Here is a 72,089-nt window from a genome sequence, read left to right as displayed (position 1 = left end):
GCGAATATCCGGATATTCGTCTTTACTAGGGCCCGAATATTCGGATATTCGTCTTTGATAGGGCCCGAATATTCGGATATTCGTCTTTGACATGGCCCGAATATTCGGATATTCGTCTTTGATAGGGCCCGAATATTCGTCTTTGATAGGGCCCGAATATTCGGATATTCGTCTTTGATAGGGCCCGAATATTCGGATATTCGTCTTTGATAGGGCCCGAATATTCGGATATTCGTCTTTGATAGGGCCCGAATATTCGGATATTCGTCTTTGATAGGGCCCGAATATTCGGATATTCGTCTTTGATAGGGCCCGAATATTCGGATATTCGTCTTTGATAGGGCCCGAATATTTGTTCGCTACGGCGGTATCCGGATATTAATATCCGGATACCGCCGTAGCGAACGAACATTGGGATATTTGGGTCCAGCCCTACTAAATACCGTTAAAAAATTGCGTAATTTCATGCTTCAAAATGTTAAACCTTCTTTCTGTTGGTCTTCATTAAAATTCCGTCATTAAATCGTATAACTAACCACAGATATCTGGTAAATACAACATTTTCTGGTTAATATTCGGCCCTACTGACCACTGAATCGTCGGAGAAGTCGATCTCGTCCAGGTCCAGGTATTCAGGAGCCTCCATCTTCACACAGCATCATCAGACGCACAACCAGCTGCACAAAAACACACAAACGTTAACAACATGCAGCAGCGAGACTGCCGTCAAGAACTCGTCTAATTCTCACGTTTATGGAAACAATTAATGCGAAAAAAAGATTATAAAAAGGTCATCATTTGTTCCGTTTATGTGCATTTTTGAACGATTTATCAGAGGAAAAGTGTTAACAAGAAAATACGAACAAGAAAGTGAAAAGTAGATCAGAAAAGCTCCTTATTTAGGGGATTATTGGGAGTGGAGCTGCTTTAAAGTGATTTTGTTGTTAATCTGCAGCTCTGACAATAAAGAGGAAGCTGTGGAAATAACGGGTTTATTTTAAGGAACACTTTCACTCTCAGCTCCATTGTTCGAAGGAAATCTTTCTCCTCCGCTCAGTAATTCTGCAGGTTTAAAGGCCAAACTGTAGCTGCTGCCATCAAAGGGCCGATAATCAGGAATAATCGGGAATAATCAGGAATAATTAGGACTAATCAGAGAGCAGCGTGACTCCAGATGACTGTTAAAGACCAAAACTGAGTAAAAACTGAGATTATGATGATAAAAAACTGAAAAAAAATACAATTAAATAATAAATACTAGTGTCTTTGCACTTTTACTGTCCTAGAATGATCAAAAACTGTTAGGAAACAAACTAAACTAAACAATAGAAAAAAAGGTGAAAATCTGGTAGAAAACATGTAATATTGTAAAAAAAAACAACTGTACAAACATTTGGACTAAAAGTAGAACTATATATGGAACAAACCTTTAAAACTACAAGTATCTGAACTAAAAGTATTATTCTGAGTGGAATAAATCTATAACTAACATGTTTGACTACAAGTAGTATTTATACGGAATAAAACTTTAACATTGTACATACTGGAATAGAATGTAGTCATTTCTATGGAATAGACTTTCAAAACTAAAGTATTTGGACTAAAAGTAGCATTTTAAGTGGAATGAATCTGTAAAACTTTACATATTTGGAATAAAAGTATTATTTTACATAGAATAAACCCTTAAAACCACAAGTATCTGAATATTTAAACAGAAAACGGTATTTTGGAGAGAACAAGCCTTTAAAGCTATAAATATTAGGACAAAAAGTAGCATTTTAGTTGGAATAAATCTTAAAAACTATACATATTTAGACCAGAAGTAGTATTCTAGGTGGAACAAATCCTTAAAACTGCATGTACTTGAACAGAAAGCAGTACTTTAGGTGGAAAAAAAACTGATAAATTGTGTAATTTTGGTGATTTATTTCATTTATTTAAATGTCTTTGAGCAGGTTTTGTGCTTCAGACAGTGAATAAACAGTAAAACATTCCTGGATTAAAAAGCGGCTGTGGAAGAATCCCGGAAAGCCTCGACAACGCTGACGTCATCAGGTGGTTCACCTACAATCACATCCAGATGTGTTCTGGTTACTTTGGTCCTGTTTTCTGGAACAAACCGGGTCCTCATTCAGAGGCTTCAGAACTACTTTATTCCAGTTTAACAGCGATGAGAAATGATCAAATTAACTTTAACTGCTGCAGTCGTTTGGCTGGAAGTTATTCAAAAGCTCCAACATACAAAATAAACATCCTCAGAGGTTTTAATGTTTTAAGACTGAGAAACTTTCAACAACACTCTGAAATGCTCTCAAAAAGAAGTATTTTGGTGGAATAAATCTTACAACTATGCATACTAGACCAGAAAATAGTATCTAAGAATTAAAAGCAGTATTTTATATTTACCTTACAAACAAAAGATCTAGATTACAAGTAGTATTTTATGTGGAATAAACCTTTAAAACGCCAAGTATTTGGACTAAAAGTAGCATTTTATGTGGAATAAACCTTTAAAACCACAAGTATTTAGACTAAAATTAGCATTTCAGGTGGAATAAACCTATAAAACTACAAGTATTTGGACTAAAAGTAGCATTTTATGTGCAATAAACCTATAAAACTACAAGTATTTAGACTAAAATTAGCATTTCAGGTGGAATAAAATTACAAACTGTATGTAACTGAACACAAAATAGCATTTTATGTGGAATAAACCTTTAAAACTACAAGTATTTGGACTAAAACCAGTATTGTATGTGGAATAAACCCAGTGTTTTAGTTCCAAAGCAGAAAGAACTTCCCTGAAGGACTTGAGCTGTTTTCAGACCGAGTGGGATCGACCACGAAACTAAAGCGGTGAAAATAAAAACCTCAGATTGCAGCTCTGAGTCCTGATAACAACAGTTGAGGCCGAAAAGAGGAGAAAAAGCAGCAGGGCTGTGTTTATGTGAACAGCTGACGGCTTCAGACGCTTCCAGGCAGCGGGACGTAAAAATAATCAGGCATGAGTTCACAGAAATCAGACTTTTCTTCACTTCTTAAAGAGAAACTGCAGGTTGAGCTGCGAGAAGCAGAAAGTAAAGCTCATTTAAATGTAAAAATAGAAATGTGAGCAGAAGTTTTAGCTCTGAAAACTTTGTCGGGTTGAAAACTCACCAAAAACTCTGTTAGTTTAGAGATAAAACATGAAAATCTGACAGAATCTGGGTTCACAAAGTTTGATTTAACACAAAAGAACAGTCATTTAAATCTGTTTCAGCAGCAAAACATCCAAAATACTTACATTTAAAAGGAAGGAATGAAAGAAATTCCTATTTTTCTGAGCATTTAGTCACAAAAATCATCATTTTACTGCATTTTCTTTTGAACAGTTAACTGTTATCTTGCATATTTTCACTGCTTTGTACAAATACTAACAAAAAAAGCATCGATTTAAATGCTGACGGCTGAAAATATTTGTTCTAAAATGAAAAGCTGAGCAGCAAAATTAAGAACATGCAAAGATTTGGGATATTGTAGAGCAATATTATTATTATAGCTTCATTTTCTGAATAACTGAAAGCAACATTTGCACTAAATTCTTATTTATTTTCAGAGATTTTTCATAATTACAGTGACATGAATTAAAATTTGTATTTTTAACCATTTAGAGTTGTTTTATTTGACTAAAAGTAGTATTTTAGGTGGAATAAATCTTTAAAACGTCACATATTTAAACTAAAATTAGGATTTTATACGGAATAAATCTTACAAACTAAAAGTATTTGGACTAAAAGTAGTATTTTATATGGAATAAACCTTTAAAACCACAAGTATTTGGACAAAAAGTAGCATTTTAGGTGGAACAAAACTACAAATTATATGTAATTGAACACAAAGTAGTATCTTATGTGGAATAAACCTTTAAAACTACAAGTATTTGGACTAAAAGTAGTATTATAGGTGGAATAAACTTAAAAAGTCAATGCAATTGAACATAAAATAGCATTTTACATGGAATGAACTTTAAACTCCATAAATATTCGTTCTAAAATGAAAAGTTGAGCAGCAAAAATTAAGAAGTTGCACAGATTTGGGATATTTCTGGTGTATTTCACAGCAATATAATCATTAGAACTTCATTTTTTGCATAATTTAAAGCAATATTTGCACCAAAAATTAATCCATTTACAAAGATTCTTCATAATTACAGTAACATGAAGTAAAAATTATATTTTCAGCGATTTGCAGCTGTGTTTTCTTCAAGTGTAATGAAATTTTCCCCCCAATTTATGACATTAAATCACAAACTGAACAGTTATTAGAGCTGTTCAAGCATCTTGTTCCTTCTTGTTAAAGAAAAAAAGTCACAAAGTGTGCTCTCAAATAGTTTTTGGAATTAGTTTTTCATGTCTGTGTCCCTGCAAAATGTAATTTTCTCCTAATTGTTGCCCTTTAACCTCTAATATAACAGCTTTATTAGCTGTGATATGACTTCTTTCTATTTATTCTCTACTAATTTGACTAATTTCCAATATTTTCCTAATTAAGGGGAAAATATGCAAAAAGTTAAAAAAAGCAGACAAATGATGCTCTTAAATGTTATTTTATTTTAGTTTTATCAGCTGACAATGTGCAAATTAGACTTTTCTCTAATTTTTAACCATTAAAACTCACATTTAAAAGCATTTAATTAGTTGGGAGAGCAACATTAGCTGATTTTTGAGTAATTCAAAAATATATTTGATGATAATTACTATCTAGTAGTCATCTAGTTTCAAACTGCAGCTATTAAACTGGATTTTAATGGTAAAAATTAATAGAAGAGTGAATTTTGCAGAAATAAATCACATTTTAGAGCAACGTTAATGTGGCTTTTGTTTATTTGTTTGTGTAAATAAGAAGAATATTTGATATTAATTCTTATCTAGTAGTCATCTGGTTTCAATCAGACTACCAACAGCTAATGGAAGGTCACAGATTTGGCTTTTAATGGCAAAAATGAGTTAAAAAAGCACATTTTTCATGGATTCAGGCTGAAAAATGTACAATAAACAACATTTTAGAGGAACTTTTCTGTGATTTTGGCTTCATTTTTTGTGCAAACAGACTCAAAGCAGTCAATAAATTAGGTTTTAATTGCAAAAATTGGCAAAAAGGAACATTTTGCAGGAAGACAGGCTGAAAAAAGTGAAATATCATTTTAGAGCAACATTTATGTGACTTCTGCTTCATTTTCTGTGTAAACAAAAATAATATTGGATAATAATTCTTATCGAGTAGTAATTTACTTTAAACCAGACTTACAGCTGCGAATTATAGATCATTAATTAGGCTATAATGGCAAGAATGAGTAGAAAACTAAATTTTTTAGGAATGCAGGGTCAATAAAGTGAAATAAATCACATTTTAGAGCAACACTTATGTGATTTTCACTTATTTTTCTATAAATACACAGATTAGTGCAGTTTGAAGATAACAATTATCAACAGACAGATTCGTAGAAGCTGAAAAATCTCCTTTTTTACAGTTTTCCAGGTGAAAACAGGGACAGAAGAGAGAGTTTCGGCCTCTGTTGATCTCTGACAGCTAATTTAATCCGCTCCGAAGCAGCGGGAGGCTAATGAGCTAAACTAGCAGGCTAATCTAACGGGAAGCTAGCAGGCTAATCTAACGGGAAGCTAACGGGCTAACAGTTGGAAAACCAGCTCAAACACGGAGCTCAGGTGGAAATAAGCGGCTCCGAAACCGGGAGACGGTTCTGAATTCAACACTTTTACGGCTACGGTACCTGCTGGAGGTCCGGTCGCCGCGGGGAGCCGTGTGTCTGCGGGATGGTTCGGCTAGCGGAGCCGCTAGCGGGTCGGTCGGGTCCGAGGATCCAGCTGTTGTTCTGTCGCCTCTTGGAGCACAAAGACTTGGAGCAGAGATGGAGGCGAAGAAGAGGGACCACTCTGTGGAGAATCCAGGGACCGAGGCAGCCTGGAGGACTACAGTCTGTACTTACACATAAATAAACACTATAATTTCAGATACAGGATTCACAGTCAATGCAGGGCTGCCAAATTGTGACTAGATCTTAGAGTGAGATTTGGTTTGTGTGGGATGCTGACAGGGGGTCTAATTTTGAAAATTATTGATCCTATTTCCAGCATTCTGGTGTAATTTAAGAGCATTTTATTATAGAGATAACATTAAGGGATAATTATTAAAAAAAATTGCGCTTAAAAAAATCGGAAAAAAAAAACAGAACAAGGACAGGCAGTATTGAAAATGGTTCTTCATGTAAAATATGGATGAAAGTTCTGTTGCTGGATGAGCACAACACATTTCAGTATTTTCCATAAATATCTGCATAATTGAAATAACTCCAGCAACCACTTTGTAACATTTGTCTTGGAGGATTTTAATGCACTCAGCAGCTTCAAGTTGACCACATCAGCAACTAAACAATAACAAGTGCTGAAGCAAAAACAAAACATAACTTCAAAACTTAAATGATCCATTCACTGAACAGAATTACAATCAGACACTAAACTCTCTATTAAATGTCAAAACAATCCATGTTACTCTAAAAACTCAACAGCTTTACAGACTCTAAGACTAAACTCTCCACAAGGATCCAAAATAAGTTGGACTTCTACATGAGAGCTTTAATTCTTCATCTACTTCCTGAAAAGTTTGGTCAGTAAAAAGACAAAAACTCATATTTTCAGCTGAACTAAAGACATACTTTGTGATTTTTCTGCTCACATGTTGTGTTGTTGTAAACTTACTCTTTCAACCCCCTGGAAACCAGCGTTTGTCCTGTTTTTGTGTCGCTCCTAGACAGCCGGTTGTAATGTTTTCTGATCAACACACCATAATACGATGTTTTTACAGTGAAGGTTCTACTATGGAACCAGGTTGACATGTTCAGGTGTTCTTTGTGTGAAAACTCAGAGATTTCAGGGATCAGAAGGTGGTTTTCAACTTTCTTTGTTAACTTTCTGCTTCAACTTTAAACTAAATTTCCTTCACTAAGCCAGCCCTCTGGACTTCCAGTAAGCTGTGTTCCTATTGGCTGTCCAGGTGGCTGCTTGGTGTCATCAGGAACAGCTGAGCAGCTCAGTGTCTTCCTGCTTTATGTCTGCAGTCAAACATTTCCTCTGCTTCTCTTCACTGAACTGGGTTTAGCTCCAATATAAATGATATGATTTCATTTGAATTGTTTTGCTTGAATATTATATTTAATTTATAATTTTGGGATGCTCCATACATTTGTTTCGATAATCTCAGTCAACGTCACAGCATTTATTTCTGTCCATAGACAGTTAATTTTCTACCAAGATCTTATATTGATCATGGGAGAGTCAGACAAATCCCAACATAACGTTGCTGAACCTGACCAACCCAGATCATAATCCTAACCCCCACCAGCCATGATGAGTTCATCACTTCATCCTCCTCTCTTCTTACCCTGATGTCCCCATCTGCTGGTTTATCTTTGACTCCTCTGGACACTAAGCCTACTGTCAGGCATGGAGGTGGCAGTATCATACTATTAATTTAACTGACTCAAGTCTGAGACAGAAAGACAATACATTTAGTGGAACTACTCCAAAATCTATTCAGTTCCACTAAATTTGTCGTCTTTCTGACTTGTTTCTTCAGGTTCTTGATGGTTTAAGTCAGGACTTTGTGGAGACCAGTCTAGAACCTTCATTCCAGCCTGATGGAACCATTTCTTTACCACGTCTGATGTGTGTTTGGACTCATTGTCTGGCTGAAACATCCAACTGTGTCCAAGATCAACCTTCTGATGATGGTTTTAGGTTTTCCTGAAGAACATGGAGGTAATTCTCCTTCTTCGTTATTCCATTTACTTTGTGTAAAGCTCCAGTTCCACAGAGCATGATACTGCCACCTCCATGCTTGATGGTAGGTTAAAAAGTCAAAAACCAGCACAAAGTTGGGACCAAAACCAAACCTAAACTTCTGCCCCCATCACTCTGGAACAGGGTAAATCTGGACTTATCAGACCACATGACCTTCTTCCATTGATCCAGAGTCCAATCTTTATGCTCCACAGCAAACTGATCAGTGGTTTTCTTAGAGCTACAGCTGTTTAGTCCCAATCCTTTGAGCTTCCTTCATGTGGAAATGTTCTTCCTTTCACTATTAAACAGCTGTGGGTTCTACTGTTGGTTTCCTACCATCGTCTAAGATTTTGTTCCTGAAGATGAAGGTTCTCCACTATCCTTCAGGTTTTAATGATGCGTTGGACGGTTCTTAACCTGATTTTAGTCGTTTCATCTTCTTGGTTGTTTTCTTTGTTTGATGCAGGCCAATAATTTGACCCTTCTGAGACAGATTAACATCCTTTCCATGACCACAGGAAATGTCTTCCAACATTTAAGAAATGAGAAGCTCCTCACTGCATCAGCTAGGGTTAAAGAAGTTGTTTCATCACTGCAGTAATTATCCAATGGAAGGATCTGAACTATTTGATTAGTTAAATCCAGGTGGTGCCTTTTTTTTTTTTTGGACAGACAGTGTACAACATGTGGATGCATCTTTTCTTTCTATCTGTTGACTCAGCTCTTCATAAGACGATCTTTGCAGACAGGAAGTGGATTCCCTTATCTTCAGATTAAAACCTTTTATTCATTAGAATCTCATTAAATCAAGCCATGGTGACGAATCTGATCAGAACTTTGCATTTTATGTTCTATTAGTGTCATTTTACATATTTTCATTGGTTTTTAGAGTTTTTTTGTAATTGTTTCTTATGTTTTATTAGATCAGGACAATGGATTTATGATATTTAATGAAACATTACAGGCTTTAATTGAAATATTTTACTTTACAAACATTAAAAAGTTTATATAAGTCTGTGCAGAGCATCTGGGAAGAAAAATGGAAGTGGCAGAAGTTAAAGCTGCTCCGTCTGACGTTAAATCTTTAAAAGTTCTGGTTGTGCTGCTTCCTGTCGTGTTGGGTTCCTTCATAATAACAGCGTGTTCAGTTTCAGCCTCTAAAATCATCCTCCTCTTACATAACATTCAGCCCGACTGGGAGGCAGAAAAACCACAGGAGGTTCTTTAAACGTTCTCAGAGTGTTTCCACAATAACCAGACACTGGACGATAATTACAGAGAACTGAAGGTTCAAGTACAGCGACACCTGTTGGTCGAACTGCGTTAGAAAATAAAAGAAATGAAAAACTTAGAAGGACAAAGACAGAAAAAGAGAGAAAGACAAAAAATCAAAGAAAGAAAGAAAACCAGACAAAGACAGACAGAACAACAGCCATGATGGTCCAGAAAGAATAATAATAAAAAAAAACAGTAAATGTGAAACTACTTGGTTCCAAAAATGAGAACCTGGAGAGAAAAAAACATCAAACTAAACTTAGATTTCCTGATTTTACTTTTAATTATTACAATTATATGCCCTGACACCTCATTCACTCTGTTTTGACATTTGGCGGGAACTTTCTCTCGCCTTTTTTCCCTAACTGCTGACGGCCATGACGGTCCAGAAAGAAGTTTAAAAAAAACACAAGCGAAAGAGCTCACAGTGAAGCAAACTTTATTGACGCGTTAAGAAGCAGGGAGATAATAAGATGCAGGTTGCCATGGTTACAGACAGACACTTTACACAACACAAACACACATTTTCACTAAAAATAGCACCAAAAAGTCAGAGATCTACTCTACAGCACCGATAAACCATGACGATCAAAGCACACAGGAGGATGTTGTCGTTGTTTACATCCGTACATCTGGTTACCTGGCAACCGCTTTGTTGCCATGGGAGATTTTCTGTGTTGTTCGTGTAGTTTAACTTTCATATATGTGAGAAAAACAGCAATTAATATCCTGAAAACAGAACTTCAATGTAAAGAAATGAATGTTTTTATCTGTATTTTTTAATCGATTTACTGTAATTTTGCAGATTTAATAAATAACAGAAAAGTTTAAAAAGAAACAAGTTTACTAAATTAAGCTTTATCTGAAATTAATTTTATTTGCAATGTTTTTCCATTTTTGACCTACCGTATTCCACTGTTTGTTTTTTTAATATTTACCACTGAAAAATGGAAACAATACAAATAAAAATGAAAAAAAAGACAGATTTTTCTGTTTTGTTAATTCTAGATAATATCTCATAAAATCACAGAAGAAAAAAAATCTGTATTTTTATAAAAAGTAATTTGCTCTTTTACAATGTCTGACTGTAAATTTAAACTATTTTACTGTGTTTTAATCTACAAAAATATTAATTGCTGTTATGTGAAAAGAAAAACTACGGATATTAAGAACTGAAAAATGACTTTTCTCTAACAGGCTGTGATCATTTTCTGTGAAAATGTCCAGAAATTTGAAAACATTGCAGGCAAAATGTCACATTTTTTCAAATACAAAAAGCAGTTTATGAAAGCACAAATAAAACATGCATGAAACTGTTTTTTTAGACTGAAAACAATGTTAATTTAAGATGTCCATCTTAAAAGAACCAACGCAAGAAAAATTGCATGAAATAAAAGCTTCCCAGTACTGCTGTCTTATCAAAAATAATTAAAAAACCCTCTAATCTAATAATCTGGTGGTTAGAAGAAGCTTATTTTAGTAAGTTTAATGTTAAACATCTGTAATGTAAGAAAAAGTAAGAATTCCAGCTGTCAGAGAAAGGAAGCAGTAAAAAACTAAAGTATTACAGTACTCCACCAGAACTGCACTGAAAACAGGAAATGGAATAAATTAACTTTTCGTTTTCCACCTCTGCTGCTTCAGAAAACTGTCACCTGATGCATCGTTTCATAGAATGTAAATGTTTCATCTTCACTAGTCTGGAAATACTGCAGCGGATTTGATCTTTATTCTGTTTTTAAACCAAATTATTTAAATCACTTGTGAACAAACTTTGACTCCTGTTTGTCGTCATCTTCAGGCTCAGGTTGGAGGAATCATCTCAGTAGCTGGAAGAAGCAAAGACAAGCAGAAGTATTGATTATTGATCAATGAACTAAAAAAAAACAAAAAACAGGATGAATCCAACTCAGTTTACTTTGTGTTATGGTTAACAAGAATTTACAATAAAAATATTCTTTCTAGTCAAAATGAAAACAGATTACTACAAAGGAAAGTCAAGGGAGGCCACCAAGACAACTATGACTCCTCTGAAGGAGTCGCGAGAAAGAGAGTAGTGAATGAGCACGGTGGTGGCATCATGATGAAGCACGGTGGTGGCAGCATCATGATATGAAGCATGGTGGCAGCATCATGATATGAAGCATGGTGGAGGCAGCATCATGATGAAGCATGGTGGAGGCAGCATCATGACATGAAGCATGGTGGAGGCAGCATCATGATATGAAGCATGGTGGAGGCAGCATCATGATATGAAGCATGGTGGAGGCAGCATCATGACATGAAGCATGGTGGAGGCAGCATCATGATATGAAGCATGGTGGAGGCAGCATCATGATATGAAGCATGGTGGCAGCTTCATGATGAAGCATGGTGGAGGCAGCATCATGACATGAAGCATGGTGGAGGCAGCATCATGATATGAAGCATGGTGGTGGCAGCATCATGATGAAGCATGGTGGAGGCAGCATCATGACATGAAGCATGGTGGAGGCAGCATCATGATATGAAGCATGGTGGAGGCAGCATCATGATATGAAGCATGGTGGCAGCTTCATGATGAAGCATGGTGGTGGCAGCATCATGATATGAAGCATGGTGGTGGCATCATGATGAAGCACGGTGGAGGCAGCATCATGATATGAAGCATGGTGGTGGCATCATGATATGAAGCATGGTGGTGGCAGCATCATGATGTGAAGCATGGTGGAGGCAGCATCATGGTGTGAAGCATGGTGGTGGCATCATGATATGAAGCATGGTGGTGGCAACATCATGATGAAGCATGGTGGTGGCAGCATCATGGTGTGACGCATGGTGGTGGCATCATGATGTAAAGCATGGTGGTGGCAGCATCATGATGTAAAGCATGGTGGTGGCAGCATCATGATGTGAAGCATGGTGGTGGCAGCATCATGATGTGAAGCATGGTGGTGGCAGCATCATGATGAAGCATGGTGGAGGCAGCATCATGACATGAAGCATGGTGGAGGCAGCATCATGATATGAAGCATGGTGGAGGCAGCATCATGATATGAAGCATGGTGGCAGCTTCATGATGAAGCATGGTGGTGGCAGCATCATGATATGAAGCATGGTGGTGGCATCATGATGAAGCACGGTGGAGGCAGCATCATGATATGAAGCATGGTGGTGGCATCATGATATGAAGCATGGTGGTGGCAGCATCATGATGTGAAGCATGGTGGAGGCAGCATCATGGTGTGAAGCATGGTGGTGGCATCATGATATGAAGCATGGTGGTGGCAACATCATGATGAAGCATGGTGGTGGCAGCATCATGGTGTGACGCATGGTGGTGGCATCATGATGTAAAGCATGGTGGTGGCAGCATCATGATGTGAAGCATGGTGGTAAATGGTTGTATTTATATAGCGCTTTTATCCAAAGCGCTTTAAATGATATGTCACATTCACTCATTCACACACTGATGGCGGAAGCTGCCATGCAAGGTGCTAACCACGACCCACCAGGAACAATTAGGGGTTTGGTGTCTTGTTCAGGGACACCTTGACATGAACATGACGGGCCGAGGATCGAACCGGCAACCCTCCAGTTACAAGACGGCCACTCTACCCACTGATCCATGCCGCCCAAAATGGTGATGGCAGCATCATGATGAAGCACGGTGGTGGCATCATGATGAAGCATGGTGGTGGCGGTATCATTTTAGGTACCAGTATTTAGTTCTTACGCCGTCATGCTGCATCCAGAGATGTGAGCAGACGTTCCGGTGTACTGGACGTCACATCGAACCACGTTGTTGTTGAAGTTGGACTCTGGAACCTGATGTCTGGGATTTACTGTCACCTGCAGGGAAACAAAGCACAGCAGCAGTTATAGCACTATCTGTTCTACTTCACTTTACTGAGCTTTAAGTACAAATACACAGAGAGGCTTCACTCAAAAAAGCCTCAAATGTGTGTGGATTGTAGTTTTCATACTCAAACTGAGCATTTATTCGGGTTTATTTTTGGGGAAATAGAGCTTTAATGAGGGTATTAGTGACTAATAAGAACAATATCAGAATACTCTGTGGAAGTACAGAGATAGTATTCAATCTACTCTCCTGGGGGTTCAGACCTTCAGGATGTATTTTCCAGGATTAACGTCGGTGATGTCGATCCACTGACAGTCGATGTCGGCATTGTAGGTGTCGTAGCAGCCGGGACTCAAACCCTGGAAGGGAAAGTCACATTCACTACGTTTTTCTGAATAAATAAACATTCATAGATGAATTTGATACTGTTTTTACTGATGTTTGAGAGCAGTTTAGGCCTTTCTTTTACTTTTTATTGTGTGTACTGCTGCAGTTTTTAGACAGTCTGGTTGCTTTAGATATAGGACTGTTAGTACCTGTGTGTGTGAAGTACAGGCAAAGCGGCGGTAGTATTTATACCTGTGTGTGTGAAGTACAGGCAAAGCGGCGGTAGTATTTATACCTGTGTGTGTGAAGTACAGGCAAAGCGGCGGTAGTATTTATACCTGTGTGTGTGAAGTACAGGCAAAGCGGCGGTAGTATTTATACCTGTGTGTGTGAAGTACAGGCAAAGCGGCGGTAGTATCCGGGGTCACAGGACGTATCCTCCAGACAGAAACTGGCTTTATGACCTTCAGCTACCTGACTCTGAGTGCGAATGTCCAGCAGCTCGTAGAGGCTGAACTCATCCATGCTGTGGAAGTGACTGGACAGGAAGGAACACAAGTAATAGTACTCAAGTAAAAGTACACGTTCTGCAGTAAAATGTTCCCTTTGATTCTCTTCTTCTGCTTCCATCATGTGTGGAATTCTCTTTGACAGAGTTTCCTGTAAAGTTGCAGTAAACATCTGTTCACTGGTTATAAACTGTTTAAATAAATTATGATGAATTATAATTTGTCTAAACAGTTAGCCACCATAAAATGTAAAAGTACAACGCTATGTTGTGTTTTTTACTAAATATAATCAGTAATTTTAGTGTCTGAATTCATTAAGACGGCCAAAATAATGTTAAAAACATCAAACAGCTGGATTTTTAACTCACTGTAATTTGTTTTTCTGAAACATTGGACCATTTTTCTACATTTTTGAATGATTTTTTTTACAGTGTATTTCTGTCTGAAATGTGGTGCAGTAAAAGTGTAAAGGAACAGAAATGGTTCATACTTGTACCTCTAACAGTACTAGAGTAGAAGTACTGGTATTCTCCACCTACTTGTGACAGCTGTGCCACTCCCAGGCGTATCGGGGTTTGCTGGGCAGGAAGTCGGCTGTTCCCTGATTCTTCACCCTCTGAGGAAACCTCAGCAGAACTCTGGTGTCGTAGTCCTGAGCGTAACGAGCCGAGCTGCAGAAAAATTCATCAATAATCAATAATCAAAATAAACAACAAACTGATCTGCAGGACAGGATGTTAATCAGACACATTTATCTCCATCTGTGTTGGTTTTAAATCACATTTCTGTTTGTAATCTGATAAATCTATTAATTTAAAAACATGTGAAATCCTGTCTACAGTCTCTGATCAGGACCGGCTGGAAAAGAAAAGTTTTTCATGGAAAAAGTCAGAAAAAGCAGCTCTAGATTACACTAATCCAGATTGTACAAGTTTAAGCAGACTGGAGGTTCGTTTAGTGAATCTAAACACAAAGTTCCTCTACTAGTAAAAAGAAAAATGTAAAAAAAACAAAACAAACAAAAACAATAAAATTCTATCAGCAGGAATGTGAGAGAAACTAAACCTGTTAAAATACTGTAATGTTGAAAAACTTTGGTGGATTTCTCTAAAACCTTTATCGTATGAAATAAAAACGCTAAAAGCTGCAGAGTGTGTGGTTACGTGGCGAGGCAGTTCTCCTCAGCGGCACAGCGGAGGTTGTACATCGGCAACCTCTGGACGTAGGAGGCGATCTGGATGTAGTACGGATCAGGAACCAGGTCAGGAAGTCCTGGAACCACAAGGGAACAATCATTTTATCGGTTCATTTATAGAGTTATTAAAGGATTTATTTTTGGAAACTTGGGCAGGACTCAAAGGAACAGTCCTGGACCAGTTCAAGTCTTACTTGGAGGAGTGTCGTTATGTTGTGACCATCGGAGGTCATGAATCCGATCAAGAGGCTATGACATGTGGAGTTCTTCAAGGGTCAGTCCCTATAGATGCTGCCTTTGGGTCAAGTCCTCCAGAACTCAAATGTTAACCATCATCGTTATGCTGATGATACACAGATAAATCTAGAACTGTCCTCAGATGACTACAGGGCAATAGGATCATTGTGTCACTGCTGAGAGCAAGTCAATGATTACATTTCCTTCACGGAATCCAGGACAAAACAGAAATAATTGTTTTGGGCAACAAAGAGAGAAGGGCTGTTGTTTGTAAATGTCTTGAGTCACTATCCCTAGAAACCAAAGACCAGGTCTGAAACCAGAGACCAGGTCTGAAACCAAAGACCAGGTCTGAATCCAAAGACCAGGTCTGAATCCAAAGACCAGGTCTGAAACCAGAGACCAGGTCTGAAACCAAAGACCAGGTCTGAATCCAAAGACCAGGTCTGAATCCAAAGACCAGGTCTGAAACCAGAGACCAGGTCTGAAACCAAAGACCAGGTCTGAATCCAAAGACCAGGTCTGAAACCAGAGACCAGGTCTGAAACCGAAGACCAGGTCTGAAACCAGAGACCAGGTCTGAAACCAAAGACCAGGTCTGAATCCAAAGACCAGGTCTGAAACCAGAGACCAGGTCTGAAACCAAAGACCAGGTCTGAATCCAAAGACCAGATCTGAAACCAAAGACCAGGTCTGAAACCGAAGACCAGGTCTGAAACCAGAGACCAGGTGTGAAACCGAAGACCAGGTGTGAAACCGAAGACCAGGTGTGAAACCGAAGACCAGGTCTGAAACCGAAGACCAGGTCTGAAACCGAAGACCAGGTCTGAAACCGAAGACCAGATCTGAAACCGAAGACCAGGTCTGAAACCGAAGACCAGGTGTGAAACCAGAGACCAGGTGTGAAACCAAAGACCAGGTGTGAAACCAGAGATCAGGTCTGAAACCAGAGACCAGGTCTGAAACCAAAGACCAGGTGTGAAACCAGAGACCAGGTCTGAAACCAAAGACCAGGTCTGAAACCAGAGACCAGGTCTGAAACCAGAGACCAGGTCTGAAACCTTGGAGTACTCATAGATGTGACCTTCAGTAGTCATAGTAATCACCAAAACAGCCTCCTATCAGCTGAAGAACAGATCCTGAATCCACAAAAGACCAGGAGAAGCTCATTGATGCTTTCAGCTCCAGTAGACGGGACTACTGTAACGCCTTCTGACTGGACTCCATCAAAGGAACATTAAACAATCGAGTGTTGACCAGAACCAAGAGATCAGAACATCAGTCCACTTCTGAAGTCTTTACTCTGGTTCCAGTCAGTCATAGAATAGATTTTAAAGTTCTGCTCTGTCAATATCTGAACAGTTACAGAAGACATTACTGACCTGTTATTGGAACATAAACCTCTGAGATCTACAGGTCAGATAGTCGAGCCCAGAGTTCAAACCAAACGTGATGAAGCAGCATTTAGCCGTTATGTTCCACACAAATAGAACAAACTACCAAGAGTCAGGGTCAGCAGCAAACGCTCATATCTTCAAATCCAGGTTACAAACTTTCCTTTTTCCATGTTTGTTTCTGTGTAAAGAACATGGAGCTACTCCTGAGTATGAAATAAACAACACAAATAAAAATGAATGTTTTTGTTTATTTTTTGATTTTACTTAGTCAAATAGTTTTGGTGCTAAAACTTAAAGATGCAGTTTTTGATTTGACTTATATTTGTTTGTTTTTCAGTTTTTGTCTTGGATCCTAAACCTGCAGAACACTGACTGAACAAAAAGCAAACTCAGAGTAAAAAATGACTACAAAACAAGATTTAAATGAGAAAATCAAACTACAAGAAACGTCTGAAACGGAACTGAAATTGAAGTTTCTGCTGACTTAAATGTAAAACTTTGGACATTTCTGCCCTGAGCTGAACCTGACAGGCTGATGTTTCTGTCAGTCATCATGACTCACAGAATAAGGGGCGGGGCCTCTTTAACCCCACCTCCTGGTTTTACTTTGAATCATTCGGAGACTCTGAGACTCTGGAGGATTAAAATTAGGATAAATGTGGTGGAAAAGTGCAGCAGATTGAAACAGAACTACAGAAACATCAGATTAATTTATTTGAATAAAACAGAAAATCTTCCTTTGAAGGGTCTGGATGAGGCAGAGATGGAGAAAGTGAACATCTGTATTCATTTACACCAACATTACTGAAGCTGCTGAGCACTAATGAGCCTTTAAATGGTATTCTGAGCTTCATGATGAAAGCTGTCAGCAGTTTTACTGTTTAATGAAGATTAAACGTAAACAGGAGACATGAAATTATTCAGTAATAAGGTTTAAAAATGAAGGAATTAAAGCTCATGTTTAGTTATTTTACGAGGTTTAACAGGATTTGATGATCAGAAAACAGAGATATTTAAAGAGGAAGTAGAAACATGAGGGTTGAGGAGGTTGTGGTACCGTTCTGGTGGTATCTGGTTCCGTATCCGTTCTGGGTCTGGGTCCGGGGTCTGGGTCTGAAGTGGGAGTCGTAGTAGTTGTAGTAGGGGTTGTAGTTGGAGGACTTGTACGGGTTGTACGGATCATCTCCCGCCATCATATCCTCCCCGGTACCGGTACCGCGCTGCTGCTGCTGGCGCGTCGCGGTGCGTAATTGCGCGGAGCTGCTGGCGGCGGGGACGCGCGGTGAGCTGCGGGCCGCGGCGGGGACCGTGTCGTTACTGAGGAGCACCACGGGGTCTCCGCGGAGGGGAGAGCCGGTCAGCCTCCGGGCCGACGGCCGGTACTGAGCCCCGCGGCTCAGGATGCTGAAGACGTGCCCGTTGTGTTGCCATGTCAACCCGCGGCGGAGCGCGTCCTCGTCACCGGCGGGGTCCTGAGCGCGCAAAGCATCCAGGAGGGAGAAGAGGAGGAAGAAGAGCAGCAGAAGGTCCGGAGAAAACTCCTTCATGATGGAAAAATATAAGTTCTGGTTCTGGTTCTGTGCTGCTCAGATGAAGGTCTGAATGAAGTGCTGCAGCTGAAGGAGCTGAAGGAGGAGGAGGAGGGTGAAGAGGAGGAGGAGGAGGAGGAGGAGAAGGAGGAGGAGATGAAGGTTTTTCAGTTGCAGGTGTTTCCTCTGGATCCTGAGACCTTCAGTGTTTTCATTCAGGGTCAACTTTTAGAGAATCTTGGGGATCTCCAGGAAGTGCCTCTATGCTGGTTTCTATGATTGATCTGATCGGTTTTCTTTCTTCTCTCAGCTTCACAGTTGCTTGTTTTCACCCATAGACATGTTGGTTCCACCTCAGTCTGCACAGAAAAAACAGATCTGAAACTGAACACAGAGAGCTATTTACTGCTGAATAATGTAAGAAAACACACCTGTCAGTCTCATGTTCCAGGACTTTAAATACTTTTAATTTTCTCATTTCATGGTTTTTCTTTACGTTCATGGCCGTTTCCATTGTAGATTTTCACTGAAGGCATCAAAACTATGAATGAACACATCCTGAATTATGTAGTAAACAAAAAGTGTGAAATAACTCAAACATGTTTTACACTTCAGATTACACTCTTGCTATTCACTGGATGACCTTCATGAGGTAGAACCTGAGATTGTTTTCACTTCACAGCTGAGCCTTATCAAGATTATTCTGTGGAGTTTCTTGCCTTTTTAACGGGATTGGGACCATCAGCTCTTTAATGTTAGTTTCTATCTTTATATTTATTAGTTCTGAGTGAAGTAAATCCAGTCCTTGCATGTTTTGGACTTAAACAGATGCAGATTTGGACTGCTCCTTTCACACTTTGTCCCTGATTTTCTTTTCTTCACTTTGTATTTTTCTGGCCTCAAGAAATTATAGTTCAGCGTTGAGCCAAACCAAAGACCTGCAGCAGCAACGGACGACGCTGAAGATGTTCTGAAGGGAGACACATGAATTTAAACACTCAAATTCCACATGTCAGAGTGTCCGTAAAAGCAGTTTGAAGATGCAGAAAGATGCTGAAATGACTAGAAACATGTTCAAAATGACTAGAAATCTGCCCAATAGGACAAAATTATGTCAAAAATTACTAGAAACATGTTCAAAATGACAAAGATGTGTTCAAAATGACTAGAGACATGTTCAAAATGACAAAGATGTGTTCAAAATGACTAGAGACATGTCAAAAATGACTAGAAGCATGTCCAAAATGACTAGAGACATGTTCAAAATGACTAGAAGCATGTCCAAAATGACTAGAGACATGTTCAAAATGACTAGAGACATGTCAAAAATGACTAGAAGCATGTCCAAAATGACTAGAGACATGTTCAAAATGACTAGAAGCATGTCCAAAATGACTAGAGACATGTTCAAAATGACTAGAAATATGTTCAAAATGACTAGAAACATGTTCAAAATGACTAGAAATCTGCCCAATAGGACAAAATTATGTGAAAAATTACTCGAAACATGTTCAAAATGACAAAGATGTGTTCAAAATGACTAGAGACATATTCAAAATGACAAAGATGTGTTCAAAATGACTAGAGACATGTCAAAAATGACTAGAAGCATGTCCAAAATGACTAGAGACATGTTCAAAATGACTAGAAGCATGTCCAAAATGACTAGAGACATGTTCAAAATGACTAGAGACATGTTCAAAATGACTAGAGACATGTCAAAAATGACTAGAAGCATGTCCAAAATGACTAGAGACATGTTCAAAATGACTAGAAGCATGTCCAAAATGACTAGAGACATGTTCAAAATGACTAGAAATATGTTCAAAATGACTAGAAATATGTTCAAAATGACTATAAATTATGTCCAAAGTGACAGAAACATGAGCAGAACCCTGAACCTGGCTAAATCCTGAAACACAAGACGAGGAACCCGGCGGTAAAACGGGATTTTTTTTTTTTTTAGCTACAACTGCAGTAAAATGAAGTTTGACTAAAATAACTTTGTCTCGGCCTCATTGTCTTCTGTGCTCAGGATGAGCTGTAATTAAAGTGATTGTCTCTGTGGTCGGAGCTGCTCTCTAATTTTACTCACATCTGAAGGTTTGGACTTAAAACTGCATCAAAATGCAAAACTTCAACATCTGGAGGGTCCAGGGTGGATTACAAAAAGGCACCAGAAGACTTAAAATGCTCCGGTTCTTTCAGATTTTTATGTTTCTGGAAGTACTCACTGCTTGATAAATGTGTTTTAATGCATTAAAAAGGACTAGAAACATGTGTTTTTATGCATTCAAAGTGTAAAAGCTGTGAATGTCTGCAGCTGCTGCATGTTTCAGAGCTTCCAGAGGTACAGTGCAGCCGGTTATAGACGGTTTTGTTTGTTTTTTATTGGAAAAATGACCCAGGCCTCCCGCTGAGAGCTCAGGATGCTCTAAAGCAGCTGAAAGTGAAGCACTTACAGAGTGGAGTTTCCTCCTGTAAGCAAAGCCGTAAAACCCTCCAGCAGCCACCCACACACACATGCAGGTTAGGAAGAATAACTTACCTGCTCTCTGGAAAACCGGCTTAGCTTTAGTGATTCTGCTCAACAAAATACTCAAAAACAAACAAAAACTTTGCCAACCAGAGCCTCAGCTGTCACCAGGTGTTAGCTGTCATGTAATGGGACTAAAAGAAACTTGATTAGGTGCATAGTTCCGTTTGGAGGGCACAGTTTGGTACATTGCTTGACTAGAAACATGTGCAGAAGGACAAACGTTACAAAATTACAAAAACATGTCCAAAATGACTACAAACATGTTCAAAATGACTAGAAACATATCCAAAATTACAAAAACTTGTCCAAAATGACTAGAAATAGGTTCAAAATGACTAGAAACATATCCAAAATTACAAAAACATGTCCAAAATGACTAGAAATATGCCCAAAATGACTAGAAACATGTTCAAATTGACTAGAAACATATCCACAATTACAAAAATATGTCCAAAATGACTAGAAATATGCCCAAAATGACTAGAGAAATGTTCAAAATGACTAGAGACATGTCCAAAATTACAAAAACATGTCCAAAATGACTAGAAATATGCCCAAAATGACTAGAAACATGTTCAAAATGACTAGAGACATGTCCAAAATTACAAAAACTTGTCCAAAATGACTAGAAACATGTCCAGAAGGACAAACGTTACAAAATTACAAAAATTTGTCCAAAATGACTAGAGACATGTTCAAAATGACTAGAAACTTGTAAAAAAAAAAAGTATAGAAACATGTCCAAAGTGACAAAACTATGTTCAGAATTAGTCTAAACCTGCCCGTTGCTACTCAAGTTATCCACAAATCCTCCTGGGGAACATCCACCATCAGTTCACAACCTAAAGTTTAACACTAAGAACACAAACATCTGAGTGGCTCAACAAAAACTAAATGAATTTTCTGGAGTCAAAGATTCTGGTTCGAGACCTTAAAGGACAGTTTATGATCTAAACAGGTTGTTGTGTTTGGTTTTATTCAGTCATGAAAATACTCCATTCTTAAGGAAGTACCCTTTAAGAGTACTACATAATACCTCTAGTACATGAGCAGAGCAAAGATTACTGACATAAACTCATGTGTAGAGGCTTAAAGTTGTTCTTTAACCTCCAACTACCAATATGTCCGTCTGTAAAAACCAACCATCATCAGAAATCCTGAACTCGGCCCCAGAAACCCGTTAAAAGATCACAAACAGTTGATAACTTACAGATGAAGCCTCTCTGTGGACTTTAAGGTTCAGGATTCAGAGGACTGATGCCCCATGGTTCTCACTCTGATCACATCACATGGAAAAGAACTTCCTGGACAGTACTTCCTGTTTCTATGAGCTCACTTCCTGTTAAGTGGGAGCAACAAACTGAGTCGAAAACATCAACCGAAAGTCTCTTATTGAGAGTTTTTGGTACAAATACATTGTTATAGCCCGAGTTTATGGCTCACCAAAATCTAAAAATATATTTTCTTTAAAAACACCTAAAATGGAGACTATTGGAGAGACTGACGACCATTTTTCCACCATTACTGGTTTTCCTACACAGTATTTACCACAACTAACAACTTCCTGCTCCATTTTGAGTCCTTCATGATCATTTCTGTTGATTATTTTGGGCATCTAGAGTCATTTTGAATCATCGTTATGAGTTATTTTCAACATTTGTTATGTAATTCTGGGCAATCTTTAGTCATCTTGGTCATTTGTTTGTCAATTTTGACTATTTTCAATCATTTCTGGACCATTTTGAGTCCTTCAAGAGGATTTTTGTTCACCATTTTGGTCATTTTGAGTCATTTTGAACAAATTTAGACAGATTTTACCACCTTGAGTCAAACCGGAGATGTTTTGCGTCATTTTGAAGCAAATTACTAGCCTAGCCATGCTAGCCCCATGTTTCTGACGGCACAAGGGTCTAGGGAAGCTCGACAGGGAGGGAGACGGGCTAAAAGGTTGTCTATCAAATCCCTCTGCAGCAATTTGGTAAGTATACAACCAATCAACGCAAAGAATAGGCTGACGTAGTTCCGAGAGCACCAGCGGATTGTGGCTAAGTCCCATTAGCTTCCCAACCAGCGGAGCCAACTGGTATATTAAGGATTTGCCATATCCCGTCGGCATAAGTCCAAATACGTCTTTCTTCTCAATGAAACCCTTCAGTGCCGTCCTTTGTTTATCTTTCAAGTTGAATTTTAGCTTCAAATCTTTAAGGGCTGTGGTCAAAGCCGAGTCAAAAGATAACTGTTTATTGTTTCCGGTTGTTTCTGTCAGAATCGTCACGCCTCTGTCGTCACTTAGTTACGCCCGCCTTCTGACTCTACACTTCATGGTGATTGGTCCGGCCAGTTTTAGGAGAATCCAGCCTCGAGCCTTATGGAGGGTAACTAGACCCACCCTGGCAGAGAATTAAATTCGTTGCCGTGGGTTGTCTAGCGTGGCTAGGCTAGCAAATTACAGGTTATTTTGGACAATCTTTAAGTTTTCCTGGACAAATTCTAAGTCATATTCAACATTTGTTTGTTAATTTTGTCTGTTTATAATCTTTCTGGACCATTTTTCATTAATTTTGAACAACTTTAATGTCAATATGGACATTTAAAGTAAAGGATTTAACTGGATTTTATCAAGCATTTTAATAAAAATTATTTTTCCAATCATTGTTATTGACTTAGTTTAAACTTTTTGTTTTTTTCCTGCATTAGCCTCAAGCTAATCTACTGCTAACGTTTACATTTTCTCACCACCATCTTGTGACCTGATGTGAATCTTATATTCGTTCTTATTATTGCAACGTATTTTTAGGCAGTAGATTGTGTTTTAAATGGAAGTAGGACATAAAATCCTGCATCCAGAGCAGGTTCGGTCTCGGTTTTGTGCTTCGTTGTTCGTAGCTGCAGGAAGCCACGCCGCCACACGTGTGCAACCTTTAACCGATTCCTTCCATTGAAGGAAAAAGTGAACGAGAGCTGCTTTTTTTCTTGTGTTTTTTACGACATTACTGTAAAGATCAAAGCTGTGGCGCCTTTATCGCGGCGCTTTGCAGGAATACGAAGCAGCGGGAGCCGACGGTCCAATGAGAAGCAGCTGCTCATAACGAGGTCTGGCCTCCTGAACACAGCGCTCATAAAGAGGAAACAACGCAGGCCTTCATCACCTCCATCATCATCATCATCACCTCCATCATCATCATCATCAGCAGAGGAAGACAATGCGACACAAACTGAAACACCAGTTTGTGAATATGACAGAAACATGAGAGTCCCTGTTCGTTTGGACGGGTTTTAACTGGAACAGTAAAAAGATGTTAAAGACTCAATGAAGAAGCCACACCTGCAGCTCAAAATCACACACGTGACACAAGGAAGACCGACCGAGTGGAAAATTACAGCAGGATCCGGGAAAACAGCTCAGGAGTCTGAGAGGAAACGATCGTTTAATTTAGACAATTAATAACTGGAAACACATGAATGAAATGAAGCTGTTAGATGGATTTTAATGAGTAGAAACAGCAGAAAAACGACCAGAAAGAGACACAAAACAACCACAAAGACACAAAACGACCAGAAAGAGACACAAAACGACCGCAAAGAGACACAAAACGACCAGAAAGAGACACAAAACGACCGCAAAGAGACACAAAACGACCAGAAAGAGACAAAACGACCAGAAAGAGACAAAACGACCAGAAAGAGACAAAACGACCAGAAAGAGACACAAAACGACCGCAAAGAGACACAAAACGACCAGAAAGAGACACAAAACGACCGCAAAGAGACACAAAACGACCAGAAAGAGACACAAAACGACCAGAAAGAGACAAAACGACCAGAAAGAGACACAAAACGACCAGAAAGAGACACAAAACGACCGCAAAGAGACACAAAACGACCAGAAAGAGACAAAACGACCAGAAAGAGACAAAACGACCAGAAAGAGACACAAAACAAACACAAAGAGACACAAACCGACCACAAAGAGACACAAAACGACCAGAAAGAGACAAAACGACCAGAAAGAGACAAAACGACCAGAAAGAGACACAAAACGACCAGAAAGAGACAAAACGACCAGAAAGAGACACAAACCAACCACAAAGAGACACAAACCAACCACAAAGAGACACAAACGACCAGAAAGACACAAAACGACCGCAAAGAGACACAAAACGACCAGAAAGAGACACAAAACGACCGCAAAGAGACACAAAACGACCAGAAAGAGACAAAACGACCAGAAAGAGACAAAACGACCAGAAAGAGACACAAACCAACCACAAAGAGACACAAAAAAACCACAAAGAGACATAAAACAACCACAAAGTGACACTAAATGATGCAAAACACACTCACAAAGACGTATTTCTGTGGTATTGTGTCTTGCGTTTGTTATTTTTGTCTTGTTTTCGTCACTTTTTGTCTCATTTTGTTGTTTTCTGTGTAGTTTCTGCTGCTTTGTCTCATTTTGTCTTTTTTGTCTCGTTTGTGTTGCTTTATCTCGTTTTGTGTCTAGTCTGTCTCATATCCGTTTCGTGTCTTGTATCGTTTTGTGTCTCTCTTCTCCATTAGATTTGCTATTGTGTACCCAGTTTTGTCATTTTGTTCTTTGTCTGTGTTGGTTTTTTGTGTTCTGTCTCGTTTTGTCTTATTTTTTGTGTAGTTTGTGTTGCTTTATCTCGTTTTGAGTCTTGTTTTTGCCATTTTCTGTTTCATTTTTTTGCCGTTTTGTCTCTTCTTTTTGACATTTGTTGTGTTGTTTTCATCATTCTGTGTCCAGAAATCCAGACAGAAATAAAAGTCTTTAATTCCTGCTGTTTTTTGCCCACTTCCTGCAGGTTGAGAAGCTGCATCCAGCTGAAGATGGAAACTAAACAGAAGCTTCATGAACTCTGAGATTCACAAACATCAGGTTCTTTCTGGATGTGTGGACGTGACAGCTCTCACACCGACCAGAAACCAAAATATTCTCCTGTGACCGACAATTACAGCAGGTCTGGTTTGGCCGGCGTCACTCCGACATCAGAGCAGGACAAACACTTTCAGAAGAGCTGCTGTCGCTCCACCGTTAAACCTGAAGATCTCCAAGAGTTTCAGGTCCAAACAGCCGGGTATCCATCCCTGCTGGTCCCTGAAGCCTTAAACTCCCCGTTAGCCTCCACCACAGACAACCCTGGGCCTCCGTTGTCTCCCTGTGGCCTCCGTTTGGCCGGGAACCACAGCCTGAACCACCCTTATGAAAGCTGTGGCCACATCTGCAGTCCAACCTCTGCTTTGGGTTTCTGTTTGTCACATTTAGGACGCTTACACAAGCTGAGGTCCTCCCACTTCTCCCTCAGGTGGAGTTATATCACAGATTATCAAACTACTGCCACGGCCTAACAGCTAAACGCTTCAAAATCTGCACTACCGGTCAAAAGTCTGGACACACCTTCATTCACTGGTTTTCATTTCATTATTTTCTACATTGTAGATTAATACTGAAGACATCAGAACTATAAAAGAACAAACATGGAATTATGTTGTAAACAAAGAAGTGTTAAACTTCAGTATTAATCTACAATGTAGAAAATAAAACAAATAAAAAGCATTAGTTTGAAAATGTGAAAAAAAACAACATTTCTACAGTGAAATTTCTGATGTTCATATTTTCAACATTTTTTGGGAAATTTCTGAACATTTTGTGGTGGAAAAAAGAAATGTTAAAAATGTTTCTTAAGAACATTCACATAAAAAAGTGTTTCAGACTGTCTTAGGTAAGGTGTTGAACTTTTTTTTAACCCCAAGATGACCAAACCTACCATCAAACATGGAGGTGGCAGTATCATGCTCTGTGGAACTGGAGCTTTACACAAAGTAAATGGAATAATGAAGAAGGAGGATCACCTCCATGTTCTTCAGGAAAATCTAAAACCATCAACAGAAGGTTGATCTTGGACACAGTTGGATGTTTCAACCAGACAATGAGTCCAAACACACATCAGACGTGGTAAAGAAATGGTTCCATCAGGATGGAATGAAGGTTCTAGATTGGCCTCCCCAAAGTCCTGACTGAAACCCATTAAGAACCTGAAGAAACAATTCAGAAAGATGACAAATTTAGTTTGTTGTTTTGTGACTCAGACTTGAGTCAGTTAAATTGATCGTATAATGATACTGCTACCTCCATGCCTGACAGTGTCCAGAGGAGCTGAAGATAAACCAGCAGATGGGGGCATCAGGGAAAGAAGAGAGGATGAAGTGATGAACTCATCATGGCTGGTGGGGGTTAGGGTTATGATCTGGGGTTTGGTCAGGTTCACCACCGTTATGTTCCCAAAGAATGAGGTCAGCTGATACCTGAAGATACTGAATGACCAGGTCTTTACATCAGTGGAAGTTTTCTTTCCTGATGGCGTGAACATGTTCCAAGATGACGATGTCAGGATTCATGGGGCTCACACTGAGAATGAGAGGATCAGGAGATGAGATGGATCAGACCTCAGTCCCACTAAGGATCTTTGGGATGTTCTGGAGAAGAATTTGTCCGACTCTCCCATCATCAGTGGAAGATCTTGGAAAAAAAAAATGAATCCATCTCTGGACAGAAATAAATGCTGTGACATTGCAGAAGATAATTGAAACGATGCCACGGTGAATGAGTGTCGTTCTCAGAGTTAAAGGCAGTTCAATGAAATATTAGAGTGTGTGACTCTTTTTTTTTGGACAGGCAGTGCATGATGGAAGGTTTGAGCTTAACAGTCCTTGATTCACATAAATAACCAGCCGTATTTGTTTCCCCTGTGGATTAGGTTGATGTGCATCCCATGTTGTTTTAGGTGTATTTTTGGTCATATTTCATTGGTTTTAGGTTGCTTTGCACGACTTGTTGGTTGTTTCTATCTGCCTTTTGTCACGTTTTGCATTTTGTTGTTGCTGTTTTGACTTTTTGTCGTCGTTTAGCATGAGTATTAAGTTGATGAGCTGTAGGATGGAGGTGAACATCCACACCAGACAATCTGTGATCAGGTTTCTGTCTCTCTGCTGCCACCTGCTGATGCATCAGTGAACTGAACTACAGAAAAAAACAGCTGGAACAGAAAGCACATCATTATGAAACCACAGAAATGCGTGTTAAAGGTGTATTTCAACATAATTTTGGATTTAAATGATTAAAAAAAGAGAACACAGTCTCTTCTTGTTTGACAACTTTTACTGTTTATTATAAGAAAACCAAACGGAGACGTAAGAGAGTACAGAGTGAAATGATTTGGGACCAAAGACCTCCCAATATATTAATATACACAGCTACAGGCGTATGTACAATAAAGGTCTGAAAGAACGCTGAAGATGGAACAGTGTGGATGAAAAACTGGAAAACAAACCGAACATTCCCCTTAAACATGTCCAAAGTGACGGAGAACAGAGAAAGAAAAACCCAACACCTTCCCACGATAGCAAACATCAGAAACAGCTCCTATAAATTCTGATAGATAATCAATTATCAATAACAATTATCACACCTAATCTGCATTCACACACTGAGATATAATAGATCACTTAGACTGTACACTATCAAACTAAACGTCTCTCTGAAGGAACCACGACTAAATACACAGGCTCACTGTAGCAAAGGACTCTGGGAGTTTGAGTTTAGTGGTTTCCTTCCGTCCTTTAATTACCGCTTAAAAAAACCTCATTAGTCACATCGTTTGGCACCGCAGAGCGACTCCAGTTAAACCACTTCAACCCCAACTGGCTCCCAGTGCTCCTAGGAATGTCGGAAACACTCGATCACAATCGCATTTTCTCTCACAAACTCACACACACACACACACTGTAAGATACAGTACAGATAACAAAACACGACGACAAAACACGGAAAAATGCTCTCAGACGTCAACAACTTTGGTCCTTTTCCATTTGCGCCATTTTACACTGTTTAAAAGAGGGATTTAAGGAACTGAACGACATCGTCAAGAACAAGAAAGTCAAAGAAGTTCCCCCCAACCTCCTCAGAAAAAATGTTTAAACCAGATTTAAGGATGATAGTGTCTGGATGGAAACTGAAAAACTGATCTGTTTTTACCAGAACTTAAATGTGTTTATCTGCTGTTCTGATGAAGCTCTGAGGCTCAGAAATGATGGAAAATATTCAAAAGTATTGGAAAGAATTACAAAATGGCTTAAAAAAAACTTTCAAAATGACACCAAAGTGGAACAACATTACAAAATAATTGTTCAAAATTACACTAAAGCTGTCCAATATTACCTAATAATGATTCTAAATAACTCAAAAATGGTTAAAAATGACATAAAAATGAACAACGGCTGAGAAATAATCCAAAATATTCATAAACATTGGGACAAAATTAAAATTATTTTTCCAAAAAGGCTCAAAAACTGTCCTGTTGTGTGTCTATCTTCTGCACTGATGTAGTTCTGAGGCTCAGAAATGATGGAAAAAGTCCATTAAAAAATGATAAATCTGGACCCACCTCTATGGACTTCAAGGACCTGGAACCTTCTAAGTGAGACTAAACTTAAAAAACTGAAAGCAGGAAAGGAGAACGTCCTCTGGAGAAAGTTCTAGAACTACTACTCTAGAACCTTCTCCAGGGGACGTTCTCCTCTGTGGACTTCAAGGACTTGGAACTCTGGAAATATTCACAGTCAGAAGGTAGAACTCTGATCATTGATGAAGTTACTGGAGATGAAGAACCAGATGATTCTGAGGAAGTCAGGGGGAGGAGCCGGTTGATTTTTCGTGAAAAGACCCCAAAAAAAACAAAACAAATGCGCTTCACCACTTTGACATATTATCACACTATAAAGTTTCCTGTGCAGTGAAGTTGATCTGTGCATTGTGTTGAAGTGCTTGGTGCCAAATGCTAAGTCTCAAATTGTGTTCTAAGACTGCATTCGATGGCAACTACAAATGCAGAGTTTCCAAATTCCAATGCGGAAAAAAACAAAGTAAACCAGGACAATCTCATTTTAGAAACTTGTGAAACTAGCCGGCTTTCCACTGCAGGAACTCGGGGGGAGGTGTGAGGTCCCGTTAGGATCCAACAACTGCAACCACAATGTTTACTCAGAGTTCACCAAAACCGCACAGCCGTCAGACGCCTTTTTACAGCCTGATGCTCCAGAGTTCATCACTACAACAGCAGGCAGGCGCGCTCATTTTATTTACCATCGCGGGCGGTCTGCAAACACACCTGTAACTCCATCTCATAAAACAGTGAGAGGCTCCACCTGGTGGAACAACCAGGTACTACAATTTATCCACGACACATTTACTGGCATCATGCAGAGAGTACAGGTTTTCTACATGTGTTGGAGCTTGTGAAACCTACCATCTAACATCCTACCATCTAACACTACATTCCAGATAGTGTCATCCTGCAGCTTTACAACAAGGTTCCTGAACACCTACCAAACATGGAGGAACCGATTAAATGAGCATATACATCAGACCCATTTTAACAGCTTTCATGAACTTGAAGTCTGTGTTATCAAGGTCAGTGGTGTTGGATTGCTACTCGATATCGGCAGATGTTAAATACCGATGACATGGACCAGATCAGGGGCAATAAACTTGATTGGAACATCTCTACAAATAGTAGTTGATAGACTTTACCTCACCAACTCCAACAGAGCAGGAAGTTGCACTTGTTTTGCAGACCCTTACGGCTAGTCATGTAACTGCATCTCATTCAAAAGTAAACGGTGGCAGAAGAAGGTACGACAAATGTAAACTACCGGACAAAACTTCAGTTCTATGAGCATGGAGGAAACAAAACAATGGAAGCTTGATGAATTTTACACATGCTGATGCGATGTTTCAGTGGAGAAGATCACTGGATGAGGACAACGAAACGCCAGAGAAATGACATCTTGACTTCTCAAAAACACCTGCTCACAACCTGGAGTGGCTACCACCCTTAAAAAGGTTGTACAGGGACGGTTGTTGCAGTAAGAACATGTACTGCAGGATCTTGGAGTTGCCCTCCAAGATCCTGCAGTGGAACATGGCTAATTCACGCTGCATTTTCCACAGGGTTAATGATACTTTGGCATCAGATACTTGGTGAATCTCTCCTCTAGAAGGACTGGTGTTGTCGAGGTAACCCCAGCCTTCCTCCTGGTACCACATCATGCTACAAATGTAAGGCACTTTGGAGAAAAGCTTCCACCACTTCCTGTTTGGCAACAAAAACGGCACTTGTGAGGTTTCACTTCGCCTCCACTCCAGATTCTTTCCCACAGTTACCCACCGACTGGTTTCCAGTCCGCAAAGCACACAGGTTTCAACAACATTCATATCCACAAAAAAACAAAACGCAAACACCAACAAAAGTGAAAAAAAAACATAAAACAAGAAAAATAAAATAGAATAAAAATCTAAAATCCTACACTACGGTTTGACCCTAGCCCTAACTCCAGTGTGGGTTAATATAAGAATAACTGAGAGACACAGACACAGTGCTTTACAACAATATTAATAATAAAAACCACAGGGGCAGGACAAACTACCAACACTGAAACGTCCGTCCAGTTTTTGGCATCCAAAGAGCGGAGGAAAGTGAAGTTTAAGGCAACTTTCGGCATAAAGACGACTTTTTAAAAAGGTCTGAGAAGAGATTTTTGGTAGAAATCTTCAGAAAGCTCAGAAATCTACGCACTGAAAGCTTTGATTCTCCATGAGTTGACCGGCATTTTCTTCCTCCAGCTCTCCAAACAGAAAGCAAACCAACCTCCCGACTCTCTTCGTCCTCGCCGCCACGATTCCAGTCCTCGGTGTTGCTGCATTTTCTAATAGCAATCCTATCAGCGCAGAGGAGAACCGGACCGCTGTGACCCTGCGGATCACTGGCTGACGTGGGGCCTCAGGGCCTGGTAGAGACCCTCGAAGGTTGGCCGGTCGGGGATGTCGCGACTCCAACATCGCATCATGAGCTCGAAGAGGGAAGGCGGGCAGAGTGGAGGGCCGTAGAGGAAGATCTGGTGGGCAGGTGGAGGTATGAGAATCAAGCGCACAGCAGACTTAATGTCAAAAACTGTAGCAAAAAACGAGGAGGTTAGAAGTAGAGTGGTCCAACCCACCAGTCAAATACTGCGTTACAGTGGCGCCTCCAATGTTAGACCATTTTGAAAAACACTAAACTTTGAACCCATTTTTCTCAAAAACTACAGAAAGTGGGTTAGACCACTCTGCTTCCAAACCCTTTAAGTCAGAAAAACAACTAATTACACAACTTAAGTCAGTAAAGAAGCTAACAATGTGGCTAAGTCATAGCAAACTACACAAGTAAACTTATAGAAAGATGCTAACTACACAGCTGAAGTTTCAGAAAACAGCTAACTACACAGCTAAAGTAACTAAAAAACAGGTAATTACATTGTTAAAGTAATAGAAAACAGCTAACTACACAGCTAAAGTAACTAAAGAACAGGTAATTACATAGTTAAAGTAATAGAAAACAGCTAACTACACAGCTAAAGTAACTAAAGAACAGGTAATTACATTGTTAAAGTAATAGAAAACAGCTAACTACACAGCTAAATTAATACAAAAACAGCTAAATGCACAACTATGGCCATAAAAATCAATTAATTTCCCCAAAACAGAAATAAAGTGTTGCTGATGTGAAATGCAGAGTGACTCTATTGGAGTATTATCTTTCAGGGTAATTGGAACTTAACCCTTTAAGATAATTTTACCAGTTATTAACAAGATCAACCACAAGATTAATTTGAATAATTTTTAAAAGGGACCAAAACTATTCTATTAGTCAGAGAAAAGTTGAGGATCATGTCTGATTTCCAGTTGTCTTCCAGTGACCCTCCAGGTTGATCTTGGTTTCCATCTCTGCTGTAAGAACATAAATAAATCAATCTGGTTCAACAATGACCCAACAGCTCCCCCCTGTGGAGGAACTGCAGCCTGATAAAAGTCTGCATGTTCAGTTGGGCTACAAACTGGTTCCAAGAGGTGCTAAAATGATTCCACGGCTGTTTAAAATGAGCGTTAAAGTGTCCAGAACAAATCCGATGGGCGCGTTTGATTGGCCTCACCTGTCTGCCCTGGTTCCTGAAGAACTCGCCAGTGTTCTCTATGACCTGTTCGTCAGACAGCAGGCTGTAGGGCTGCTCCTTACACAGCGTGAAGATCTCCCACAGGGTGACTCCAAACGCCCAGACGTCGCTGGCCGTGGTGAACTTTCCCTGCAGAGAGTCAGCACGAGTCTTAGTTTAGTCTCCGGAAACACCCTCTTCTACATCTACAAGGTGTTTTTTGATGCCAAAGACCATTCTGTCACTCTCACCAGTAAGATGCTCTCCCAGGCCATCCACCGGATCGGCAGCACCGCCCGGCCCTGGATTCGGTAGTAGTCGCTGCTGTACAAGTTCCTGCTCATCCCGAAGTCGGCGATCTTGATGGTGAGGCGTCGATCCAGGAGGCAGTTCCTGGTGGCCAAGTCTCGGTGGACAAAGTTCAGGGATGCCAGGTACTTCATCCCCGATGAGATCTGCACCGACATGTGGAGGAGGTCGGACAGACTGCACAGAAACAGGAAGAGGTAAGTGAAGGGAAAACAGCGGTAGAGGCTGTAGAAACGGTGTTTGTGGAGGTACTAACCTGACTGATGGGATGTTGTTGGCGTGGGTCAGCGTGCTCTCGATCTCCCGCTGTGACAGGAACATGTTGAGGTCTCCGTTCTCCATGTACTCGGTCACCATGCACAGCGGGTCGGACGAAACGCAAACACACAGCAGCCGGATGATGTTGGGGTCGTTCAGCCGAGACATGATTTTAATCTCTTTCAGGAAGTCATTCCTAATAAACGGACACATGAGGGAAGAGGTAGTTCTTTCAGGTCTGTTCTAGGAATGTTGGGACCGATCAAGGCAATCGGTAAAGGCACAAACCGAAAAACAAATGGGTACGGTGGAATTTGTCATCTGGCCAGAGGTGATGAAGTGTACAGATATCTTTGTTATGGTGCCCCTTTACTCGCTAAAATGTGGTGAACATGAGCTACACTGCCATCTAGAAGGGTTCAGAGTGTTGGCACAAGAAAGACACATGAAGGGACACGTGTCAGGACCGATCAAGCGAATTGGTACCAGCACAAACTAAAAAACAAAACTGGGTATACTGGACATTAATATTGCATTGGTGCCACAGATATATGATCTTGGCCACAAAAACATTCAATATACATGTTTACTGGGACATAGAGACACTATCCTAGTTCATCCTGGCTCGCTTTCATTATTCACACTGGCCAGAGGTCTTTAAGTGTCATACAAGTCTATGTCATTGTGCCCCTTTATTAGATAAACCTCAGGCAATCAGTAAAGCAGTACCCGGCCTGGAGTTTTTTACTATTACTCAGTAAGAGTCATCCAGAAAACATATTGATAAGCAGTCCCTGACCTGGCCTGGCTGGTTGCGTCGGCTCTCAGCTGTTTAACCGCCACCAGCACCGAGTGTCCGTCTCGGTCCGGCAGTGGCGATCCTTCCCCAAGGAATTCTGGGAGTCCCTCAGCCTCGCACAGGTGGACCTTAAAACAGAACCAGAGGAACCGGTGAGTGGTTTTGTTCTGGTCACCGGACTTTCCGTCGCTTTCTTTTCCCGCCACCTCACCTCTCCGAACTGCCCCTCCCCCAGCTTCTCCCTGAAGATCAGCTGTTGCCGTGGGAACTCGGCGGCGGAGATGTCCTTCCTGGTGAGCGAGTCGACGGTGAGGGCGGGGACGGCGTACATGTTGCTGCCGGTGACGCCCTGAAGACGCACGATGTCCGTCTCGGCGTAGTGCGGCGCGTTGCTATGGAAACACTGGTGTGGTGTACACTGGGTGATGTCCGGCTCGGCGTAGCCTCCACCGCACGCTGCAGGACGGAAATAATTCAGATTTAACACCAACATAAACATTTACACTTACACTGGAAAAAATGACCCACTCAAAACGTGAAAAAAAAATATTTCAAGGAACTTCTACTTTGAAATAAGTGAGAAAAATCTGCCAATAGAACAAGTGAAAAATGGCTTGGTAAGATTTCTTGAAATAAGATATGATATTTAGAATACTGAGATCTTAAAATTAGCTGGAAAACTTATTTTAAGCTCTATTTTACCAGGATTGTCAAGCTTAGGTGTCCTAAAATAAGTCAGACATGCTAAAAAATAATAGTTTTTCACTCAAATTAGATTTTTGCTTTCATGCAACCTCCTAATTTTAGATGTGTGAATCCTCCTGTTGTCTTCATTTATCAGCACCAAAAAATATTGTTTCCTTGTCTGAAAAAAATCCAAAAATTCAGCAGAAAAATTCCCCAAATTCCAATAATTCCTTAAAGGTTTTATTTTTTTTTTAAAAATCCCTCAAACTTGGCAAGAAAATTCTTGTAAATATTTACAAAAAATTAGTAAAAATCTTCCAAAAAAATCCTAAAAATATCTAAAATGATTCCATATATATCAGTGAAACTTCTAATATTTTCTTTAAGAACATTCACATAAAAATCAACCAAAATCCAGCAAAATTCTTTTTTCCCGCCAAAAAAAATTCAAAAATTTTCCCCAAAATTTGAAAATATGGACATCAGAATTTTCACTATGAAAGCATTTTATTTTCCACATTTTCAAACTTTAAAATAGATCAATTTGACCCACAGGAAGACACGAGGGTTAAACTTATTTTGAAATTTCTTATAAAATTCAACTCAAAACAAGATAATTTCAAGATTATTTGACTTGACAAGATATTTAAGATGCATCGTCTTAAAACAACATTTGGTCTGATGACTCCTACAGATGTTCAAACATCTGATTTCACACCTTTCGGTTCTTACCACGCAGCCAGCCCGACGTCATGTGACAGGAAGTGAGCAGCAGCAGGTCATAGAGAGGGTTACCGAGGAGCAGAGCTGGAAACAGGAAGTAGAAGGAGGAGAGGAGCTGGACGGTCAGAGGAAGAGTCAACATGCAGTATCTTCAGGAAAACATTCAGGAAAAGAAGTTCAGGATGTTAAAGAGAGACAGCAGAGGAGCTGAAGGAAGGAAGTTTGATCGTCCAGCAGGGGGCAGACTGCAGCAGCTTCTTCACTGACGGCCTCATAGCTTCACAGGAAAACTGAACAAACATGTCGGCCTGAATGAATCTGAAGCTTTCTGGAGGCACTTATCCAGAATAACATCTACCTGCAGGTAGCTTCCTCCACAGATAGCCGATAAAACGTGATAAAGGAAACTGGGATTTTGTTTTGCACCTCTGAAAGTCTAAAATGTGTGGCGTTGTGAGTTTACCGGAAGCCTCGGCGCTCTGCGAAAGCTCCGGCAGCTTGTTTCTCAGCACCGCCGGGTTCTGGTACTGAGGGTCCAACAGGAAAACTCTCTCATAGTGAGGGTCAGTGTTGGCCGGACCTGATGGGAAATAAAACCAATCAATAATCAATATCTTCTGTCCATCTGGGGCTCCAATGGCAGTTTTCTCACTGTTACATTTACAGAATCTGGAAATATCAACACTCTGTGAACCTTCCATTTAAATGTAAAAACGACTACCGAAGACGCAAAACAACCAAAACCAGGGACAAAATAACAAAACTGTGACAGAAAACGATGACAAAAAGATGTACAACGACCAAAATGATGCAAAACGACCAAAACAAGGGATAAAATTACAAAACTGTGACAGAAAACGATGACAAAAAGATGTAAAACGAAGCAAAACGACCATCTGGTGCTACAACAGCAGTTTACTCATCATTAGATTTACAGAATCTGGAAATATCAACACTCTTTGCACCTTCTATTCACAGCTGTGGACAAAAGTTTATGCTCATTTTAAAGATCATGTATGTCATGGTAGTCTTGAGTTCCCAAAAACTCCTAGAAGTCGGAATTTTCTTTGATGGAATCATTGAAACACAGGAATCTTTGTCACAATAAACAGTCATGCGTTTTTTTTTTATAGATTTAAACTGTCCCAAAAGTTTATTCTCCCCAGAACAACAAAGCTCAGAGACTGAATATGCAACATAATCACTCTGATAAATCTTTCAGTGGAACATACGAGGTTCTTGAGAGTGGATGGTTCTATCGTCGAACATCAGGGTTGAGCCGTTTCATGGTGGACTGGTAAAGATGTTCAGGGTTCCCCAGCAGTTCTCAGTTGGGTTGAGGTCAGGAGAGTTCTGTTCCATTCCTCCTTAAAGCCACCATTGCTGAGTCATACAAGCTCCATCTACAGAAATACCAATTCTGAACGTCTGTAAAACATTTTCCATTCAGTCACAGGCCTTGATTTTTTCCTCCTGGCCAAAACAGGAAGTAGAACCTTTTCTAGAATGTTGTTGGTAAAATATTGTGCATTAGCAGTGGTACCTTGAGGCACAACGTGCAGCTCTGAGAGACCTGAAGTGGACATCGCCCCCAAACCACACTATGGACACCGGATTTACTGCTCAGAGGACGGTACTTTTTCACCATCATCTGTATGGATACAGTCCTTTTGGCTTTTGGAAATAAGTAGAGAGGACGTTCATCGGAGAAGATCCAGTTCTCCCAGTCTTTAAGAGTCAGAGTTATGGACTTCTTTGTAAAGTCAGTCTCTTTTCCTTTCACAGTTGGTGAGTCGTGGGGTACGTTGCCTCTTGTAAACTTTCAGCCATATGTTTCTGTTAAATAACGATGCACAGAACTCTTAGAAACATCGTCTCCAAGATTTTCCAGCCTCTGACTGAGTCGCCGGTATGACTGGTGTCTTGCCCTTTCTCATCAGATCCTTGGTTCTTATAGGTAGGCCAGATGGACGTCCTGAGCGAGGCGAGTCTTTCAAGGATCCTCCTCTGTTGGACCTTAGCCACCATTTCAGCACCCAGAGGATACTTCTGCCAAGGAACTGAGCTTCATGCTGACCAGTTTTTCTTGCATTTCAAAGAGCAGTGGCCTGTAGTTGAATCTCAGACTCTGACAGAGGAGCTTTTCCACCCTTAGTCTTAGTCAGGGAAACAACGCTGCCAATATCTGGTTGTGAGTGTCGCTGTGTTTTGATAAAACAAGAAATGTATCTTCTGGGACCTGACAGTTTGAGCAGAACAACAACCAAACAGAACCTGACTGACCAGGTGGAACTAACCAAACATGCTGTCCAGTGGGGAGAACCAACCTTTGGGATTCAGTGTATTAAAGGTTTTCTATCCATTTTCCCCCCCTAACTTCACAGATCACTTGTTTGTTTTGGATCATGTCCTAAAAATGAAACGTTACACACTCTTTTCTTACAATCATGCCATTAATTTATCATCAAAAAATATCTGTATGAAACCGTTTCTGTATAAATAAATCCATTTCCTCGTCTTCTAAGTGGATAAAACCTATGAGTGCACCTGTAGGAGGATGTCCAGACCGAGGAGGAACAGGAGGAGTCTGCAGGATGATGGTGTCGCTGCAGGACGACAGTCGAACCGTCACCTCCTCATCCAGGATCCGACGTGGAGCCTTCAGAAGAAAAACAAAACAACACATTAACATTAAGAATCTTCACTCTTCAACACAGAGAAGATTCCAGCCCACATGAAGCTGTGCACTGGAATCTGACCTCCTGAAGTCAGTTCTGTGTTGAAGGACGGTTCTAAAAAAACACAGAATTACAGCAACAAAACAACCAAAACGATGCTAAATGACTACAAGGGACAAAATAACAAAAGCGCGATGCAAAACGACTACAAAACGATGTAAAATGACCAAAATGGTGCAAAACAACCAAAACACTGGGTAAAATTAGAAAACTTTGACAGAAAACGACTACAAAAAGATGCGAAACGACCAAAATTATCCACAACAAACAAAACCAGAGATAAAACTGGAAAATTGTGGTGGAAAATGATGACAAAAGAAACAAAATTACACAAAACAATCAAAACAATGGTTAAAATAATGAAAATGTGACACAAAACAATGACAAAAATACATAAAACAATGGACAAAATAACAAAATTGTGATGGAAAACAACGACAAACAGACATAGAATGACCGAAATGATCAGGAAAAGACGTCAAATTACCATCTTTAATAGATCCTGAGATATTCACCAGGTGTACTGAAGTTGTATACCTTCAAAATAAAAGCACCTAAACAACTGATGCCTGGCTACCACCGAGTTGAAGGTCGGATTGTGCCTCTTTACCTTCTCCAGTACCTTGCAGTCGTACTGACACCACAGGATGAGGAAGATGATGATGACCAGCAGCAGGATGATGGTCACCAGGCAGCCAATCAGGACGGGCGTGTTGCTGACGTCAGGAGAGTCGCTGGCCGACGGATTCGCTGATATCAAGAAAGTAGAAGCTGGAGATGTAGATCGAGGGTTTAGTCATTTTTGACGTTAAGTTGGAAGATAAATGACAAATATCCTAAAAAATTCAAAGATGATGACAGAAAGACCGGAAACATTCAGCTCCTAAAGAAAGAGTTCCTCAAAAGCTTTAGAAAATTTGTTGTTTAAGGTGATTTTTAGTCATATATTAATATCAGAAGAAAATCTTTACATCCAAAAGCTGTAAAAGTTCTGAAGATAATGTTAAATATCACTAAAATAGTTTATTATTATCAGATTTAAATACAGAATCACAGTGAAAATGTATGCGATCTTGTCAAACTGGATGACATTTACAGTTTTTCAGGGTTATTAGGGAAATAAATCAATACTTATTCAATGTAATTTAGTAAAACAGACAAATTCTGTAAAGTAACAGATAAAAAACATTTTTTATCTTTAATATATCCTAGTTTTTACCTATCAATAACAGCAAATACTTGTAAAATAAATGTATTTTCTGCTTATTTAAAAACACTAAAACGGTGTCATTTTATAGTCGAATCTAAGCAACAGGCAAGCAAAATACTTTCGGTAAAAATACTCATTGTGATGCTGTGAATTTTACAATCTTTGACTGTTTTTTAATTGTTATCATGTAAATAAAGAAGTTTAATTTCTGTCTTTGTGGTTTTCTTTGATTATCTATAATTAAACTAAATCTTTAGACATAAATCTCCTTCAAATAACAACAAACATCCATGAAATAATTACATTTTTTGTAGATTTTCATTAAATGTGAACATTAGTCACAGTTTCTGGATTATTTGTGTTTTCGTATTAATACTTTTTTCTGTGATTTTATTAGATATTATTTATAATTTCACAAAACAGGGAACATCTGTAAAGTAACAGTAAATTGGTTCAAATGTTTTTGTTAAAAACATTTATGTTTTTATGGATTATTACCACTCTGTCATTTATTGTGCATTTCTGTTTTAGTTTAATGTAAAAGCAAAGAGAGAAGCCTCTATTTTTGTACTTTTGATAATAAAAGATTATTTAAATGAATCCTTTACTCTTCCATCCTGTTTCTGTTTTTTGAGCTACTGTTGGTTTAAAGGTTTACAGGTGAGCTCACCTGTCTCAGTCGCCGTGGTGACGGTGTTGTATTCGTTGGCCGTAGGAGACGTCCCCACCAGCGTCAGCTGGGTCGGCAGTACGGTGTCCTCTGATGGACAAACAAACAGGAAGTTGTTATATTTACCTGCTCTGACAGAAACGTCTGATTGTCGTGTTTGATTCCATTACCGGACTGGAAGGAGATCTCGCTGAACATCATCCAGATGTCGGCGAAGTAAAAGCGGCAGCGGAGGGATTTGGCAGCGCGGCGGTGCAACGGCACGGTGACGTAGCGGGCGCTCGGATTCCTGTCGTCCAAAACCGTCTTGAACGCCACAGGCTCCGCCTCCCAGTTGGCGATGAGGCGGGGCTTGAACTGACAGGAGACGGAGGAGAAGATCTTCACACCGCGGGAGAACATGTTGTTACTGTGAACCTGGAGGAGATCAGAAAAACAAGCAGGACGTAACGATGTTTGATTGGTTAAAATACCACGAAGACAGGAGGATCTGCACCACACAGATGTGAAACATCAACAATAAGACACAAGGAATGTCACAGAGACAAAAAAATAACCACAGAGACTGAAAAAATGTCCACAAAAACATCCAAAGAGACATTAAAGACACCAGAAATGTCCACAAATGTAAAGGACCTCAAGTCTACAAAAACATGCAAAAAGACATAAAAGACACCAGAAATGTCCACAAAACCATCCAAAAAGACATCAAAGGCTCAAAAAGTGTTCACTAAAACATGCAAAAGAACCTTCAGTACTGAAAGAAGTTCACAGACACATGCAAAAAGACATAAAAGACACCAGAAATGTCCACAAAAACATGCAAAAGGACCATAAAGCTCAACAAACACAATAGAGAGACATAACTGGAAAAACTGTACATGCAAAACGACCAGAAAGACTCTTAATATACATTTCTGCCCATAGCAGAGTCCAACCTTTTTGATCGCAGCTCAAAATTTTAATTTTTCCAGATATTTGTTTTAGTTTGGTGATAAAAGAACTCAAGTGAAAAACACGAAGGCCAACAGAAATGAAGATCTGTTAGAGGAATCGGAGACGATGAACCTTCATGGAGGTGAAGTTCCGCTGCCGGTCGAACACGAACTCCATCTCCACGAATCCCTGAGTCCCCAGCGAGTCGTTCCTCCAGCCCAGGTAGTCGTATCCGGGCCAGACGTGGTACTGGCGGGTCAGCAGGAAGTCGTCCAGGCCGATGACGCCGTCCGTCAGCTGACCCAGGCCACCAGACAGCCTCCTATTGGACGAGACAGCCGTCAGTCACACAGGAAGCAGTAGCGCAAGGACACTATTGGTTGTGTTTTTGAGCAACTCGCCTCCGTTCATGAGCTCCATCGTAGGTGGAGTCGTTGAGGCTGGCGATGGGGTAACCTGGTGGCATCATGAGCTGGCCCTCTGGGGCGGTGTAGGAGATCAGACCGTCTGCAGAGAAGAAGATTACAGAAAGTTAAAGCCTCCAAATGATCGGAAATGAGGCCTTATAGTCCGTTTACTAAAGTCAACAAGTCTGTGGGGGAGAAGAAAACAATATTTTCTGGGTTCCATCATTCTATAATCCAGCACTGAAGTTTCTCTGTAAAAAAGAAAAACATTTTCCTTTTGACAAATAAATCCTCCTTCAGACTCTCCTTTCTGTTTATCGGAACATTTTGGCTTCATGTCCAAAAGCTCACTTTTCCACAAAAATCACAACAGCAACCTTGAAACTCTACAAGTCTAAACTGAGCCACCATATTATTGGATAGACACACAACAAGTAGCATATTTCAGTTGTGTGATGAGATTTTTCTAAATTTCAGCACCAAAAAACACAAAAGATACAAAACACCATTAGAATGTAGAAAAAGAGCTTTGACGACCACAAAGACACTAAAAATGTCCACAACAGCAGGCAGAGGACTTTAAAGACACAAGAAATACTGACAAAACATGTAAAAGTCACAAAATATATCTACAAAAACATATAAAGGACCTCAAAAACATGGAAATGCTAAATATGACTGCATATACAAAGGAATCACAAAGACCAAAAACGTCCAAAACGTTTTACAAAAGAACCACCAATCAAAGTTTAGTTTGTTGCTTCCGATTGTTTAGCATTATTTCCTCTACTTCCAGCGTCACACAGCAGCAGAATCTGACCAAAGAGTCCAAAGAGACCAAAGGACGAAGGGTTAAAGGCTCAAACCACCATATTTTACGGCTGACATGAAACTTTACTGTCAAAAGAAAAGATCGAAACCAAACAACGCCAACATTCAGAACAACAAAACTTCAGATCAGTGAAGCCGCCACGATGACACTCCACGAACTTTTGTTGCATTCATTTGGATTCTGTTGATAAACGGTGAAGTTCTTAGTAAATCTGGGGATAAAAAATGTCCTAAAAGGATGCTGGAAAAGGTTGGATGTTGACTCGAGGAGTTTACTCATCTCTGAGGAGGAGTAAACATCCCAGAGAGGTCGTGAAAATCCAAATCTGCCGGATAAACAGCCGCTAATGTCGGCAGAGTGTTTCTCCTACCGTCCCATGGACATCCATACAGCTCCACCCTCATGCACACGGTGGTGGACAGTTTGGTGACGGGGATCAGCCGGATGTGACGGGTGACGATGGGGGGATGGAGGTCGTTGATGACGGAGGCGTAGGCGTTCTTGTTGCCCTCCATCACCTGCAGACAAACAGCGGCGATGAAAACAAATCTGTCAGGTCACAGCTGTCCCAGGCTTTTCTACAGCTACACTGGCAATTCAACACCTCTATAACAGAAACACATTCATATACATCTGCTAGAACCATGGATTTACTGACATGTATTTGCATGTGCTGCTGATAAGAAAACATCAAAAAATATCCACAATGAGACACGAGACGAGTACAAAGACGCACACAATGTCAACAAAGACAGGATGAAGGACGACAAGAAAAGAAAAACAAAAAGACCAGAAGAACTGGTACAGAGAGACAGAAAAAGACTGAAAAAACACACAAAAGGACAACAAAACAGAAAAAATGCATCCAAAGACACCAAAAGAGGACCAGGAAGATGTCTAAGGATCTTAAAACCTATCCTGAAAGATCCACTTTGGATAGATTTTAAGATTCTTTTATTCGTTTATAAAATAATCTTAAAATCTAAACTAAAGATCTTAAAGCCTATCCTGGAAGTTCCTTTTAGGATAGATTTTAAAGGGATCTTTCAGGATATATTTTAAGATCCTTTCATTCATTTATAAAAGAATCTTAAAATCTATTCTCAAGGATCCCAGCAATGACAGGCCCAGTGACGAAAACAAAGACAAATATTGGCTATGAAACACAAAAAGACCAGAAGAACTGGTACAAAGAGACACAAAAATACAACAAAACACAAAAAAATGCATCCTAGGAAAAGAGGACCAGGAAGATGGCTAAGGATCATAAAATCAATCCTTAAAGACCCTTTAAGGATAGATTTTAAGATCCCTTTAATAGTTCATAAATGTCTTAATGGTCCTTCATATTTATCTGATCTACTGTAAAATCATGAACCCTCTAAAACCCCCAGTCTGTTCTTGCTAACTTGACTGTGGAGGTTGTTTGTAGCGTTTTACTGAACTTTGTGCTGCCTTTTTATTTGTATGTAGTGCTGTATAAATACAATCTGATTGATTGATTGATTGATTGATTGGATTGATTGATTGATTGATTGATTGATTGATTGATTGATTGATTGATTGATTGATTGATTGATTCCTGGCTGTGTTGCCGTGGTTTCCTGTGATAAAAGTGTGAATGACCAGAAGCAGCTCGGAGTGAAAACCAGTCGATTGTTTCTGCTTCTGGTTTCCTCTGCAGACTTTCTTCCATTCTTCGCCTCGTCTTCCTGCCTCTGCTGCTGTGAACTCTCACCGGGTTCCCCAGACGGTTCCTCCAGGACTTCCACAGCAGCCCGTCCCGGCTGTAGTTGAGGCGATACGCTCGGGCAAACTCGTTCCCGGAGCTCCTGGCGTATCGACCCTGAGTGCCGACGATGGTCAGGAAGGTGAGTCTGCCGAGGTCCACCTGAGGAAGCAGAAAAGATGTGAACGCCACGGAAAACCAGGATGTTTAAAGAACATTATCAGAGAGGAATCATTTCACTGGACAGCACTGAAGTTCTACATTTAATTACCTCTGATAAATAAATGTTTGTGGACAAATAAAACCTCGTTCAGAATGTCTGTGTAGGTTCTCATTCATCCAGGTCATGGTTATCCAAAGTAGTGTAAATCAATCCACTGGACTTTAAGAAAGTTCCTTGAAGACGTTTCACCTCTCATCCAAGAGGCTTCTTCAGTTCTGGTGGGGGTTGGTGTTGCCTCAGCTTTTAAACCTCTGTGAGGTGTGTCCAGGGCTATTATTCCAACGACCAATACCAAAACTCATCTGACTACTCAACGATGGTCGTTGTGAGTATCGGTGGCGGTCGCTGAAATGCGTCACTGAGCCCTCGTGTGCTAATGGTGGTCATTAGCATGAGTCTGCTGAGTAGTTTTTTTGGGGAGTTTTGAAAGGACCTGATTGTAAATTGATGAAAGATGATGTCACAGACCCCCCCTCCCTGTTCAGAGATGGCTTCTCTACTTTGACATGGATGGCTTCTTTCACTCCTCTCTCAAACCATCTGTCCTCCCTGTCCTCATTCAGAATCTGGTTTCTGTCTTTGTCTCTGTGGTTGTTTTGTGTCTCTTTGTGTCTCTGTGATGACTGAGAATCCAATCAGACGTAGTAACAGTTGAACTCCTGCAGGTTCCTGAACGTGATCGAGCATGTCGGATGAAGTTCTTTCCTCTAAACATTAAACTAACCTGTAGGTTCAGTCTGATCTTTATTCCTCCACACATTAAACTAACCTGTAGGTTCAGTCTGATCTTTATTCCTCTAAACATTAAACTAACCTGTAGGTTCAGTCTGATCTTTATTCCTCTAAACATTAAACTAACCTGCAGGTTCAGTCTGATCTTTATTCCTCTAAACATTAAACTAACCTGTAGGTTCAGTCTGATCTTTATTCCTCCACACATTAAACTAACCTGTAGGTTCAGTCTGATCTTTATTCCTCTAAACATTAAACTAACCTGTAGGTTCAGTCTGATCTTTATTCCTCCACACATTAAACTAACCTGTAGGTTCAGTCTGATCTTTATTCCTCCACACATTAAACTAACCTGTAGGTTCAGTCTGATCTTTATTCCTCTAAACATTAAACTAACCTGTAGGTTCAGTCTGATCTTTATTCCTCCACACATTAAACTAACCTGTAGGTTCAGTCTGATCTTTATTCCTCCACACATTAAACTAACCTGTAGGTTCAGTCTGATCTTTATTCCTCCACACATTAAACTAACCTGTAGGTTCAGTCTGATCTTTATTCCTCTAAACATTAAACTAACCTGCAGGTTCAGTGTGATCTTTATTCCTCTAAACATTAAACTAACCTGTAGGTTCAGTCTGATCTTTATTCCTCCACACATTAAACTAACCTGTAGGTTCAGTCTGATCTTTATTCCTCTAAACATTAAACTAACCTGTAGGTTCAGTCTGATCTTTATTCCTCCACACATTAAACTAACCTGTAGGTTCAGTCTGATCTTTATTCCTCCACACATTAAACTAACCTGTAGGTTCAGTCTGATCTTTATTCCTCTAAACATTAAACTAACCTGTAGGTTCAGTCTGATCTTTATTCCTCCACACATTAAACTAACCTGTAGGTTCAGTCTGATCTTTATTCCTCTAAACATTAAACTAACCTGTAGGTTCAGTCTGATCTTTATTCCTCTAAACATTAAACTAACCTGTAGGTTCAGTCTGATCTTTATTCCTCTAAACATTAAACTAACCTGTAGGTTTAGTCTGATCTTTATTCCTCTAAACATTAAACTAACCTGTAGGTTTAGTCTGATCTTTATTCCTCCACACATTAAACTAACCTGTAGGTTCAGTCTGATCTTTATTCCTCTAAACATTAAACTAACCTGTAGGTTCAGTCTGATCTTTATTCCTCTAAACATTAAACTAACCTGTAGGTTCAGTCTGATCTTTATTCCTCCACACATTAAACTAACCTGTAGGTTCAGTCTGATCTTTATTCCTCCACACATTAAACTAACCTGTAGGTTCAGTCTGATCTTTATTCCTCCAAACATTAAACTAACCTGTAGGTTCAGTCTGATCTTTATTCCTCCACACATTAAACTAACCTGTAGGTTCAGTCTGATCTTTATTCCTCCAAACATTAAACTAACCTGTAGGTTCAGTCTGATCTTTATTCCTCTAAACATTAAACTAACCTGTAGGTTCAGTCTGATCTTTATTCCTCTAAACATTAAACTAACCTGTAGGTTCAGTCTGATCTTTATTCCTCCACACATTAAACTAACCTGTAGGTTCAGTCTGATCTTTATTCCTCCAAACATTAAACTAACCTGTAGGTTCAGTCTGATCTTTATTCCTCTAAACATTAAACTAACCTGTAGGTTTAGTCTGATCTTTATTCCTCTAAACATTAAACTAACCTGTAGGTATTGAACGTCTGAAGGCTCCAGCTGACCTGCAGGACACCAGGCTCCGTCACCTTCCTCCCGGTTCAACCTGCAGGCAAAAAAAACACACAAGCGATCAACAAACTCAAGCATCTGCACATTTTCAAGACTTACAGGTATATCTTTTAGACCACCTTCACCATCTGAGAGCAGAAAGTCAGCTGTTTATACTGTAATAAATGTTTTTAGACTCTAAAGCACTAAATCACAGCACAGCTCACCTCCAGACCTTCCAAGTCTTTACTTATTTAATAAAACTGTTCATTTTCACTGAAAAAAGTCATGTATTACCGTTTCAAAGTGAGTTAAATTCTCCTTCATGAATGAGAACCACACATTCAGTAGAAAGTAGTCAAATAATGTCATTTTAAAAGCAGCTGTTCTTTATTCTTCTGGTGATGAGACAAACTTTACATTTGGATATTTTTGATGCTGTGTGTCGACATATGGATGCATTTTTTTGTCTTTTCAGTCTTTTTTTGTTGTTTCTTTATGTCATTTCCTGTCTCTAGTGTCTTGAAGTCACTTTGTGGTCATTTTCTGCTCTTTTCTAGTGATTTTACGTTCCTTTGTGGTCATTTTCTGTCTTGTTACGATGTTTTTTCTCTGCTTGTGTCGTATTCTGTTCTTCTGTGGTCTTTTTAAGTCACTTTGTGAATGTTTTGTGGTCCCTTTCTGTCTTGTTGCAGTTTTTTTTGTTTCTCAATGTCGTCTTCTGTCTCTGCGGTTGTTTTAAGTCACTTTGTGATCTTTTTCTGGCCCTTTCTCATCATTCTGTGTCCAGTTGTGGTTATCTTCTGTCTTTTTGTGGCGTTTTAAAGTCATTTTGTGATAGCTTTAGGTTCATTTGTGGTCATTTTGTGTATTGCTGTGGTGTTTTTTTGTCTCTTTGTGTTCATTTTGTCTTTTTATAGTCTTTTTGAGTCACTGTGGTCATTTTGCGTTATTTTGTGGTCATTTTCTATCATTTTGTGAATATTTTCTGTCTTGTTGATGTGTTTTGTTTTGTTTTTTGCTTCTTTGAAGTCATTTCCTGTCTCTTTGTGGCCCTTTTGAGTCACTTTGTGATTATTTTCTGTTTTTTTTTGTGGTAATTTTCTGTGTCTCTGGTCATTTTTTGTTTTATTGAAGTTTTTTTTGGTGTCATTTCTTGTCTCTTTGACGTCTTTTAGTGTCTTCTTGTGTCTAATGTGTGGTGTTGTGGAGCTTTACTAGAACACGTAATCTAAATTAAACATGGAAGTGAAACATTACACATTAAATATTGAGGTTATACGTCACACAGAACACGTAAACTGATTTTACACAAACTCGTGAGACGCTGCACATGATGCTGACGTAGCTTAGATCCAAGTGTCACATCGGCCATGTTTGTAGTCCAGACCAGCTCCTATGTGGAGGTATTTGTAGTTTTCTGTGCACTCACCTGGCGTACTGCGGTCCCGTGGTCTTGTACCATTGGCTGGACGCTGTGATGTCATCGTCCGTGATGCGTCCGTCCTCCATGCCCAGGGCATAGCGGCAGTGAGCTGCAGACACACAAAGTCACGCAGTGAGAACACAGTCAGAACACAGTCAGAACACAGTGAGAACAGTCAGAACACAGTCAGAACACAGTCAGAACACAGTCAGAACAGTCAGAACACAGAACACACGGCGGTTTCAGAGCTTTCTTCAGGTTTAAAAATCGCGGTTTCGGACTGAGACGAGTGTTTTTTTTCCTCACCGGGGTCGATCTGTCCGAAGGCTGCTGTGGTTTGAAGGATCAGCAGCAGGAAGAGGTGCATGATGGTCCGCCGGTCACGCCAACAAACACGCTACATCTCTGAGACACACAAAGACACACAACAGTCAGTTTTAACCCACTCTAGGTTCATTTTTAACTGTAATATAAAGTCCTGCAGATCCACGGAAACAGAACAAAACCAGAAATGAATGCTTTATTTATGATTTTTACATAAAAGGAAGAAACGAGTCGATTTAAATCGTCTTTAAACCTAAATTTGGATTCTAAGCTGCAACAAAACACCAGACATCAACCAAAGTTCCCAGAATCTGACCGTTAGATGCAATTTTTATTAAGTTCTTCCTTCATTTTTACATTTTTTAACATTTCATTTAACACATTAAAAAAATATATAAATTTCTATTTTTAAATTTAAAAAACAAATTATTTCTTGATTTGTTTAATTACAGATGAGAATAAAAATAAAAACAAAAATAACCAAACTGAAATAAGCATGAATTTACATTTTGACTACCAAAAATTAAATCATGAAAAAACAAATAAAAATTTAGAAACAATAGATATAAAATCGTAAAAATAAAATAAATACTAAGCAATAATAAAATTAAGATAAATAAAATACATTTTTTAAAATCTAATTTTATGGATGTTTGCTGTTTTGCAAAACTGGCAAATTTATGAATATTTAGTTATTTTACAGATTTTCCTGTTTTGATACAAAACAAATTACAGATAAAAGTTTAAAGTTAGTAAAATGAATTATTATTAATTTATATTTTGACGACAAAAAAATAAAATGATAAATAATTAAATAAAAAGTAACTATAGATAAATAATAATTAGTAAAATAAAATAAAGTAAAACAGTTCAAAAATGTAAATAATATCCAGTTAAAACTATATTTTTTTCACAAACTGACTGTAATTTAATCAACTTTTTAATGTAATTTCACACGTTATTGTCGATATTTTGACAAAAGAGACACAAATAATGTGAATTCTTTGAAATCATTCAACTAAAAATCATTAAATAATGCAGATTTTCAGGAATAAAGCATTAAATTTCCTCCTTTAAGGCATAAAAAGAACTTTTAACAAGAAGAACGAAGTTTTATTTCTGCATGAAGATAAATTTAACCGATTATCACAGAAAGTCACAGAAAATAAAAGTAAGAAAGTTTGTTTAAACAGTCAAAGTCTGAAGCTGAGATTTCACAACGTTATAAATAAAAACCTGGAAACAAAGAGCAGCGGCCCACGCACTGTTACGCAACAATAATGCACAATATAACACACAACAACACACTATAACACACTGCAACACAATATAACACACTGCAACACAATATATCTCACTATAACAACACACAATATCACACACAGTAACTTAAACGTCCTACAGAGTTTGTCAAGTTTCTGTCTGAGAGAAAATCTCAGGAGTAAACAGCTGAAGAAGAAGAAGAAGAAGAAGAAGAAGAAAGAGAAGAAGAAGAAGAAGAAGAAGAAGAAGAAGGGAAAGTCAAACAGTTTGAGGCTAAAAACACCACAGAAGAAGAAAATGGAAGAAGGAAACCAAAAAAATCTTCCAGGTTTTAAAATGTCATTCAGCGTCAAAACAAGAAACTTATTATATAAAATATATTAAACTAAATCTTTAAAAAAAATCATAATTTTCCTCTAAAACTGGACTAAAACTCGTTTCTGCTCCGTTCTTCCTCTAAAACTGGACTAAAACTCGTTTCTGCCCCGTTCTTCCTCTAAAACTGGACTAAAACTCGTTTCTGCTCCGTTCTTCCTCTAAAACTGGACTAAAACTCGTTTCTGCTCCGTTCTTCCTCTAAAACTGGACTAAAACTCGTTTCTGCTCCGTTCTTCCTCTAAAACTGGACTAAAACTCGTTTCTGCCCCGTTCTTCCTCTAAAACTGGACTAAAACTCGTTTCTGCTCCGTTCTTCCTCTAAAACTGGACTAAAACTCGTTTCTGCTCCGTTCTTCCTCTAAAACTGGACTAAAACTCGTTTCTGCTCCGTTCTTCCTCTAAAACTGGACTAAAACTCGTTTCTGTTCCGTTTTCTTCTAAAACTGGACTAAAACTCGTTTCTGCTCCGTTCTTCCTCTAAAACTGGACTAAAACTCGTTTCTGCTCCGTTCTTCCTCTAAAACTGGACTAAAACTCGTTTCTGCTCCGTTTTCTTCTAAAACTGGACTAAAACTCGTTTCTGCTCCGTTCTGCCTCTAAAACTGGACTAAAACTCGTTTCTGCTCCGTTTTCTTCTAAAACTGGACTAAAACTCGTTTCTGCTCCGTTCTGCCTCTAAAACTGGACTAAAACTTCTTTCTGCTCCATTCTTCCTCTAAAACTGGACTAAAACTCGTTTCTGCTCCGTTCTGCCTCTAAAACTGGACTAAAACTCGTTTCTGCTCCGTTCTTCCTCTAAAACTGGACTAAAACTCGTTTCTGCCCCGTTCTTCCTCTAAAACTGGACTAAAACTCGTTTCTGCTGCTTCTTTTTCCTCCTCCAGGAAGTGAGTTCATCCTCTGGGCTTCTCTTTATGTAATGAGCTGGCCTCAGATCAGATTCCTGCACCGTTGCTCATCTCCAGGATCACATGACCGGAGGGAAAAGCAGCGAGACGGAGGAGAGATTAGAGTCCAGAGAGACAAAGAGAACACGGAGAACACGGACAACAGCAACATGAGAACCTGAAGAGAACTTATTTGAACTGAACTAAACCTCAGATTTAAGACCTGAAACGACCAGAGGAGCAGAAAAAGCAGCTCAGCGTCGCCATGAAGACACCAAATGTTGACTTTTAAACAACAAAGCGTGTCGTTTTTTTTAATCAGATTTGGGTCAAGTCAGAAACAGAAACAACAGAAAGTGAATCAGCTGTTAGCTTAATAATCAGCACTAATATATATAGAACTACATAATGATAATAAATAACACACTGTAAAAACGTGAAGATTTTAACAGGTTTAACAGCAACTGATTGAATAATTTATAGATATTTCACAGAATTTCCCCTTTTTAAATTTAAATTACAGAATATAACTAATAAAATCACAAAAAGATGATTTTACATGTTATTATTTAAAAATGATTATTATTATTATTATTATATATTTATTTGTTTTTTCTGTATGTTTTAATTCTTTTAATAGTCTTAAAAACTGAAAAACTTGCCTATTTTATCTGTTCATTATTATTATTTAGTAGCATTTTATTCTTCTTTTGTATTTTGTTTTGCTATTTCTTGAGTTTTTATTATTTTATTTTATATCTCTTCAACGTGTTTCTTTCTGTTTGTTCTGAAACAGTTTCTGTATAATAAAGTTGTTATTACTCTGCCATGGAAATGGAGTTATGTGACGGCCGGTGTGTGAATCTGTGAATCTTTCTGTGTGAAACATTACGGAAGACCGGACCAACGGATTTGGATGAAATATTCAGGGAAGGTCAGAAATGACACAAGGACCAAGTGATTAGGTTTTAGCAGTGATGCGGCTTATAGTCTGGATCCACAGATTTGTTAAAGCTTTCCCGTTGCCAGATACAGCAGCCTGCACAGCGTGGCTGTAACCATGACGTGAACTCTGTCTGCTACCGGCTGACATCACATGATTGTGATCCTTCTACAAATTGACCATTATTTATCAGTTGGAAATCATACAAGGAAGAAATGGTTAAACTGTGGGGTGTTCCTCATCAATCCCTGCAGACCGCTACATGTTTAGCTCATGTATGTAGCAAACCCAGGCGTAAACTAACCGTGACGTCACCCGTTGGTTTCAACGGCGAGAAAATGAAGCCCGGATTTTGCTACTTCCTGGTCGCCGTTTTGGATTTTTTGGAGCCAGTGACGTAAAAAGTGTCATCAAACAGGCTGGACCGGAGAGCAACTAGGGGCAGGATTGGCTGAGAACTCTCTTATCCCGCCCACGTTTTGCCGCAGAGGCTTCTGTTGCTGTCTATCAAGTATAGCCACGCCCCCTGACTCCGCCAACTTTAACGATTTATTTAAAATTCAGTATTGATTTATTTTAAGATCAGCCACCTGATCTCTCATTTTGACCATGAAAACTAACGGGAAAAAATCCTGAGCTGTAGAACATCAGTCTATCACATTTTATTTTTTCCAAAAATGAATTGGGGTCTATGGAGCAAAAGCTTTTTGGAGCCAGCCCTAGTGGACGACGTGATATTGCAAGTTTTTGACACTTCCGGGTTGGCTTCAATTCTGGAGCCAGATGCTACGTCCATCTTTATATACAGTCTATGAGCAAAAAGGAGCCACACACGTTAAGTTCAGCCATCAGCCTCATATGAACACAGATTCACCTTCCTGTCCTTCCCTCATTTCTTGTCCCCGCTCGCTGCTTATAAGTTTAAACACATCCTTTACTAGACAGCAACAGCTGGAACCGTTTTCTGTCATCTTTATGTGAATTTTCGGACTTTTCGGCAGCGTCTTCGTCATGTCAAGTAACCGCGTCTTAGACAACACTTCCTGTGCCGCTGGAATGGTGACAAAATAAAAGCCTGCAACAATTAAAAATACGTCTTCAAAATAAAAGCATGGGGGGAACGGTTATTTTAACAGTAGCAAAACAAAGGCTTGTCAAAAGTGATGAACTGATCAACAGACCTTCATAAGAGTAAGTTTGGTATCCATACATAACATGAACATGCAAAACACACGCCTGTGCTCAGCACAAGGTCATTTTTTATTAAAGATTTCATCCGTTGGAAATAATACATCATCTGAGCAGCCTTGGCAGAGTACTGCGCTCTGAGTGCTTTTCTAGTTCAGCTATTTTTTTTAGCTGTGACTGCTCCTCCTCCTCCCCGTTCTCTTCCTCCTCCTTGTATTTTTTTCCTCCTCCTCCGTCAGAAGCGACTGAAGCCAGAAGCCTCAACATTCCTGACATTCAACGCAACCCAGAGCAGTGAGGAATCCACAGCTTCTCTGCAGAGTTCAGCGGGAACCACACGGCACAGCGACGAGAACCTGCATTTATACCAGCAGAAGACTAAAAACCAGCCTCAGAGCTTCACTAAAGCAGCAGAACGACGAGAACCTGCAGCTAGAACGACCTAAAAACCTGGAAACCTGCATTTATATCACCAGAAGACTAAAACCAGCCTCAGAGCTTCATTAAAACAGCAGAGAAACACAGAAAAACAGCAATCCGGGTCAAACTGCAGCAACATGAAGATTTTTAACAGGTTTTATCTGGAATTTATTCAACTATTTACTGCTATTTAACAGAATTATTGTTAAATTACAGATAATAACCATGAAAATGACAGAAAAAAGATGAATTTACACGTTAACCATTAAAAATAAGTAGAAGACAGTAAAAATGTCCATTTAAAAAATTATAGATGTTTTTTACTTGGACCCTAAAATTACACATATTGAGAAAAAATCATTATATTAATTATTTATGTCTGTTAGGAAATGAAAATAATAAATAGGTTTTACTTTTTTTTGTTTTTACAGACATCCCTGTTTGATAAATTAAAGCTGATAACTGGAAAAAGTATTAATTTACATGTTGAATGTAAAAAAAATAGTTTTAATCTGCAAAAATATGAGGATTTTACAGACTTTGACGTTATCCGACAGAAAAATTCTGTATATTAGGCGTTGAAAACCAGAAAATAAACCTGTTTTGTTAAAGTTACTGATAATAACTGGTAAAATCATAGAAAAAAATACTAAAACAGTCTTAATTTAGAGATCACAACCAACACAAATCAGAGACAAAGAAATCTTAATTTGCATGTTAAAAAATAATAACATGCAAAAACTGTAAATATCCACATGAAAATCTTTTGCACATTTTAATTTGCATGCTTACATGTAATCATAAAATTATAGCCAAAAAATTGAATTATTTTGCAAATATTTGCTGTCATTGAAATGAATAAATCTGTAAATAATAGACTGAAATGTGACACTATTTTTCTAATTAAATCTGCAAAAACGTGGTTATTTTACTGATAATTGTTGGTATTTAGACAGATTGTTTATGTGTGTTTTGTACACAACTTTATAAGTGAACAAACATTAATGTAGAGGAGCTCCAGAAATCCTCCAATAAACCACATTAACAGGAAATTTAACATCTTGACCACAGAAATCAGCCTGAAGGAGCCTCAGGAGATCCTGAAGTCGGATCATTTTCAGCTGCTTTCTGATTACGCAACACAATAAACAAGGAAACGCTCACAAACACACACACACAAACACACAAAACCTCTGAGTCCAGAAAAATAAAACCCATCAGACTGTGAGCAGAATGACTGGACAGACTAAACTTCTCTGAAACCGACGTTCAAAGGATAAAAATAACATAAAAATAACCGAGTTTAAACTTGTCAAAGATACTAAAGACGCTCTAAAACAGGCCGAGTGCTGCCAAACATGAAAATAAATCCACCATCTGAACCCTAAAACACTGCTGGAGCTCTGAAAATGAGGGTTAACGTCAGAATAATCACCAAAACGGAAAAGTCTGCTACCGGCTGATGATCAAGTTTCCGACAGTCCTTGAATGCATCACAAAAATAAACCGTTTGCACCATCCATCCATCCATCCTCTATCCACCACTTTATCCTCACTAGGGTCATGGGGGGTGCTGGAGTCTATCCCAGCTGACTCTGGTGAAGGCAGGGGACACCCTGGACAGGTCACCAGTCTGTCACAGGGCTACATATACAGACAAACAATCACACTCACATTCACACCTACGGACAATTTAGAGTAACCAATTAACCTCAGCATATTTTTGGACTGTGGGAGGAAGCCGGAGTACCCGGAGAAAACCCACGCATGCACAGGGAGAACATGCAAACTCCATGCAGAAAGATCCCAGGCCGGGATTTGAACCGGGGATCTTCTAGCTGCAAGGTGAAAGCGCTAACCACTACGCCACTGTGCAGCCCCCGTTTGCACCAGACATAGTTAAATATCAGCTCACGTTTCTGGAAATACGACAGTATTACTGACCATGACATCACCAGCCTAATGCTAATGCAAATGCTAAGCTAACCAAATACGACCTGACAACAAAACAGAAGAAGAACATCGGGTGGATAAAAATCAGAAGGTTCCTGAAAACAGAAACACAACAAAAGACGTTTAACTTGTTGAAGCGTTTAAGTCATTTTCCAAGTCTCAGTTCTCATGATGCTGCCTCCACCGTGCTTCACATCATGATGCTGCCTCCACCGTGCTTCATCATGATGCTGCCTCCACTGTGCTTCACATCATGATGCTGCCTCCACCGTGCTTCACATCATGATGCTGCCTCCACCGTGCTTCATCATGATGCTGCCTCCACTGTGCTTCACATCATGATGCTGCCTCCACTGTGCTTCACATCATGATGCTGCCTCCAACGTGCTTCATCATGATGCTGCCTCCACCATGCTTCATCATGATGCTGCCTCCACCATGCTTCACATCATGATGCTGCCTCCACCGTGCTTCATCATGATGCTGCCTCCACCATGCTTCATCATGATGCTGCCTCCAACGTGCTTCATCATGATGCTGCCTCCACCATTCTTCATCATGATGCTGCCTCCACCGTGCTTCATCATGATGCTGCCTCCACCATGCTTCATCATGATGCTGCCTCCACCATGCTTCACATCATGATGCTGCCTCCACCGTGCTTCATCATGATGCTGCCTCCACCATGCTTCATCATGATGCTGCCTCCACCATGCTTCACATCATGATGCTGCCTCCACCGTGCTTCATCATGATGCTGCCTCCACCATGCTTCACATCATGATGCTGCCTCCACCATGCTTCATCATGATGCTGCCTCCAACGTGCTTCATCATGATGCTGCCTCCACCATGCTTCATCATGATGCTGCCTCCACCATGCTTCACATCATGATGCTGCCTCCACCGTGCTTCATCATGATGCTGCCTCCACCATGCTTCATCATGATGCTGCCTCCACCATGCTTCACATCATGATGCTGCCTCCACCGTGCTTCATCATGATGCTGCCTCCACCATGCTTCACATCATGATGCTGCCTCCACCATGCTTCATCATGATGCTGCCTCCACCATGCTTCACATCATGATGCTGCCTCCAACGTGCTTCATCATGATGCTGCCTCCACCATTCTTCATCATGATGCTGCCTCCACCATGCTTCACATCATGATGCTGCCTCCACCGTGCTTCACATCATGATGCTGCCTCCACCGTGTTTCATCATGATGCTGCCTCCACCGTGCTTCATCATGATGCTGCCTCCACCGTGCTTCATCATGATGCTGCCTCCACCGTGCTTAAGGAAGTCTGCATGAGCATCATGAACACAGGATATAAATGATCAGCTAAAGATGTGAAGAATTAAACAAAAACAGAATGAGATGTTCTATAAATGGAGTCAAATTAAAGAGGATGAACCAGGTCTGTGCTGGTTTCTCTGTAATTAGTCCAGATAACAGATTACATGTTTTTTTAATGAGTAAAGCCTCATTATGTTGCATTAAATGTATAAAAATCACTTGACAGGTTCCCTAAGTTGAAGTGTGTGAGCTCATGTTTTTATGAATTGACGGTCCGGTTTGAGAGTAAATCTGCAAACATTTTGATAAATGAAGCCTCAGCAGTGAAGCAGAGCAGCAGCTGGTTTAAAAAAAGCTGCTGGTATCTGAGGAATGTGAGCGGCTTCGGTTAACATGTCGAGCTCCGAACGGACCGAAGAGGAAGCAAAAGAAGAAAAATAATCTGTGTTTTTAAAGCAGAATGCAGGGAAATACAGGAACAAGTGCAAGCATTAAAAATAAGGAAAACTGGAATTAAGTCCACTTCAAAAAGGCTTTTTAAGTTTTTTATTTAATTTCTAAACTGCTTTTAACTGTATAAAAATATTGAAAACTGGACTATAAAAAATCTTTATATTTATTATTTAAGTATTTTATTATTGCTATTTTACAGATTCCTGTTTGATAAATGACAGATAAGAATGCTGTAAATAATGTTTCAAAATCTGTATATTTGCACATTTTAATTTGTTCTTGTACAATGAGTAATCAGGACATTTTCTTCTTTTATTGTATTTAAATGTATGTAAAAAATATTATTACTTTGCAGATATTTGCCGTTTTTGACAGAAAAATTCTGTATATTAAAGGTTGAAACACAATAAATAAACTGTTAGTTTGCAGATTTTCTTTGTTTTGCTAAAATTACAAATAATAACCAGTAAAATCACAGAAAAAATGATTAATTCTCATGTTAACTGTTTAACAACATTTGATGCAAAAATTGCTGACTTTAATTCAGCAAAAACAATATTTAACCGATGCTGTCTGATATGTCGTTACACTATTCCACTGTCCTGAACGTAATTTTTCTGCTAGATTTGGCTGAAATGATGCCACCGTGCTTTTCTTAATGATGCTACCACCACCGTGCTTCACATCATGATGCTGCCACCACCGTGCTTCACATCATGATGCTGCCACCACCGTGCTTCACGTCATGATGCTGCCTCCACCGTGCTTCACATCATGATGCTGCCACCACCGTGCTTCACATCATGATGCTGCCACCACCGTGCTTCACGTCATGATGCTGCCTCCACCGTGCTTCACGTCATGATGCTGCCTCCACCGTGCTTCACATCATGATGCTGCCACCACCGTGCTTCACATCATGATGCTGCCACCACCGTGCTTCACATCATGATGCTGCCACCACCATGCTTCACACCATGATGCTGCCACCACCATGCTTCACGTCATGATGCTGCCTCCACCATGCTTCACATCATGATGCTGCCTCCACCATGCTTCATATCATGATGCTGCCACCACCGTGCTTCACATCATGATGCTGCCACCACCGTGCTTCACATCATGATGCTGCCACCACCGTGCTTCACGTCATGATGCTGCCACCACCATGCTTCACGTCATGATGCTGCCACTGTCTCAGGTCTTGAGGACGTCCTGCTCCAGTCACATTTATTCATGTTCCATCTTCCTTCTATTTCTTCATGATGGACTTAACTGGACTCCAGGAGATCTTCAGGAACTTTAAACGTTCTTGTATCGTCCTGACTGAAGCCTTTCAACAAGCTTTCCTCAGAGTGTCTTGGTTCTTCAGTCTTCATGGTGTAGTTCTATCCAGGAGTTCTGATCCACCAGATCCAGGAGTCTTTATGCTACAAGCGTATTTTCTTTGATGGATTCTTGACAAAAAAAAAGCCTAATTAAATTGACAGTGAGGGAAACACTTTTTATCAGATGTGTCAGAGTTATTTCGTCTTCTGGTTCTCATGTTCTGATCTCTGGTTGGTTAATCTGACGGTTTGTAAACCACCAGATCTCCTCCGTCCTGCAGTAACTTCACCTCCTCTTTATTCCTCTCATTAAAGCCGGTCTGAATGACGTCCTGCAGCCATGTTTCCACGTTCCTCGCTCACGTGCCTCCAACTGATCCGTTCCAGCAGATCCTCCGTGTGGTTTCTGAATGCTTTAACGAGACGCCGGCTGCAGTGGATGGAAACTCATTAACACTCATCTGTAACCTGCTGCTGCTGCGATCACGCTGCCTGCAGAAACCTTCTCTAGCGTTTGGAAGAAGAACAGATTCAGATGACCTGAAGGTTCTTCTGAGGGATTTAGCTGGAAGTACGTCGCATTTTGGTGTTTTCCTCCAGTTAACATCCAAGACGGCATCTCTTAAACATCTGCAGATCAAGATCAGGATCAGTTTATCATCTCCAGGTTGAGATCCGGATGAGTTTATCATCTGCAGGTTGAGCCGGACGGATCTGGGAGGAGATCTGGATCTGATGTGGATCTGGAGCCTTCGATGATCCTGCTGGAGACAGTTTGACGTCACGTTGTTCAGAGAAGCTCAGAGTTTTCTGGCTCTGCAGCGACAGTTTCCTGTTTTCTGACAACTCACTGATGCTCCCTGAAGCCAAAGTTTCCAGATAAAAGAAAGTCTGATTCTTCAACATCTAATCTGCCAATTGAACTCCAGATCTGAAGGTTCAGGAAATTACTTATTTACAGCAACAACGCTGGAAAAGCAAACAGGCGACGTCTTTTATGGCTAATTTAACCCCTTAGTGTTCAGACTGAATCAACGACTTTTCATGGAGAATCTGTTCTGTCAGTGAAATAAAAAAGCAGCTTCTGAACCACTTGACACTGTGAAAACGTAAACAAATAAAATAAAAACCTGCATTAGAAGCACGGTGGTGGCAGCATCATGATGAGACTCCTTGTTGACGTTCAGAAGCTAACGTACAGTTTTTAATATTTTTTCACGCTGTAAACTTTCAAGAAAAGTCTGGAACTGAAACATGAAACGTTTTTATTCTCTTCTGATTTTAATCCTCTGAGGTTGGATTTGGTTCATTTAAATACAGCTGACTGACACATTTCTGTCCAGTCTGTGCTGGCATACGCTAAGGGACAGCATTAGCATTAGCATTAGCATGAATGGATTAATGGATGAAATACAGCAGATATTAGCTTTGGTTCTGGTAGATTCTTGCTCATGAAGTGCATTGTGGGATTTTGGAAACCCATGATGGCACCGACGTTCTCCTGAACCTGTTAGCATCCAAAACCTCCAGTTTAGCCGCGGCTAAAGAGACAGAACTGGTGGATAATTCAGTCTGAAGTCCTGAACTAGAATAAATAACTCCAGTGTTGTGCGTAGCTGCCGGCGTTCAGCAGCATGTAGCTGCATGTATGTGAACAGAGCTGCAGCGCCGCGACGGAAACACGGATTTAAAGCCTCCAGGCGTGGATTTACGAACACGGAGACGTTTCTGTCTTTAAAGTCAGTTAAAGAAAGACTTAGAGCCTCGTTCTGCAATAAAACCACTAAAAATAAGACGTGATTGAAAAACGGAGTCATTTAATCTGTGAGTCAAAAATCAACCAAATGTGAGAAAACCTCCTCAGAAGCTCTGGTATAAGGTGAGCTTATTGAATTAAAGTTCTACCGTCATCCTGTTCCACGTCCTCGAATGTTCTAGAGTAGAACTAGTAAAATTAAATCACTGAACTGTTTCCAGAGTTTCTCTTTGATCAAACACAATAAATAGACATAATGATCAATATTATTTAAAAAATAAATTAAAATGAGAACAAACTGAATCTCACGATAGATTTTTAATGTTTCAGAAGAAACGTCACCTCAAATGTTTTATATAAAACCTGCTTCTGTCTTCATCACAAACAGGCTTTTATTGTATATTTGATGTATTTTCTGCTTTGCATGTTTAATAATGCAGCACTGTAAGGCTTTAGTTAGAGTTCCATTAACGTTAGAAACTTCATTTTATTATTTTGTTTTAAAATGTTCTGATTAACTTTAATATTCAATTTTCTTTTAATCTGCATGTTTATAAATTATTTCTGTTTAATATTCTGGCTTTAGTGCGATTCGACAGATGAATAACAGCCTCAGACGCGTTTATTCAGGAAAACTGTTCAATAAATCCATAAATACACAAATGAACAGATAAAAACTACAACCAGAGTGTTTCAGCTGCAGCGAAGAAAGAAATAAAACGAACAAAAAAAATGGACAAGAAAATCACAACAAATAAGATGAAGATAATTAAGAGATGAAACCTCGTCTGAGACACAAAAGAACGGAAAAGAATAAAAGAAGAAGAAACAGTTCAGCAGAAAAATAAAACCTGAAGAAGGTTTGAGTCTGGAAATAAAAAAACACGATCCAGAAACACCTCAGAGACACACAACAGACACACAAAACAACACAACAGACACACAAAACAACAACACAACAGACACACAAAACAACACAACAGACACACAAAACAACACAACAGACACAAAGCAAAAACACAACAGACACATAAAACAACACAACAGACACACAAAACAACACAACAGACACAAAGCAAAAACACAACAGACACACAAAACAACAACACAACAGACACACAGCAACAACACAACAGACACACAAAACAACACAACAGACACACAAAACAACACAACAGACACACAAAACAACACAACAGACACACACCAACAACACAACAGACACACAAAACAACACAACAGACACACACCAACAACACAACAGACACACAAAACAACACAACAGACACATAAAACAACACAACAGACACACAAAACAACACAACAGACACAAAGCAAAAACACAACAGACACACAAAACAACAACACAACAGACACACACCACAACACAACAGACACACAAAACAACACAACAGACACACAAAACAACACAACAGACACACACCAACAACACAACAGACACACACCAACAACACAACAGACACACACCAACAACACAACAGACACACACCAACAACACAACAGACACACAAAACAACACAACAGACACACAGCAACAACACAACAGACACACAAAACAACACAGACACACAAAACAACACAACAGACACATAAAACAACACAACAGACACACAAAACAACACAACAGACACAAAGCAAAAACACAACAGACACATAAAACAACAACACAACAGACACACAGCAACAACACAACAGACACACACCAACAACACAACAGACACACACCAACAACACAACAGACACACAAAACAACACAACAGACACATAAAACAACACAACAGACACACAAAACAACACAACAGACACAAAGCAAAAACACAACAGACACACAAAACAACAACACAACAGACACACACCACAACACAACAGACACACAAAACAACACAACAGACACACAAAACAACACAACAGACACACACCAACAACACAACAGACACACACCAACAACACAACAGACACACACCAACAACACAACAGACACACAAAACAACACAACAGACACACAGCAACAACACAACAGACACACAAAACAACACAGACACACAAAACAACACAACAGACACATAAAACAACACAACAGACACACAAAACAACACAACAGACACAAAGCAAAAACACAACAGACACATAAAACAACAACACAACAGACACACAGCAACAACACAACAGACACACACCAACAACACAACAGACACACATCAGACGTTTTGCTTCAGATTCCATCTAAAAAACGAGGAACATTTTCTCATAATTGATGAACCAATTAATGGTTGGAATATTAAATAATTTAAATTTGATCTGAAATAAAGAAATGAAGAAACTCGGTGAAGCTGCAGACGGAATCATTTTAACTCTGACAGAGTGAAGGTCAGCTCAGGAACCAAAACCTCTACATTTATGCTTTTATCGATCCATAAACTTTATGGATTGATTATTAATTGGGGGTTCAGAGTCTGATGGAGACGATGGAATGTTGGAAAGTCCGTTAATGAACCACAAAGAGACGCAGAATGAGTCTGAACGACTACAAAGAGACACTAACAGCAAATACGCAAAGAAAACAACCAGAAAAGATGCAGAATGAACACAAATGGACACATAAATGCCACAAAGAGACACAAAACGATCACAAAAACGGCCACAAAAGGTGCAAACCAACAAGAAATGATGCAATAGTATCACAAACACACAAAAACAACTAGAAAGATGCACTAAAAGGTCATTTTGTGTGTCTTTGTAGTTGTTTTGTGTGTTTTTGCTGTTGTTCGTCTGTCTTTGGGCTGATTTTGCATCTGTTTTTGTTAATTTTGCGTATTTTTGTAGCTTTTCTGGCTGTTTTTTGTGTATTTGTGGTCATTTGTGCATATGTTTGTGTCTCTTCAGTCAGCTTTAATCTCTTTCTTGTCTTTTTCTGACATTTTCCACTCTTTTAACATCTATTTGCATCTATTTTTCATTTAGATGCTCATTATTCGGACATAAAGATGAAAAACGAGCCACAAAAAGACTTAAAACCGCCAAACATCTTCACTGTTTTTATCTGATTTCCATTTTCCCACATGAAAGTTGTTTAAGAATAATCTAATAAAAACGGCTTCTTTTTCTCTCCTGCTTCATTTTAAAGGCACTTCTGTGACTCTGGAGCTTCATTTCGGGATATTTTTCTGATTTCGGGCTGAATCTGCTCAGACCTCCTGCAGGCCTCAGCGGAGCCTCCAGCGGCTCCTCTCCGCTGCTCTGGCCGGCCGACACGCACCCTCCCCCGGACACTCTCCGCCTACCTGTCCGCTGCGGCTCCGGCGGCTCCTCTCCGGTCCGATCCTGGCTCGGCGCGTCCAGTCCGGCCGCTCGGCGCTGAGAAGGTCCGGAGGGCCTCAGAGGATCATCGTGGAGGAGAATAAAGAGTTTTTATCTCCCAGATGTTCACTCCTTACCTCCTCCTTTACTTGGATTCTGGTTTCAGCGACGGAACAAGAAGAAGTTCTGGAAACTCCAGAGACAGAAGGACAAAAAAGTTCTGTGTATTTACATCACATCCCGTTTCCGAAGAGGAGGAGGAGGAGGAAGAGCCTGACATCTGAGAAGTTGGAGGAAGCGTAACGGTTCCTTCGAAGGGACCTCCGGAGGGCGCACAGAGATTTAACCTCCTCAAAGTAACTTCCAGAGGTTTTCCTGCAGGTTTGTTCATGAAATCTCTCCAGAGAGGATTTAATTTGTTTAAAAATGAGAAAATATCACATTTAAACCCTCAAACAGGCGTGTTTCTGCAGCCGGATTTACAAAAAAATCTGCATTTAAATGGAAAAATTGGACAAATGAGGTTATAAGAGACGTATGGTTGGTTCATTTGAGTCCAAAATAAGAAAAAAGAGAAAATCAAAATCAACACAAATGGATGTTACACAACTGGAAAGACTCACAAAATGAGTATAAAACATTAAAAGTGAATAAAAGTGACACATAATTAATGCAAACACTGAAAAATGCAAACAAAAGGACCAAAACTAGATGCAAAATGTCTGGAAAGATGCAAAACAACCAGAGACACAAAAGAAAACTAAAAAAAAAAAGTTGCAAACCGACAAAACAACAACATAATGACTCAAAAACAGCCATAAAGAGATGCACAATGACACAAATGACAGGAAAGATTCACAAAAAGACACAAAAATAAGGATTAAATCATTAAAGCTGATTAAAAGTGACACAAAATCAACACAACCTGATGAGAAATGAATGAAAACAGTAAAAAATGGCAAACAAAGGGACCAAAACTAGATGAAAAACAACCACAAAGACACACAAAAAAACAAAAAACACGCAAACAAACAAAAAACAAATCAAAACATCCAAAAAGTGACACAAAAACATGCTTAAAGAGATGAAAATTGATGAAAAAAGATTCCAAATAAACACAAATATATTAAAAACATGACAGTTAAGATCAGCAAAGACAGAAAAAATGAGGATTAAGGCATTAACATTTACTAAATGAGACACAAAATGAACACAAACTGACTCAGAATGACGACAAATTCATCAAAACCAACAAAAAGAGACACAAAATTAGTAAAACAGATGTTTAAATAACGAGAAAGACTTACAAAACGAGTGTAAAAACATTTAAAGTGACACAAAATCAACACAAACTGATACTAAATTAGTGCAAACAGTAAAAAACTAACAGAAAACCAAAACACATCATGAAGCAGACAAATCAAATAAAGCTCTGAGTACTTATAAAATACTCGAGTAAAAGTACTTTAACCTTCAGTGTGTTTGCAGGTTTCATCCAGCAGGTGGCAGCAGAGACTCATTGGATTCTGTAAAATACTGAAATAATAAAAAATAATATTTACATAAATATGACGAGACACAAAAGGCTTTAAACTTTATTTTAAAAATAAACTGAGGAACATTAGAGGTGAAATAAATGAAAAAAATCTGTACAGAAAAATAAGAAAATAAAAACACTAAAATATCTTAAAAAGTTCAAAAGTTCAAAATTTTCTCATTCTTGATGCATTTATATGATTTTTATATTTTGTTGAATTTATAGTTTGTCAAAAATTTTAAACTATTATTATTAATAATTAATAATGATAATAATAATTGAAGGTAATTTAATTGTTTCTACAAATGTAAATTAAATTTGACATTAAAAAAGAAAGTCTAAAAATAAAGACAGCAAATTAAATTTAATGTTATTTCTGGAAAATGATCACTTTTTATGGGATGTTATTATATTACTGTTTATTTATTCATTTCATTTATTTATTCACTTATTTATTTTTTATATTTTTTGTTGTTTTTCAATGGCATACTTATTTATTTGTTCATTTGTTCATGTATTTATTTATATAATTTTTGCTGTTTTAACAGTGTTCTTGTTTATTTATTTTATCTTTTTTATTTATTTCACTTATTTGTTTAATTCACTTATTTATTTATTTATTTATAAACTTATTTATTTCACTGATTTAGTTTTTTACATTCCTTGTTGTTTTAAACGGTTTTCTTCTGAATTTATTTATTTTTCATGTTTCAGTTTCTCTTTATTTTTCATCTGATGTTCTTTTTTTAAATATATATACATATAAACAGGTGAAACTGATCAAATCTGTCGTTTCTGTTTTCCGTTTCTCGTCTCTTTGCTCTGATTTGTTGTTTTCTGAAGAATCCACCAGGTGGCGCTGTTCGTCTCTTTTTATTTTCCTGTTTCCACTCAGAGTTTTCATCTTTTCCTGGTTTTCCTGTTACTGTTTGAACGGTTTAGTCCGAACTTTAATTCAGAAAAATCAGAAATAAATTCAGATAAATCTAAAAAGATCCAGATGCTCTTTAAACAACATGTTTAACTTTATTACTTATTTTATTTTAAGTTAAATTAAATTTGAATTATGCTACGGAATTAATTTTTTGTTTGTGAATTTTGTTTTTCAAAAATATATTTTATTATTTGTTATAATTATTAATATTTAGTTTAGTTCTGAATGTACTCTTTTGAATTATGTATTTTGTATGTGACATTTTTATATTATTTAATGAATGTATTGGGTTTTATTTATGTTACTATATTTTTAAATATATTTTATTAATGTCTGTCTAATAATATTATTAGTAGCAGTAGTAGGATTTTAATTATTTTTTTCTTTTTTGTTTTAATCTAGCTTTATCTTTAAATATTTAAAAATCTAATTTTATATTTTTGATAAAAAGAATGAAATGAAATTAAAATTCTGACTGATTATTTTAATTCTGTATATAAAACTGCATCTTCAGATTTTCAATTAAAATTAATTATTTTGATATTATTTAATAGATTTAGTTTTTATAGTTACATTTTCTTCTTAATTCATTTTATTGAATTTTTATTATTAGCATATTATTTTTAATGTACTATTTTACAGTATTTTTTCTTAAACTAAATTTATTATTTAAAATGTTGTAACTAATTATATATATACTTTTTAAAACCTTTGTATCTTGGATTTGAAGTCCAATTTTATATAAGATAAATTTAAGATTTTAAGAAGCATGGTGGTATGGTAGCATATAAATAAAATTTTAAAAATAGAATTTACACGTCTAGTGCAAAAACAGCATCATGATGAAAAGCATGGTGGTGGCAGCATCATTATTTCTATGCATGGTGGTGGGAGCATCATTATTTCTATGCATGGTGGTGGGAGCATCATTATTTCTATGCATGGTGGTGGGAGCATAATTATTTGTAAGCATGGTGGTGGCAGCATCATTATTTCTATGCATGGTGGTGGGAGCATCATTATTTCTATGCATGGTGGAGGCAGCATCATTATTTCTAAGCATGGTGGAGGCAGCATCATTATTTGTAAGCATGGTGGTGCAGCATCATTATTTGTAAGCATGGTGGAGGCAGCATCATTATTTCTAAGCATGGTGGAGGCAGCATCATTATTTCTAAGCATGGTGGTGCAGCATCATTATTTCTAAGCATGGTGGAGGCAGCATCATTATTTGTAAGCATGGTGGAGGCAGCATCATTATTTGTAAGCATGGTGGTGCAGCATCATTATTTCTAAGCATGGTGGTGCAGCATCATTATTTCTAAGCATGGTGGAGGCAGCATCATTATTTCTAAGCATGGTGGAGGCAGCATCATTATTTCTAAGCATGGTGGAGGCAGCATCATTATTTCTAAGCATGGTGGTGCAGCATCATTATTTCTAAGCATGGTGGAGGCAGCATCATTATTTCTATGCATGGTGGAGGCAGCATCATTATTTCTAAGCATGGTGGAGGCAGCATCATTATTTCTAAGCATGGTGGTGCAGCATCATTATTTGTAAGCATGGTGGAGGCAGCATCATTATTTCTAAGCATGGTGGAGGCAGCATCATTATTTCTAAGCATGGTGGTGCAGCATCATTATTTCTAAGCATGGTGGAGGCAGCATCATTATTTGTAAGCATGGTGGTGCAGCATCATTATTTGTAAGCATGGTGGAGGCAGCATCATTATTTCTATGCATGGTGGAGGCAGCATCATTATGCATGGTGGTGCAGCATCATTATTTCTATGCATGGTGGTGGGAGCATCATTATTTCTATGCATGGTGGTGCAGCATCATTATTTCTATGCATGGCGGTGGCAGCATCATTATTTCTATGCATGGTGGTGCAGCATCATTATTTCTATGCATGGTGGTGGCAGCATCATTATTTCTATGCATGGCGGTGGGAGCATCATTATTTCTATGCATGGTGGAGGCAGCACCATTATTTCTATGCATGGTGGAGGCAGCATCATTATTTCTATGCATGGCGGTGGCAGCATCATTATTTCTATGCATGGCGGTGGCAGCATCATTATTTCTATGCATGGTGGTGCAGCATCATTATTTGTAAGCATGGTGGTGGCAGCATCATTATTTCTATGCATGGTGGTGGGAGCATCATTATTTCTATGCATGGCGGTGGCAGCATCATTATTTCTATGCATGGCGGTGGCAGCATCATTATTTCTATGCATGGCGGTGGCAGCATCATTATTTCTATGCATGGTGGTGCAGCATCATTATTTGTAAGCATGGTGGTGGCAGCATCATTATTTCTATGCATGGTGGTGGGAGCATCATTATTTCTATGCATGGTGGTGCAGCATAATTATTTGTAAGCATGGTGGTGGCAGCATCATGATGCGATGTTCCTCAGCAGAAGGTCCTGGAGGTCCATCTGTGTGATTCCACTCCATAGTTTCTGCAATTTAACTAAATAGTGAGTTTGTAAAATAACCATAAAAGAAATCATGATGCTGCCACCACCGTGCCTCAGGCTTCACAGAAACAACGAAAACCTGCTAAATCTCACTTAATTATTTAAAAAGATGGTGTAAAACCTATGTATTTATATTCTAATGTATTTCTGCAGTTTTGTTGTATTTCACTGTTCCTGAATGTTTAAACGGATCTGTTGCTTTATTTCATCACCAACATTCTGACTGTTTTCTGCAGATTTAACAGAAGTTTGTTCCCTCAGACTGAATGGTTCTTTGTAGAAACCAGGACAGAATGTGTGTCAGCAGACTGGACTGAATCCATCCGTTAGATAATCTGAAAGCAAACTCCTCTCACTGTCATCTGCTGCCTGGATTCATCCATCAGTCTAACATTTGATTCATAAAACACACGTCAAAGAGAATATTTCTGCTGATTAATGCTGTAAAAATGTTTAATTTTACAGTTAAAATGGACCAAAGAACAAATGAACAAAACTGTTTATTTACCATTTTCCAGTCCTTAATATAAATATTTTTTTCTTTCAAATTGCAGCAAATATCAGTTTAAAAAAATTCTTTGTTAATTTATATTCAGTAGAAAAATGTGTAATTTTACAGTAAAATGTTCAAAAAGCTAATTATTCATGAAAATACAGATTTTTTTTTTCTTTAACAGCTGAACTCTAATGGGTAGATTCTGTTGGTTGTTCTGCTCTTAGAAGCAGGATTCAGTTTGCTTTCTGAGCTTTTAACGGAGGCTTTTAGCAGAACTCTGGATGGTAAACGATGACGTGATGTTTGGAGGACCAGAAGCTTCTCAGCCACTTATGGGAAAGTTTACAGGAGGAGTTGTAAATGTTTAGATCGAAGCTGCTTCCTGGTTTTCATCCGCTGGTCGGAGCTTCGTTCATTCTGTCTCAGCTTCAGGATGCCGTTTTAATTCTTCTGCTCTTCATTTTAGACGTCTTTAAACGTCCGTTAACTCTCAACTATAGTCTCTATTTTAATCATCAATTAATCAGTTTTACCTGATTTGTATGTAAAAGAAAAGGTCTAAATTCTGGTTGCAGCTCCTGAAATGTGAATATTTTCTGGTTTCTTTCCTCCTCTGTGACGGTAAACGGAAGATCTTTGTACAAAACTCAACTTTTTTGTCTTGGACTTGAGGAAATCTCGACATTTTCTGACATTTCAGAGACCAAACAACTAAAAGATAAATCCAGAAAATGAACTTCTGAAAAATCTGTGAAAATAGTTGACTCCAATAAATGAAACTTTCATGAAACAAAATATAAATAAAAGTTACAATTTAAAGTCAGATGAAGAACATTCATGAATTAAACCTCATTTTTAGCTCTGATTTGGTCTCCAGCAAATGTTAGAATCAGGATGGACTTCCTTCTTCATTAGTGCTGCAACAGTTAATTGAGTTAAATAATTGGTTTATTAGTTTAAATAATGTCTAAATCCTCCATTTGCAGCTTCTTAAATGTGAATATTTTCTGGTTTCTTTCCTCCTCTGTGACAATAAACTGAATATTTTAAAAACAAAACCAGACATTTATCACCTTGGACTTGAGGAAATCTCAACATTTTCACCATTTTCTGGCATTTCAGAGACCAAACAACTATTAGATTAATCCAGAAAACAGTAGTTAGCTTCAGTCCTTGAATTAACCCTCATCAAAACAATTTTAAAAAAAAGTCTAATTCAAAGCGAGGTGAAGAACATTTATGAAGAGGTGCTGACTTTCAGCTCTGATTTGGTCGCCTCCAGCTAATTTAATGAACTCCTATCAGATCGGTTGTTATGAGACGTCCAGTTGTGAATAAATTCATGAATCCTGGGCAGAAATACGACAGTTTTTATTGGCAGCGAATAAATAAATCCAGATTAAAGAAGTCTGATTGATGAATCAATTAACTGTTGACTCTTAAATTAATCACCAGCACACTGATAACAGATTAAATCAATCTGGATTCTGTGATTTGTTTGGACAAAACAAGACGTTTGTGTTCATTTTCAAACATTTTATCAGCATAAAATAATCCCTTTCTGGCTTCACCTCGTCTCTTTTTGTGCAGGTAATGATAGAACTCTGATCTTTGTGGGAGATGAGCAGATTATCAGCGACCAGAAGAGATGAAGACTGAATCCTGACTTCCATTAAACCTTCATGTTTCCAGTCTGAGAGCTGGTCTTCAGTCCGGTTTTTATTTTCCGTTCAGTCACGTGTCGACTCGGAGTTCTGGGACCAACGTCAACATTTTTCTCAGGTCAAAGAGTTCAGACTCTGTTTCTCTTTTTTCAGCTTTAATTAAAGGCTCTGAAGCTGCAGAACATGTTGGAGGTTTATTTATTCATTTACACTAATTACAGATTCATTCTAATTATCCAGGAAAGAACAGCAGCAGCAGGACAACTACAAACACGATTTAAAACGCACACAGAAATGTCTGATTTATCTGTGATTTTACTGGATATCAATGCATTAAATCTCCATTAAAATCGGCTAAAATGTCGTCATTGCAAAATAAGATATTTGCAGTTGCTGAACGTTTCCAGAATTCTACCATTTTTTGCCACCATTGCTTTACAGATTTGTTTATTTACAGTTGTTTGTTTTACAGGAAGACCTTTATTTTTTAACAGTGGGTTGGAATAAGTTCTTCTGCTGAAGCGCTATTTTATGTTCATAGTTTTCCAACTGGAAAAGCTGCTTGGCTGCACAATTATGCTGACAAAACATTACATTTTAACTTTTAATTCTTGGCTTTTCTTTGACTTTAGCATCTTAAAGAGTGAGAAACAGTCATTCACTGCACCTTTGGATTTTCCCTGATGAAACCTCACATCACTGATAATTCTGGTTACATCATGCCGCCCAGCTTTGCTCCAAAATGCCCAAATTTCTCCATCGTCTGTGTGAAAGCAGCTCTTTAGTCATCTCCTCATGAAGACAATTATTCAAGTAGGAGGACAGCAGCTCTTATTTTGGATTCCAGCGAAGGCTGTCAGAATCTCAACCACAAGATGTTATCAGCATCAAAGGCGGTGATTCACTGAGGAGGAGGAAACTCCATCTGGACACATTCCAGCTGGCTTCTAAAACCAAAAGGAGGAGAGTTAAGGTGATAAACAAAAACTGAGCTCGTCATCAGTCCAACAGCTGGCTCAGAACAACTGTGGTTTGGTGATATAAAAGTCAAAAATAGAAGATAGTAAGGGCGGAGACTGAGACTCTGAATACAGTTTAAATATTTTTGCATAATTTAGGCATTTTTGCTCCTTAGTTGGTTGAAAAAGTAATAATTTAGACATTGAACACTGAACATCATGACAAAAACACCATCCCTACTGTGAAGCATGGTGGTGGCAGCATCATGATGAAGCATGGTGGTGGCAGCATCATGATGAAGCATGGTGGTGGCAGCATCATGATGAAGCACGGTGGAGGCAGCATCATGATGTGAAGC

At 38.9% G+C, this 72,089-nt stretch overlaps 3 protein-coding genes across 4 annotated transcripts in view; all 3 read right to left on the bottom strand.

Annotated features, from left to right (window-relative positions):
* sncaip (synuclein, alpha interacting protein) overlaps window positions 1-6,020 on the bottom strand; it is a 21,441-nt gene extending 15,421 nt beyond the window's left edge. Inside the window, exons 1-2 of the mRNA XM_051950986.1 lie at window positions 5,771-6,020; window positions 590-677 (exon numbers count right to left, since the gene is read on the bottom strand). Of these exons, the coding sequence (XP_051806946.1) occupies window positions 590-646 (57 nt within the window). The 5' untranslated portion in view covers window positions 647-677; window positions 5,771-6,020. The remainder of the gene's footprint in view (window positions 1-589; window positions 678-5,770) is intronic.
* Window positions 6,021-9,535: 3,515 nt separating this feature from the next.
* On the bottom strand, window positions 9,536-18,607 carry LOC110958777 (protein-lysine 6-oxidase). The gene is made up of 7 exons (XM_051951261.1): window positions 17,677-18,607; window positions 14,954-15,062; window positions 14,330-14,461; window positions 13,663-13,819; window positions 13,218-13,313; window positions 12,829-12,944; window positions 9,536-10,942 (listed from the first exon to the last, which is right to left on the bottom strand). Exons 1-7 carry the CDS (start codon window positions 18,164-18,166, stop codon window positions 10,936-10,938), a joined length of 1,107 nt encoding a protein of 368 aa, XP_051807221.1. The 5' UTR covers window positions 18,167-18,607; the 3' UTR covers window positions 9,536-10,935.
* A 9,242-nt stretch (window positions 18,608-27,849) lies between these two features.
* ddr2l (discoidin domain receptor family, member 2, like) lies at window positions 27,850-63,904 on the bottom strand. Of its 2 annotated transcripts, XM_022205462.2 has the most exons (20): window positions 63,635-63,904; window positions 48,444-48,542; window positions 48,144-48,246; window positions 46,691-46,766; window positions 44,043-44,195; window positions 42,675-42,822; window positions 41,467-41,572; window positions 41,198-41,387; window positions 40,300-40,546; window positions 40,130-40,219; window positions 38,860-39,020; window positions 38,059-38,170; window positions 35,975-36,091; window positions 35,521-35,595; window positions 34,313-34,557; window positions 34,102-34,229; window positions 33,301-33,498; window positions 32,987-33,221; window positions 32,736-32,885; window positions 27,850-31,661 (listed from the first exon to the last, which is right to left on the bottom strand). In XM_022205462.2, the coding sequence occupies exons 2-20, from the start codon at window positions 48,502-48,504 to the stop codon at window positions 31,527-31,529; spliced, it is 2,730 nt and encodes a 909-aa protein (XP_022061154.1). In that variant the 5' UTR covers window positions 48,505-48,542; window positions 63,635-63,904; the 3' UTR covers window positions 27,850-31,526. The 2 variants fall into 2 exon arrangements, with proteins under 2 accessions (XP_022061154.1, XP_051806874.1); XM_051950914.1 differs by lacking the exon at window positions 35,521-35,595.
* Between the last annotated feature and the right edge of the window lie 8,185 nt (window positions 63,905-72,089).

This window comes from Acanthochromis polyacanthus, chromosome 7 (genome assembly GCF_021347895.1).
Source record: "Acanthochromis polyacanthus isolate Apoly-LR-REF ecotype Palm Island chromosome 7, KAUST_Apoly_ChrSc, whole genome shotgun sequence".
NCBI lineage: Eukaryota > Metazoa > Chordata > Actinopteri > Pomacentridae > Acanthochromis > Acanthochromis polyacanthus.
The sequence above is the reverse complement of the archived record's forward strand: the minus strand, read 5'-3'. Positions and strand labels throughout refer to the sequence as shown.

What these genes read in the sequence shown, in the direction of transcription:
- LOC110958777 (XM_051951261.1), bottom strand. Translation starts at nt 18,166, where the DNA reads ATGAAGGAGTTTTCTCCGGACCTTCTGCTGCTCTTCTTCCTCCTCTTC. An exon ending in GAGGAGAACTGCCTCGCCAC is followed by an intron (nt 14,462 to 14,953) that starts GTAACCACACAC and finishes ATTTTTCTGCAG; the next exon opens with CTCGGCTCGTTACGCTCAGG. An exon ending in CTGGAAAATACATCCTGAAG is followed by an intron (nt 12,945 to 13,217) that starts GTCTGAACCCCC and finishes GTTTCCCTGCAG; the next exon opens with GTGACAGTAAATCCCAGACA.
- ddr2l (XM_022205462.2), bottom strand. Translation starts at nt 48,504, where the DNA reads ATGCACCTCTTCCTGCTGCTGATCCTTCAAACCACAGCAGCCTTCGGA. An exon ending in CGAGATCTCCTTCCAGTCCG is followed by an intron (nt 40,220 to 40,299) that starts GTAATGGAATCA and finishes TTTGTCCATCAG; the next exon opens with AGGACACCGTACTGCCGACC. An exon ending in GACGTCGGGCTGGCTGCGTG is followed by an intron (nt 34,558 to 35,520) that starts GTAAGAACCGAA and finishes TCCGTCCTGCAG; the next exon opens with CGTGCGGTGGAGGCTACGCC.